We start from the raw sequence: 72,089 nt of genomic DNA on the forward strand, positions 1-72,089 counted from the left end.
CAGCCTTTTCAAAATATTTATTACAAGCCTATGTTTTTACAAATGATTTAAATGAAAAATTCCCTATTGTAAAATTTAGACTTGATCGTGAACCATTTGATATAAGCAGTATTGAATGGGATTTTGTTAAAGAAATAACAGTTCAAAATTTCTCTTTTCATTTATTAAAAGATTTTTCTGCATTTATCAAAACTATATTATTTCGTATGGTATATGAAGATGATTTTTATTATTATTTTCATCTTGACATTAGTAGTCTTGTTGGTATAGCTGGAAAAAGAAAAATTCTATCAACCATATCAAATTTGGATTCTTCAAAAAATGATTGTAGGACCCAAACTTTCTGTAGCTGGAGAAGAAAAATGACACTTGACAAAAAATATTGAAAAGTGTTATAATAATCCTAGTTATTATCAAATCCAAGCATGAATAGATTTAATGACTAAAGTTCAATATTTACTTCAACAAAAAATTTATAATCTTTGGACCAATGGAAGAAGAATATTGGCATACAATACTAGAAACACCCAGGAAGATAGAGACAAAGAATCCTTGCAACTATTAAAAATAATAGCTGACATGGTGATTGATGATTTTCTGCCACATACAATAGAAGAAATCAAGAACACATGGGAGAATTGGAACTCACCAAGACTGTCAATAGATTCATTACATCTAGATGAAATAGAGGAAATGAATCTAGATAATATTCAAGAAAGATAAAGCCAAAAAAGGAAGCCACGTGGAAAAATGACATCCAAGAAAGCAACTTGAGAAAACAAACATTCAAGTCTGGACAAAAAAGGAGACAACTTGAAGAAAACGGCATTCAGATGCAAACAAAAAAGAATGTAACGTGGAAGCAACCATGATGTGACAAGACAAAAAAGAGAAAGGAATGTGGAAGCAACAATATTAATGATGAGACATTATCCTTATCAGAAAAACTGTGCGTGATTCAAAGAAAATTAAATAGAATTCAAGAATTCTCTTATAAAAGGGGAATGAAGGAAGCCTAATAGAGGCATTGAAAAAAAAAGTTTAGAAAATTTTTCTTTAACCATTTCTCACTTACCATCCTCTCTATCTTTGTAAAAACTTTTTCTTTACTTCTACTTTTGTAATAATATTATATACTGTCTTCCGTATCTACTATATATTTGTAATTGGTAATTTATGATAATATTAGTTTTTCCAAAATTCTATATTTTCATTTTTTAGTTTTTGATATTCATGAAGAATTTTTTTAGAAAATTCTTCTAAATATCTAATGTCACATAATTTAATTTTTGACAATATATAATTAGACTGACAATCCTGATCTTTTTTATCAGTATAGCCACAAAATTCTATTTTTAGAATAAAAGTTAATCCTTTTAAAAGATCTTTGAGAGTTCCAATCTGATTGACTAATTGCCCTTTTTGTTCTTTACCTTTTTCAGATTCTTCTCATCTTCTTAGAAATTGTAGAACATCTCCTTAAAATGTTCCAACAAAATAGTTTAAAAAATTTTCTTTTGACCACATATTGTTGTTGTTATTAACAACAATAGTCATAGATTGTGTCCAATAATCTATAGTTTTTCATAATCTGCTATAGGATTAGGAATATTAGTTAGATCTAAATATATTTTTTATTAAGAAATATTTTTTTATTTAAATAATATATTCTATGTGATACAGGTTAAGTAGAGGCCTAAATTTTAGATTTTATTTTATTTTCGGTTTGATTACCAAAAATTCTAGTTGTATTTTTAACTTTTTCATAATCTTTATAGATAATAGTGTGTCTGGTGGGGATTTTGGTGTTTAATTAAGAGCCGCCATTATTTTAGGCCGAACTCTTCACAATGATGGGCCTCGCGCCCTCACCCACCAGTCCACTTTACCGGATCATCTAAAAGCTTTATGGGCTAATTCTGGTTTTAATCCCTCTGTTATATTGAAATTTAAAATCTAATCTTTTACTTTAATTCAATATAATTTAATTTTTATTTTATTAATTTTATTTGTAGGTTGAATGTGATAACACCTCAGTTGGTTTTTTGCCTTTAAAGCCACTTGTTCAGTAACAAAAGACTTAATTGTTATTAGGTTAAATGTTTAGACTGCCCTATCCCTCCTTTTCTAAAAAATTTTTAAAATCATTATATATAGTAGGGGTGTATCAAATATAACTCTATTAAACTATACAAGATAGTAATTTCTCATATATCCAAATTGAAGGTAAAAGTATTATGAAGGTCCATATATTAAGAGACAGATTTTATTTTACCCTTTTATTAAAAAATAGGTAAATTAGTCTTTGTACGTTAAATCAAAGAGCAAACTGGTCATTCTGTTAAAAATTTCATCTATTTCTTCTATTAAAAATTGACCTTTGTACATAAGCATGAGGTATATATGACATCCACATGTCACTTTCTAGTTATTTTATCAACCACGTTAGTTTTTAACAATATAAATGGATGAAATTTTTAACAGAAAGAACCAATTTACTCTTTAATTTAATATAAAAAGACTAATTTACTAATTTTTTAGTAGAGAGAAAAAAATGCGATCTGACTCTAAGTACATACACCTCCACGATGCTCCCAAATTAAACTATTTTTAAATTGACGAAATTATTGGAATCAAAAGTAAAAGGATTAAATTTAAAAATCCAAAGAGCATAGGAACTGAGGATAAAATTAGACCATATATAAAATTCAAAGAATCTCAAACATCGTCAACGGAAATAGAGCATCTTCTTCCTTGATTGCCAAGAAAAAAAACATGGTCTCATCAACAATATATATACATACAAGTCCCCCAATTGCTCTTTGAAACCAGTACCAGTACTCAGTTGCAAATTTTGACTCAGTTTTGATGTCGTCAAGCACTGAAATCTTCTCTTCCTCACACGAAAAGCTGAAAGCAAAATCCTCAAACATGAGGATTCATAAAAGAAAACTTCATGACCACCAAGTTCAGAACAACAGTCCGATGAAGAAACAGAAAGGTGTAGTAATCGACGAGTTACCAATCTCTAACCCCATTACTGATGTGCTACCCAGCGGTTCATCTAACCCTTTGTTTTGCAGACTTTGCGGTGATCAAAACCCTACTTCGAATATCTTCAACGAGACGCATTGCAGTCATCGGTTCTGCTCCGATTGCATTCGACGTCACATCGTAACGAAATTGAAAGACGAAAACACGATCGCGGTTGGTTGTCCGGAACCCAATTGTGATACCTCGATAACGCCTGAACAATGGGAATCGATATTACCGGGAGAAGTGATTTATAGATGGGATGATGCGTTGCTTTACTCTGTAATATTGCCGGTTCTGGTATTTGAATGCCCTTACGAGGATTGTAAAGCTAAGTTAATAGATGATGTGATGGGAGGGACAGAATGTGAGTGCCCTAATTGTCTGACTATAATTTGTGGCGAATGTAGGGATTTCAAGCATGAAGGTATGGGATGTGAGAAATTTAAGGAATTTGTGAATTGTTGAAGCTTTTGATACGGGGGAATTTGCAGTGAATTTTGCTGGAAAAGACTGATAAAAGTTGAATGATGGTGAGTTTCTTCGTTAAATTATTAAATGATTATATTATATAAGTTAGGAAACTAATAAAATTTAAATATGAAATTAAATTGTATATTTTTATAATGATAAAAAAGTAATTTTATTAATTTAATAGTTTATATTTTTATAACTTTTAAAGATTAATTAAATTTTTATTATTTTAAAAGTTTTACTATTATTAATTTAAAATTTAATAATTTTCTGCATTGATTGAAAAAAGGGGCAAGCAACTCAGTTGATACTTGTTAAACCAGAGATTTGCTTATCTGAATAATGGTAAAGGTGAATAAAGAACAAATGAAACGAAAGGAAATGTTAGGTGTTAGTTTACCAAGGGCATGGGAGGTTGGAGTGGGGAAAAAATTGGCAGGCGTAAAAAAATATATGAATATATGAGAAGTTGAATAATTTACTCAAAATTTTAGGTATTTAAAGATTATTTTTTTACAACTCAGAAATAAACACTCACCAATAACGCATAATTGAGAGTTTAAGATGTTTGAAAGTTATATTCATATATCATTGGTATTGGACACGAGTGTTCAACATTGAGTTGAGTGCAAATATATTCAGATGTGAAGGTGAACTAATGCTCTATTATGCAAAAATGTAATTCTCCTTCCTTTTTTTTAGAATAACTGTCTCTTTTTTTTATTTGAATTGTGCTCGTTATAAGTTTTGATTATATATTTTTTTACATAATATCTAGAATTATTCATAATCTCTTTCCAATCATTAAATAAGAGGATAATTGTGACACCTTATACCCGACCCAGTTGTTGGATCCAAATATAAAAGGCTACATTTCGTTGTCGAAACAACTCACTTTTTCACTTTTATTTTGAAAAGGAAACGTACTGGTAAAATTATTTTATAAAAATTTCGACAACATTTCTGCCTATTTTACGTAAAACCCTGCAAAATAATTTAGATTTTCACAAAATATCCACATTCAAATTATCTCCCAAATCAATCTTAATACTACGATTTCTCAAAACATATAAATAAATTAGATTTTTACGCTTTACTATTTTATCAAAACATTAGTTATAAAATACTAGCTAATAAAACATAATGGAATTATTTAAATTCAGTTTACGACATAATATTATATATAGAAGCCTAGGTACATGCTATTTACATCAACTATAAAGTAAACTCTTCACCAACATTGTTTGAGCTGAACTTCGGTTCTTCAGATGCTGCTGGAATGATCTGACGAATCTAACTACCTGCACACAAAAAAAAAGACAAACCATACGCTGAGCAATTTTTATGCTCAGTGTTGCTAATATCATATAAATCATTACATAAGTATTGGAAACAAATTAATTGATAAAAATAAACTAAAACATGATTAAAAATATCATTAATAACATCACAATAAAAGAAAATTCTAATATTAATAAACTTTAATATTTTGATATTAACAAATCGAATAAAGAAAATAAGCTTTTTAATTAAATTCAAAATCACATAATTAATTTATTTTGCACAATATGGAAATTCAAATAAATTCAAGTTTTGTTTTTGTTTTTCTTTCATTTTAGACCTCGTACTAAAGTTTAAACTCATAACCAGATACATGAATCCACCACCCCGAGTTGTTCGACAACGATGGCTATCAAAGTAGTCCACAACCCTCTGGGAATTGGGACTGCCCACGACCCTCTAGGAACTGAGGCTAACAATAATAACAACTGACTGACTTGGCCTTTTCTAACTCGACCCTCTGAGAATTGGGGAGATCTAAATTCTCTGACATAAAGACTCTATGGCATGCCAACTATATCTGATTTAGTCTAACTTAGTGAAACGGGGTAAAAACTAAATTTCATGATCTATTTCAATTCTATTTTCATATAATTCTCATTTCAATTCTGTTTCATATTCAAATCACATATCGCCTAATGTAAAATAGGCTTCCAATTTGAAACATATTAAATATTTTCTTACTCAATGATCTAAAATCATAATACTCAAATCGAAATCATAACCATGAATTCACTAATTTAGTCTTATGAAAAACATAGAATTCATCTCGAAACATAATTTTATAAATATTAACTAAATTATTCAAGCTCATCCAAAACTCATAAAAATAAGATATTAACACAAACCGAAGTTTTAATCACTTTACTCCTTTTCTTCACCTTTCTCCTTCAAGATGTTCGCTTCGTTGTTAGCGACAATAGGAGCAATTCAATACAAAACAACATCATTTATCCATTCTAAAATTAAAACTAATAAAAATAAACTTAAATATGCATGATTATTCATATTGACAACTTAAGTTTTCTAGTCCGAAATTCGCATATCTTTCGACTCGATTATCCATTTTCAATTTCGTCTTCACCAAAGTACTCACTGCTTCATAAGCTATCATTTAGCACAAATATTACACAAAGTGGTCGATGTTCTCTAGTTCCCCTTTAACATGGCCAAATATACCAAATAATCTTTTTATCTATTTTTGTTTCTTTTTCACACTTCTAAAAGCTAAAACTCGTCTTATAAAAATTTCCTATCCAAAAATATATCTATTTCACTTAAGTTTTTTAAGTTTCTATCAATGTTCTTTAATGATAATTTCCAAAATACTTGGTAAAATAAAAAACTATTGGTATGTATATGTAAAGAAAGCTTCAAAGATTCAAAATCTATAAAAAAAAATTATAGAAAAATCATGCATTAAACTTAAAATTGAAGGAAAATGATGAAAGGGATTTTCTTTTTTTCTTTTCCCACACTTTCGTGAGAAAGATGAGAAATAACTTATATTTCTCTCTTTATATATATATATATATATATATTATAATATTTAATAAATTACTATTATTTTAAATAAAATGTTAAATAATAATTATTTAATGAAAATATCATTTAAAGCCAAACTTTTGATTTTTTTTAAGTAGTAGTAAAATTGCAATTAAATTCTTTCGGTCAAAATAAAATAGGATAATTGCACATTAGTCTCTATAATTTTCTAACTTATTCAATTTAATCCCTTAACTCGATACTGAATTTTTATCTTAACCACGTACTCCTACTAATAATCCTTTGTGTTTTCATTTTTGACAATTTTATCTAAAAACGATCACAATTTCTTATATAACTATTTATTTATAGATCACTTATTCAAGGACTTCTACCATAAATATTATTCTTCTCTTTTTTTTTAAAAAAAAGTAGGGATGTTAAAATAATGCGCTCCAGTGCACTTAAACCTATATCTTCCTATACTAACAATAATACCCATGCCAATCGAACTAAAACTCAATCGATTTATAATTCATTATTTAAATATTCATGTATAATAATTATTTTTTATAAATTTTAATGAAATAAGGTAATACATATTCAAACCTTATGTTCTACCATAAATTATTTATATTAAAATAATTGTATGCATATAAAATTAAATTATAGTTCATTCAAAAAAATTATATAAAAACATTTATTAAAAATTTATATAAAAATTAAATGAAATTTTAGTTCAAATGATCAAATTAAAGGTTTAATTATTATATGAACATTTTGAATTTTTTTATGCGACTGACTTAAAGGAATTAATTATTTACGAAAATGGCCAAAATAAAAATTTATGTATGTAAATGATTTGTTTTCTACAGTGATCGTCGGTGTCGCCTAACATACTGGAGCACCATCCCCTCATCATTAGTCAATCATTGGTTTTTTTTTTACATAATTTTTTTGGGTGCTGCCACTATGTCAAGCGACATTATTATGTATTTTTCAAAATCTTCGTTAAAAATTATGAGTATTCAGGGAAAGAAAAAATAAAAAATATATATTATTTTTGTAAAAATTGAATCATTTACCTATATAAATTTTGATTTGGATATTTTTGTAAAATTCCTTTAGATCAATTGCGTAAAAATGGATTTTTGACATTAGAGGATCGTAGATCGAGATTGAAGTTATGAGTTGAGATAGCAACAGGGCGGGTGAGTGGGTGGATTTTTGCTGGCCTCAATTTCACCCGATATACTATAAATTCCATCCTTGAAAATAAATAGTGTACATGACCCCACTAATTCGATATTCAAAATTTTCATATTTCTAATTCAATTTGTTTTGACAAATTTCATATTTTTATCTAATATAATGCTGTTGTGCATAAAATATATTTTTTATTATTTTTCTATTTAGTTTCACTTATTTACCACTTTCAAACCGTGGGTTAATTAAGAAAGAAGAAGAAATTATAGAAAGAAAAATAAGAAAATTGGTGAGCAGGGTAGAAGTGTTCATAGGCCGGGTCGGGCTCAATCAAAATTTTAAATCCATTTTTTAGGTTTGGGCCTGAAAAATTAGTCTAAAATTTTATCCAAATCCGGCCCGAATAAAAATGTTAAAATTCGAGCCCGACTTGTCCCGTCCGTATTATTACTTTTTTAAATATCATTTTTATATAATTTTTTAAAACATATATAATACATCAAAAATACTAAAAATATTAAAATAAATGTTTCCCAACAAATTGAAAATAAATTAAAAAAAATATGTATACTTAAATAACACAAGATATAAATGCAACTTAATAAGCAAATGCCTCTAAAATAGTAACAAAATTAATAATAAAACAAGAATTATACAACATCCAAACAATAATAATAAAATAATAGCAACATAATAGTGAGATGGTAGCAAAATAGTGAAAAAAATAAGAAAATATCAACAAAACAATTAAAAAAATAACAATTTTATTTTGCATATTCGGGTTAGGTAGGGCTCGAGCCAAAAAGCCTTTACTCGAGGCCCTGCCCGTTTTCTAAATATGCCTTACTTTTTGCCAAAGCCCATTTTTTGGGCCAATATTTTTACCCAAACTCTCCTACTTTTCGGGCGAGCCTTTGGGTCGGGCCATGGGAGTAATAACATAAATGGGATCTAGTATTAATATATTATATATGGGGTAATTTTGTAATTATATTGGATGGTCAGGTTTTCTCTAAATTTTACCCTAACATGATCACTATTAAAAATATATCCACTCGATCCATCCTAAACTTGATCTCAGATTAAGAACATCCAATCCTATCAAGTCGGGTCGGAACTAGCCAAAGATGAGTTTTTTTACCATCCCTAGTTATGATAAATAGAAAAAAAAAGTCTACTATTAGTTTTTATACTATGCATAAGTTGTGAATTTCGTTTCTTTACTTGAATTGATAATTTTTTTTCAATGTACTTTTTGGATTTTGAAATTTAATCATGACTAAAAGGTAACTGATAAATTCGTTAAATTATGTTATTTTTAAAATATTATGCAAAAAGAATATTATTGTCCATTTAATATCATGTCAACTTGTTATTTTTATATGTTACTAACAAAAAAAAAGCCAATTAATGGATTTATTACAATAATAATTTGTATCAAGATTGAAAATTCAAAATCTAAAAACATATTTCTCAAAAAAAATCTAAAAACATATAATTGTTGAGAGATAAAATTTTTAGAATAAGATTAAATTGACACAATATATAAAAGTTGAGGGTTAAAATTGTTATTATATAAAATTTAAAAGATTCCACGTCATCTTCCGGTTAGAGACCAAAAAAAGACAAAATCGAATAGTCAGTTAAGCGACCATTTTGTAACTTTTCATAATTGAGTGACCAAAAAAGGAATTTATGGATAGTTGGGTGACTACCGGTATAGTTTATCCGTACATAAATTATACATAGTATAGGGACTAACCGTAAAATTTAACTAGAAAAAAAATACTCAACCTTTGGTCATTGGACATTGGTCATTGCTTTGCTTTGACTTTTATTTTTATTTTTCTCTCTCCATATACCGGCAGCTATCCTCCGCCACCCTTTGATAAAAGAAAAAGGGCTCAAATAATTTTAACAAAAGGTGGTAAAAAGATAAATAGATGCATGAGCCACCACCACCACCGCCGCCGCCGCCACCATCACAACCACCACCAACTTGTTAAAAACACTCTCCTTCATTCTTTTCTTCCTTCATCATCTTTCCCTTTAGAAACAAAACACTGAATATTTTATGCAACCCCCTTTATTTTTCTTTCTATTTTTACCTGATTATTTTTAGCTTTAAGCCTTTAACCTTAAAAAAAGAACCTGTCTTTCTATCCCTTTGCTCTCATCGGTTTCTCAGTGTCTTTGTGTAAGCTACTACCTTTTTTTTCTTTCTCTTTCTCAGGTACCAAACAGCTGAAAATGAAACAATGGCTATTTATGATTTTATCTTCTTCTGTGTAATGGCTGATGGTTTTTGAAGTTCCTGGGCATGGAATCATCTTCATTTTTTTGCTTTGATGGGTTTAGGCCTTTTGGCTTTCTGGGTTTTCCTTTCCTTTTATTTATTTATTTATTTTTGTGTGTGTGTGTGTGTGTTTTTACTGTCTCTGTTTCCATGGAAGGTGGTAGGTTGGTGGGGTTGACTTATTTTCCACAGAGAGAAAATTGGGATTTTTTTTTCTTAAGGCAGACTTATTAGACTTTCAAATGATGGATGTTTTGGCTTTTGATTAATTTATATTATCTTTTATTTTATACATTAAAAGAAATTACTGCATAGTCACCTTGCTCCCTTATCCGGAGCCTGGTGAACTTTGAGAACTGACTCACTGAGTACACTGAGAAACATTTGCATTGGTTTGTTCATATCGTTCTTTGATTTCATTTATGAGTAGTTTCTCTTTTACCAGAAAATCAACTTTGTTGTTTGTTTATGTAAAGCATTAATGAAATCAAATGTAGCTGATGATGAGAAAATAGTTGATTAATATCTGGGAATTTCACTGGCAATTCCAGTTTTCCTTGAAGTTCTTTGTCTAAATTACTTGCATTGATTCATATTTCTTATGACCTTCCTTTTTTATTTTGACCCTTTTTCTCCTTTAGCTGTATATAAATATGATTGTTGATATTTGTTTATTTATGTTGTTGTTTTCCTATTGTGTTATTCTTTAATCCACTTCTAAGTTCTAACTAGCTCATTTTTGGTAATCTTAGGAGCACATATATAAGGATTAATGCAAAGGACGACCGATTAAACCGTTGTTCATTGAATAAAACGGGTTGCGAACATGGTGAGCTTACGGAGACGGAAGCTTCTTGGACTCTGCTCTGGTAAACTTTTAATTGAGATGTGCTTTATATTGCATAATCAATATGCTTCTGTTGATAGCAATGAATATGAACTTTCACTATGTATTGTGTATTTAGGGTCGGTTTGTTTGAGCGAATTAGAAATACTTTTAATCAAACAAGTTTAGTGACCTTTTGTAGGGAAGAGTTCGTTTCTCAGTCCACTTTCTAGATTCTTTTGTAACGGAAATCCACCGGAAAGTTCGAGTCAAAATGCAAAATCAATCAGTGTGCATCCCATGCCCTCAGATCCCGTCAACCATATTCATGGGGTAAGAATGCATCACAGTTTCACCGTTTACTTTGACCTCTTGGTTGCATTTATGCAAGTTTGTTGTTTACTATTTCTTTTACCATTTCGTATGAACTTATCACTTGCAGAGATTCTGTTATCGTTCTTCCCTCGGTTAGGGATGCTTTTGCCTCACTTATGTCATCTTATTGTACACTTTGACATATTTATGAACATATTTTAGTGTTCATGGTTGGTACATGCTACTTGTTTGGACCCCCTTTATCTGATCTCGATGAGAACCATTGAATACGAAGGTTTATGTCTTCATCTGTAATGCCAATGGTAATGATTGTATCCTTGTTCTATGTATGCTATGTCTGTGATCATGAGATTCCTCGGCTCCTCTGCCGATTTGGAGGAACGATAAGGAATGTTTGGTCATTCCATTGCATCCTGGGGTACCCCCAGTTGTTGATTAAAATTGTATTTTAAGTGCCTCCGTATATAGCATACTGGAAATGTACTTTGTATCAGTATCATGATAGGTAAAATACTGAATGGCACGTACTATTCAATTTCCATTTCCATTTCTATTACACAGTTCTGTATTATAACTATTCGGTGCTGATTACCAGAAAAGCATTGTTAAGGTTCACTCTGGATCACCAAATGTTTCTGGTTCATCAAAAGAGCCTCATTATCAACCTTTTTCAGGTTTGTCTCTTAAGAAACTTCCGGTTTTGCATATTTTTTAAATCAATCAAGCTGGAAAACTTTTACATTGTTTACGGCCTTTTTTTTTTTTCTATGTTATCCTTAGTAAGATAGAAAATGAACCCAAATATAGCGCCTTTCTTTCAGGTACTCTGCCTTTTGATGCATGTACAAAATACATAAATTAGGTCATTTTCATGAAATAGAGATATTGTATACTAGAAGGAACTTAGGCATGACGGACCTTAGGCCATTTATGTTGGTTTTATGCTGTGGTCGTTTACTTCCTCTTTGGTAGTGCATCTGTTATTGCAATGGCTTTTAGTTTATGTTCCCCCAGGTTATGCTAAAACTCTCTGAAAGCTTTTTCCCTCGTGCCCTTTACTCTCTTGTATGGTAGTACAAAGTTATTGCACAATTCATTCATCAAAAATTCATAGTTTTGAACCCATTAGTTCAAGCACTGCAGTAAGGTAAATTACTGACCGAGAATGATTTTGCGAAATGATGTTATGGAAATGGTTTTATCTTCAGATACTTAAAGGCACAAAACCTGGACTGTTTTAACTATTAGAATCCTGTTGGTGTGGTTGACGTAAATACATAAGCAATTCGAGGAAGATATAGTATTTGACCCATGTTTGTAGGTTAGAATGAAGAGGAAAATAATGTGTCGCTGTCCCGGTTCACACCATGTTGCTTCTAGATAAAGCATGTCAGTACTCATCAGCATCAAGACTTGATGCTTCAAGCCATTTTAGCTTCTACATTTTGACTGATGCCAATGTACGATTTTATTGTTTATAGGGCAAACGATTAAGCGGAGGAAAAGGCATAGGAGGAAGCATGTTCAAAACCAAGAACCGTGTCTCATGAGGGGTGTATACTTCAAAAATATGAAATGGCAGGCTGCAATAAAAGTTGACAAGAAGCAGATTCACTTAGGGACTGTTGGTTCGCAAGAAGAAGCTGCTCGTTTATATGATAGGTGATAATAAGTTAGGCTTTTTATGTTGTTCGTAATGATTGTTAATGAATTTCTTCAAAAATGTTCATATAAGTCTATGATAAATACATACGGGATGGTACGTATGAAAAATCTATAAAGGTATATGTGTTCCTAGCCTCTTGTAAAGGATTCGGAACTCATTGGTTGATATTTTTAATCTGTAGAGCTGCATTCATGTGCGGAAGGGAACCGAACTTTGAGCTTCCTGAGGAGGAAAAGCAAGAGCTTAGTAGATTCAAGTGGGATGAGTTCTTGGCATACACTCGTCGTTCGATTACCAACAAAAGTAAACCCTTTCTTCACGGTTTTAAACCTTATTATCTTGACTTTTTATGATCTAATCAAACACTTAAACGTGTTTATTTTATAATTGAATATGATATTACAGAATACAAGCAAAGACTCGGGGTCGAACCCCAGAAGAGATCCGAACCTGTAATAGAGAACAGCGACCTGGACAGCAAACGAGGAGCCGATAGCTCCTCGGCTTCTGAAGAGGTAGGGCCAGATACTTAAGCTTCATGAAGAAAAAAAAGATGAATGGTTTGTGAGGCTGAATAATCTGAGTTTTTAAGGTAATTTAATTGAATCCTAGTTGAAAGGTGTCCATTTTTTAGTGCATTGAAGGCATCTATTAGAGCCAATCAATATATATATATAGATCTCATTATCTATAGTGCTTTAGCCCTTGTAATAAGTGGTAAAAAATATTATGTCAAGATTGATGAAAGCCATGCAAATGCTAAGATTTGCTTTAATTTTAGTTTTTTAAACCCCCAAAGCAGAACCTAGACATTGAAACTTGTTTTGATGTCATTTTCTGCGGTCCCTTTTTACTGCAAAAGATGCTTGAATGCTCCAACATGCCTTAAAATTCTAATGGACTTAAACAGTCTGTTCTTTTATCTAATTATATTTATGATTTCATCTTCACATGAACTCCAGATATATTTACAAAAACTTTTATACACGAAGCTCTAAACCAATCCCAAAATCTTATAAATCAAATCCAAAATTCCCAAATCAAATAAACAAAGTTAACCAAAACATAACTATGCAGACTAAATAAATAAACTTAATATTCAATTAAGCTATAACAAAATAATTTTTATGCCTAAAATTATGTAAAATGTTATCCACATTTGGATTATGTTTGAATTTTAAAGTCATTGGAATTTTTGTACTTAAATACTACTGAGGTTCAAATCATAAAATAGATGATAACACCTTTGATTAAAAATAAAACAATGCAACTGAATTTTGCAAGATTCATCCAGGATTTCAATTTTTTTAATATTTTTTTTATATATCTTGGAATAATTTCACCAATTGGTACCTCTAGATAAAATCAATATTCAAATATGTCAAATTTTATGCCATATGCAGATCATCGGTCTATTAAACACAAATGAAAACCTAACCATTGGAATAGTGATAAATGCTTGTCAAATGCTTAATATGATATGAGTAAAATCTTTTTCCATCTCTACCCTTTACTAATATTTTATTGATAAAAATTAATAGGGTAAATTACACCATTAGTCATTAAACTATGGATAAATTTTTATTTTAGTCACTTAACTAAAAAAGTTATAACTTGGTCATTGAACTATTCAAAAGTTTTCATTTAAATCACTAGGCTATTAAAACCGATGTTATATGGCTTTCTTTGTTTGCACTGTCTGAACCAATCAAAAGCTCTCTATCCCCATCCCTTCTACAGTTCAGTTTTTTTTTCATGAAACAACTTTTAATGTTACAAATCTACGAACCAAAATCCAAACAGCTTTTTTCTTCGATCTCCAACAATGATAGTCAGATCGACTTGGATCTAAAGTATGTTCTTCTACTTGTCGGTAGGTGTTATTCCACTGTACCAATCGTCGAATCGTCACTTGGAGCTTTCTGGCGAAACTTTAAAAAAAAAAACTTAACAACCTAATGACTCAAATAAAAACTTTTGAATAATTTAGTGACTTAAATAAAAACTTTCGAATAGTTCAATGACCAAATTGTAACTTTTTTAGTTAAGCGACCGAAACAAAAACTTACTTATAGTCTAGTGACTAATGATGTAGTTTACCCTTCATTTTAATAGAACAAAGACTAAATTGATCTATTTAATAATGTAGGAACTAATTTGACCTAGTCTCTATAATAGAGGGACTTAACAGCTACTTTCGCCCAAAAAAAACTTAACAAAAACTCTGGGTTTTGGCCTTTGGGCCTTTCCTTGCAAGTATAACAACATGTCGGGACCCGACCCAACATAACTCTCTAGCCTAAGTCCCTGTCCACAGTATGTCTCTAGTTCGTTGAACCCAGAAAAAGGTTTCCGAACTGAAACTATGGCATCCCCAAACCAACAAGGAGACTCCCCATCACCATCATCATCAACCTCCGTGGACTGGCGGCGTCGGATATTGATCCCGACGGTCCTTGCAGGTCTTTTGTCTTTTGCCCTCTCTCTCACACTTTTAGTACTGTTTGTTCATTGAAACACCAGGATTCATGAATGTCAGGCGTGGTTCTCTTTATTTTTAAACAGGGGTTGCCGGTGGAGGCGTTGGGTTGGTGTCAAAGCATCGGAAAGTGTACGGCCTCGCTAATATTTCAGCTACTTACGCCACTAATTTCGCTATTGTCACCGGCTGCTATTGTGGTATTCTTTCTTTATTTACTATTAATTTCAGTATTTGTTAAACCCAAATTCCCCCCCCCCAATCGTAAATTAGTTAAGAAAATGTTGAATTGTGTGCAATTTTAAGAGCAATCGAAAAGGTACTTAAATGAATTCCTGCTCCTAATTTTATGCCATTGGTTGTGATGGTAGATCATATTTTCTTTAGCTGCCTTCGTTTGTACTCGTATATAAATGCAAGTCATGATAAAGTTTTGCTTTGATCTTTCGAAATAAACGAGTTGCTTGTAATGAATTCGCTTTGCACGGAATATATTTCCGTGACATAGTCGTTAACGGGAGTGATGTTGGTGGAAAAATTTAAGTAAATTGTGGGACTAGCTTTCTTGACTTGGATAACTATTTGGTTGTTTGACACCACGGATTGGTGAGTTCGGAAGGAAATGAACGAGGGTAGAATGTCGTATTAGTTTTATTAGGGAGTTTATTCGTTTTTCGTCTTGTCGGTCATAAGAATCGGGAAAGCATTCTCTTTCTCATAACATAATCTGGTACCATACTCGTGGTCATGTTTGAGTTAGCATCATAGTGTTTAATGCAGACTCCTCCATTCGAGATTTAGCCTATAGCAGAGATACAGAAAGAAAACTACTCTCTCGTTTTTCGGTTTTGATTTGTAGTAGTATTATTGGATAAAAATATGTTACTTTGAGGTCGATATGACTTTGCTTATACGAAAATTATAGTTTAGTATTAGTAGATCAACCTAGGTTGATGATGTCGTGTATTCCGCATTGGGAAATGCATTAAACTTGTAACAGGCCTCGAATGCTATTAACAGTAAATCGGGATGTTGCTTCCTTGAACCTTTTTCTTCTCCTTAATTCGTGCAGGAGCACGGGAGTTTGTAACAGCTACTCGTAAAACCGGACCTGATGATCTACTGAATTCTGCAATAGCTGGATTTGGTACCGGTGCTATACTGGGTCGTCTTCAAGGTAAATTTCATCAGTCCCTCTCGCTTTCTCTCCATGTGCTTGTGTGATTCTGTGCCAGTGCTATTTTTAAAAGGGTTTTTTTTTTTCCTGTGGCATTTTAGGTGGTCAATTCGGTGCTTATCGCTATTCACTCATCTTTGCTGTTGTTGGGACAGCAGTCGATTTTGCTGCACTTAAGTTAAGACCTAAATTACATGATTTCAGTGAATCTATGTTTGACAAGAGCAGTTCGTTGAAATTGCCCGAATGGTCTCCTATACAAGTGCTAGATGAAGAAGCACTTGCTGCAAAACGAGCTCGAGAAGAAAAACTGTATGGACAAAGAAAAGCTCTAAACAAAGAAGAATCGTGAAAGCGGGCTATGATTCGTGTATTTTTGTCTTTAGTTTCTTACATATGATTATTGGCAATAATGTTTTTCTGATGGTGCTAGTTCAGCTGCTTGGCAGCTTGCTTTCAGAATATTGTAATAACATTCTTTGTTAACATTAGCGATAATTTCAGATTCCGAACATCTTTCAATGATTCCTCAAATTCTACAATATTTGATATATCTGAGCATTTCTAACAGGTCTCTTGATTCTTGAGCATCTCTAGGTCTTTCTTATTATTGGTTTGTAATGCTTCCTCCGAGGGCTCTAATCTGTTTGGACTTAGAGCCAATAATTGGGCCTTGAGGAAAGCTAAATCCATCACGTCCATTTGCTTGAAATTGGGCCTTGATGCTCGCATTAGATTTAATGTATCGTTTTTGTTTGTGTTGAAAAAAATCTACTAAAGAGAATTAGGAGACACATGTTAATTAGGTTTTAAAACGACATCATTGATTCAATTCCTTCCTCCACTATTGATGTCGCTATTGACTTTGGTTGGAAAATATATAAATGGGAAAATATGGATGATTACAGTGCATTTGAAAAACCGGTGCAACTATTTAGTTGGAAAATAAATAAAGGGGAATACATGGGTAATTAAGAAATTTACTTCAATTTCCAGATCGGAGGAGGAAACGAATGAGATAGTGGGGCAAGACGGCAGCGGAAGCATATTGGAGGCTAGATCCAGCATTTTTTTATGTTATTTAATATGGGTTTTTTTATGGAGATTTAAGGGATTAATTTAAAATTTTTGTAATTTTTAGAGGGACTAAAAGAATAATTTTTCCTTTTTTTGCTGGTCCAATCAGCACTTTGTTAAAGGTTTAACAGTTAAGTGACCATTTTGGTCAATTTTTCTAATGATGGTGACGAATTTGACAAAAAAAAAATAGAACCATTAAAATAGGAACAACACTATTTTAGGGTGACCTCCAGTGTAGTTTACTTTTTTTATTTAGAACATTTTTAAATAATTACTATTGTAATAAGTTATATTTATTTATTAAAAATGTTTTAAAATTAATTTAATACTATTGGCATAAGTGACAAATTTTATATTTATACCAATAGTAAATACCAATTAAAATATAAAAATAACAAAAATATTTTTACCGGTGGAAATCATTACTAAATCTGTCACTATATATAGTAATTATGTGACCTTATCACCCATAAGGAATTGCTTGTTGGAATACTAAATAACAAAACAATTTTTATTAACGGAATCATCGTCGGTATAGTCTAAAAGGCATATACCAACAAATTTTGTTCGTTACTAAAATGTTATACCGAAGCATTCCCTATAGCAACAATTTAAGTTTTGCCGAGGTATACTATTTGTTTCCTTATAGCAACAACAGAATCACTGCTTTCCCATTTTCCTTTCCTAATTTGGCCTAAACTCAACAATGTTTCCCCTACATGCATTACATGCATTTCATTGATGCAATATTGTGGAATCATAACTAATTCATGCACATTGAACTAGAATGGCGAATACTCATAAACCTATGCGACCTTACAACATCCTTAGCTTTTCAAGGGTTGAGTGCAAAAACTCACCTGATATTTCTTCGCCTTGTTCGCTTAGCTTTTCGGACGCTGAAGCTTTATTTCTCCTAGCAGCTAAGTAAAACAACCAATTCATGGTTTAAGCTTAGTAATTTTGGTTTAAAAACTTAATTTTCCATAAACATGCAGAATCTTTAAAATGGGTTATGGAAGTCCTTAACTTTGGTTCCTAAATCTTATGTATTCTAAAGGACTTAGAATCTTACTAGCTTACCGGATCCTTTATTTTCCCGACCCAAAATTCATGATCACCACTCCATGCAAAGCTTCCCGTAATCATCCCGTCTTCGGAGCAACAAAGAAGATGAATAAAGAGAAGAAAATGAAACATAATTGAGATGAATCCTCTCCTGGAAATCACATCTCGGCTATTTATAGCCCTTTTCTCTCGGTCTTCAACCGTTTAGGAGCCCTCCATTAAAAATCATTATGTCTCCCTGTAAGAGACAAGCTAGTTCTAACCCAAACGAACTAGACTTGGTTCTCAACCCTGTCCAAAAAATAAATAGACTAAATTCTTAAATTTAAAAGTACATAGACCAAATTTCAAATTTAAAAAAGTATAAATGGTTTTAAAAATTAAATATAAATTTGTTAATTAATAAAAAAATATTTAAAAGTAATATTGTAACATGAAATAGATAAAAAAATTTATAATTTACATAAATAAAGGAAATGTTATTTGTATCCCATTTATTAAAAATTTTGATTAATTCATAGTTTAATTAAAGTAAATATGAAAAGAAATTAAAAAAATCATATATAGATTCATTCAATTAGATCAATGATTGTACAATTAACGTCATAACTCATTCAATTACATTAGTATTAGAGAAATATACAATTGCTCAATACTCTTCAAATTGGTTCTACACCATAATGGAAATATATTTGTATACAGACCCAATTCAATTGGTTCAATGTCATAAGCATTCAATTAAGTTTATAATTAGAGGAATGCACAATTGATAAATACTCTTAAATTGATAAAATATTTAGAATTAAACATTGGTGGTCCTAAGTTTTGATACATTTCACTATATGGTATTGAATTCTAAACATATATATTCAATGTTGTGTTTACATTGACCAGTTTAATTGGATCAATGGTTGTATGAATAATTATACAATTCATTCAATTGGATCATTGGTTATACGGTTAATGTCACAATTTATTCGATTGCAGTAGTAATTAGAAGAATGTACAATTGATCAGTACTTTTAAAAATACATATGCACTAAAATGTCATTACCTTCACAATTAGATCAATAGTTGTATAATGAATGTCATAACTCATTGAATTACATTTGTAATTAGATTAATATACGATTGGTCAATACTCTTCAAGTTACTAGACTACAATGTTAATACATTCGTATATAGATTCGATTCATTTGGTTCAATGTCATAATCATTCAATTACATTAATAGTTAAAGGAATATTGCATAGTTGATAAATACTCTTAAATTGATAAAAAAATTTAAAATTAAACCTCGGTAGCTTTGATACATTTCACTATAGGATATTGAATTCCAAAAGTTGTAGTCAAGGACAAAATTGAGTGAATTTAAAAATTAAACAAGTTCAAAACCAATTAAGAATCATAATATAAATATATAAGTAGAGAAACACTAAATCATAAACTTTTAAATTGAAATTACTCCAAAATAATAATAAAAAGCGTGAAAGGTTTGACCTTTATTTTTATATTTAATATATATTAAATACTTTTATTTACATTTTCCAAAATTTTATTATACTTTTCTCAAAAATCCAATATGGCAGTCTGACATTTAATTCCAATAATTAATTATTTTTGGATTAAAAAAATCCCATCTTAAACATTACCCTTTTTTTCCTCTGATATTGTTTGATTTATGTTAAACAATGCCAATAATTGTGCAACTTATCACTAACCAATAAAGTGCCACCAAATTTACATTACTATATTTTTGCCGACAATTTTCCTAAGTCATTAACCCTTCTATCAAATCAGTGGGCAAGGACTTGCCTACTTCTAATCGAAACGCACATGACATGATTCATTTTTTGTGATAAAATTTAGATATTTCCCTTTTCTTTTCTTTTTCCATCCAATTCTAATAACAATTTACGCTTAAATAATTATTTAAAATTTAGGGCACTTTTTATAAAAATAATATTAATTACAAAAACAAATATAGAAACAAATTAAGTATAAAAATGAGGTATTTACTGTAATAGTTTTTGATATCGTTTGACACATTGGCGGCACCAATAATTTTTTTTTAAAAAATTCGAGAGATCAATAAAAAAAACTAAAAAAGTTTTGAAAAAATTTGTGCTGCCGCTTAACACGTTAACGGAAAAAAGTTCTAATAGGAAGAGAAAAAAGAGAAGCTAAAAAAGTGAACGAAAAACTAGTTTATGGTTCCAACACCAAACAATAGAATTTTCCCAACATTTAATGTCTTACGGGTCTTTCCATACATTTAATGCTTTAATACATTTTTCCTACATTTGATGATTTTTCTCTATATTTAATCCTTAAAACAATAGGTTTTTTTTTTCTATTTAATTAAGGGTGTTGCTTGACACATTGGTGCACTAATTATTATTATTTTTAATTTTTTTCCTTGTCATATTTATTTTTAAAAGAAATTCGTTGGTACCGTCATATGTGAGGGGACACCCAAAATTATTGTAGTAAATATTTTATTTTCGTAGTTAATTTGTTTTTACTTTATTTTATAATCACTTTATTTTTAATATCATTTTTATAAAAAAAACCCATATTTAAATATTTGAATTTGCTAGTAATTGATTTAAGGAATCATAACATCACAGGGAAAATGACACACGCCCAATAATCAAAGACCTTTCATCTAAAACAAATTAGAATAAACAATAAAAGTATATTTAATTTATGTTTGTAGTATACTTTTTTCACATTATAATGCGTTTCTTGAGATATATTAAAAAGGTGGTTTCTAACTTTATTTTTTTTTCACATTATAACGCGTTTATTGAAAGAAAGTTAGAAATCATTTTTTTTTCCATTAAAAAATGGGTTGAATTTTATTTTTGGCAAAATAATATTATAATTGTTTTCTGATAATTAAAAAAATATAAAATTACTTGAGATTAAAATCAAATTATTATACTTATAATATAATATTTTGTGATTTGATGAAGAATTATGTTGATATTAAATTTGATAAATGTTGGAATGTTAAGATTAGAGTATGATTGGCAAATTTAGAAAGGATGATATTTTGTCTTCAAGCTTTTATTACAGAAGGTAGGAAGAAAAAATCGTTTACGATGGTTGGCTACAAGTCGCAGTCAAAGGTTGCAGTTATAGAAGGAATAAAACAAATTAATGTTACATGAGATAAACAAAAAAGATTGTAGATAAATAATGATGATATGAATCTAAACTGATTATTGTGTGAAACCATTTTTGGTTCCCACTATATTTGTTTACATGTTATTATCTAATTTTTGAATCACGTTGATGTTATCACAAAAATTATTTTAACGCATTTTTAAGAATGTAATGTTCTTTTATAAAATTACCTTTTAAATAAAAAATAATATTAATGAATATTAATATTTTTCAATTATTTTTACATTAATAAATATTTAAATTATTCCAAAAGTTATGAATTTTTTACATGTGGATCAAATTCGATGCATGAATATGTTAAAGATTGTGAAAATGTACAAATGTACTTATAAATTAAATTATATTAGTATATTGTGTATATAGCTTAAAATAATAAACCACTTGAACCATTTCTAATGTTAACAAAAATATGTTTCTAATGTTATATAATTTTTATATATAATAAACCACGTAAACACATAAAACCAGTTGTGTATAAATTATTTTTCAACGCTTTAAAAAAATTTGAAGTTATAAAAAAATATTGATTTATAATCAAATTCTAGGTTTATCAATAACTATTTTTTTTTAATTTCAAGGTTTTCACATATTATATGATTAGCTTGAGTTTGAATATACTGTCTATGACCGGGTCGAAAACCCGTCTAAAAAGTGAGAGGATTTTGGTAAAAATATAGGCCTAAAAAATGAGTTTAGGTAAAAAATAAGGTGCATTTAGAAAATAGGTTGGGTCTCGATAAAGCTTTTCGGCTCGGTCCTGGCCTGACTTGAATTTGCAAAAAAGAAAGAAACTGCTGTTTTCTCACTGTTTTGTTGTCATTTCACTATTATATTGCTATTATTTTATTGTTATTGTTAATTTTATTTCTATTTTAGAGGTATTTACTTGCTAAATTGTACGTTAGTTAAATATAAAGATTTTTTAAAAATTTATTTTCAATTTGTTAGGAAATATTTATTTGAATGTTTCTAGTGTTTTTGATGCATTATATATATATTTACAATATAAAAAAATTTAATATAGGCTGAATCAGACTTGAGTTTTAGCGTTTTTACTTGGGTCAAGCTTGGGTAAAATTTTAGGCCTATTTTTCGAGACAAACCTATCAAATAGGCTTAAAACTTTGTCAAGACCCGACCTGACCCGACCCATGAACAAATTTAAATTTAAATAATCATTGTACCAAAAAATATACATTTAAAAAGTTTGTCAAAGTTTTCATTATTGAAAGCTTAAAGTTGGAGCTATGTTTTTTTCTACAAAAAATGATCAAAAAGCAATTAATTGAAGTCGTAAAGATCGGGAAACAAAAGAATAGGTAGTAGCTACTTTTTTTAGATGAATAAGTTAATACGTTAAATTCAAATAAAAGAATGAGTAATTTTTTCAGTTTCCATCTACACGGGAAAATAATATAGAAAAGTAATTCCCGATAAAATATTTATGTTACCAGGAAGCTAAACTAATTTTTTCGTACAAAAAGTTGGAATCCTTAGAAAATGAGATTTTTTTTATCATACATTTAAATGATGTCATTTTTAAAAAATGTAAAAAATGAAAAAACCTCAAAACCTTATAATTTCATTCAAAACTCATTTACGTAAATAACAGTCGCATGAATAAATATCAAACACCAATTACCAAAAAGAATTAAAACTCTAAATTTTATCATAAAAAAGTTATGGATAAATGTCAAATATAAATATTTTTTTAATACAATATTAGAATAGAGGATAGGACAATACGATTTAAATTCGTGTTAAACAGATATCTGACAATAACTTTAACTATCACTTCAGTCAAATAAAAAAAATATAAATCTTTTGGACCATTAATATTCGATGCACTAACAACATATAATTTTATACATAATTAATGAATCATCTAATGTCACATGATTAGTAATAGAGGCAACGTTAGAGAAGGCAGGCAAAGGCCTTAGCCTTCTCTAAAATATACATTAGTCTTTAGTTTTTTTTTTTCATAAATTACTAAATTGAATTTAATGCTAAAATTATATTTTAACTCTTTAAAACTTAAATTTTAGTTTTGACCTAAAAAATAAAAATTTATATTTTAGTCTTATAAATATTATAAATACTTATTTTAATACAATAATAAAATTATATTTTATTTCTCTAAAACAATTTATAATTCAAATCCACCTTTTCAAAAAATATTTTTAACTTCATTTCTTATTAGGAATAAAATTTAATGAATTTAATTTTGACATTTATGATGTAACACGATTTTATATATTGGTGGCGTATTATAGTATCAAATATTAACTCAAAATAGTATGAACATTAAATATTAATTGTTATAGAGAATCTATACTTTTATTATTTAAGTGTTTAACTAAGTTAGTGTCACTTTCAACTGAGTCATCAACTCAGTTGTTAAATTATGGAAATGACATTTCGTAATTAAAGTATGTTATATTATTCGAAGATATTCTTGTATTTTTCATTTAAAAAAACAGTAAAAATATGCGTATGATAAAATTTAAACTCAAACAAATTATATTAATAAAACCTTTACTTTACCACTTAATTATTTTTTTTATATTCTTATACATTTTAATTTTGTACTCAAAAAGAAACAAAGCTTATGTGGCACTGCTTATATGCTACAATCTGGTGCACTAATATGAAAACAAATGTAGTTAATAGGTTTCATTAAAAAAAATCTTGTAAGTTACCATAAAAGACAGATTTACATATGGAAACAAAAAGATTTAGTTAAAAGTAATCAAATATTAAAATATTTTTTTAAAAATAAAAGATAAAAAATTTAAAAAATTCAGCCCAAGATAATAAAAGATAAAAAAACGAATTTTTATGTAAATTGTGACATTGACCCAATTGAATTGGGTCTATATACGAATGCATTAACATTGTAGTTTCATATTTTTTTTGAATAATCCCATCCTAACTTATAAATAGGAGGATAATTTATTTCAGCACACTTGAACCCACGTCTTCCTACATTGACAACAATATCTATGATAATTGAATTAAGACTCTGATATGCTATTTTTAAATATAAATTATTGTGTTTTATATTTGTGATTTTGAAAAAATTTTTAATAATTTATAATTTCCTTCATTTTTATAGGTTTATTGATATTTTCTTTTAATATTTTAATATTCTAGCTTTAAAAATGGTCAGTGGGACCGTGGGTTCAGATTGATAATCCAAGGATTAATCGGGACCATTAATTTGGAAGGGAATATCAACGTGGCGGACATCGGAAACATCACGACCAAACCCAAGAGAGGGACCCTTCTAAACAGAGCCGGGTTGAAGAAAATAAAGGTAATGAACTTGACAAAACCGGAAAAGGCAAGGGCAAAATCCCGTAATAAGAAGAAAATCCAAGGGTAAAAGTAGGAAGTTCACAATATTTAAATGACAAAGAAAGGAAGAGAAAAAAATAATTAAAAATAAAAAAATAAAAGCCAGCAACAGAGAAATCAAACCAGAAATCCAAAAGAACCCTTCTCGTCTCTTTCGCTCGCTCTATCTCTAAATTTCTTTGGTGGATTTCTCTTGGCGTGGCGGTGTTGTTGTTGTTGGTGTTCTCTTTGTGAACAATCTCGTCTTCACAGATTCATTATCTTATCGATCTGCATCTAACTTGTAAGTCATTTATCTCTCAATCTGAAACCCTAAAATATCAATTCTGCCCTTCGATCTTTCTTAGATCCATAATTTATCTCATCCAGTTTTAATTATACAAATTTGATGATATATTGGGAACGTTCTCTTTACGATTACTTTTTTTAAAAAAAATATTTGTGTTGTTTTATTGATTTATGTATTGCATGTAGGCAGTTATTGATTAGATATTGGATTGAGGATTTTTTTTTTGAGATTTGTTTAGGTGGCTTTGGTTTTTTTTTTTGATCTGCTAATTGGTCGAGGCTTATTTTGGTGATTAGTGTTTTCTTTCTTTCTTTTTTTTTCTGGAAATTAGGGGTTCAGATTATGGAAGTCTGAAATAGGAATTTCTAGTATTTGGTTTGCGTTTTATCAAAATAGTGTAAGGTTTTGGTTGTGGTTTTTTTATAAATCGATTGGGATTTTGGGGGGTTTAGGTAAATATTTTGGTAAATTCAATTGAGGTTTCAGTGACTCTGTTTCTAGAGTATAATAGTAATCATATCTTTATGTAGTTATTTATTTGTTTCGAGGGTTCAGAAAATCATGAGTGACGAGGGAGAAAAGACCTGCCCCCTTTGCGCGGAAGAGATGGATTTGACCGATCAGCAACTCAAGCCCTGCAGATGTGGCTATGAGGTTTGAATTATATTAATTTTTTTTTCATATCAAAAGTTTCCTACAATTGTTTGCCCATTCTAGATATGAGAGAAAGAAGTACAAAGAGATAAAATAAAGTGACAGTACGGAAAAAGGAGTGTTAATTTGTGTTGTAGGCCTTATTTCTATTGATCTTTGAAGCAGATATGTGTTTGGTGTTGGCATCACATAATGGATATGGCTGAGAAGGATGATACAGAGGGGAGGTGTCCAGCATGTCGTAGTGCTTATGATAAAGAAAGGATAGTAGGGACGGCTGCTAAATGTGAGAGGTTGTCAAGCTTCCAATGCTTCTTATTCTCATTAAACATATTGCAATATTTACCTGCCGTCGTCTCATGTATATAGTTGTTTCAATAAGCAGAATGGTTGCTGAAATTAATATGGAAAGAAAAATGAAGTCACACAAGGCAAAGGCTAAGTCATCTGAAGGAAGGAAGCAACTGAGTAGTGTGCGAGTTATTCAAAGGAATCTTGTTTACATAGTTGGGTTGCCACTTAATCTGGCAGATGAAGATGTACTCCATTCTCATTGTGTATATCTGAAAGCTTACTATAATACTGGTATCTTTACCTAATGATTTATCTCTTTTGTGCAGCTTCTCCAACGTAGAGATTATTTTGGACAATATGGGAAAGTTCTAAAAGTATCTATGTCTCGGACTGCAGCCGGTGTCATTCAGCAATTTCCAAACAATACATGTAGTGTGTAAGTGCGGAATCAAATTTGTTTGGTCTTAAATCTTCCAGTCATTAAGACTTGTTTTATGTATTGGATCTTTAATAGAAGCATATTATATCATGTAGAGGAAAGTTCATCTTACTATTTTGAAGGTTCTTTTGGGTCTTTTTCTGTTCCTCTGTAATGTAGCGTTTTCATTTCTCAACTACATTTGTTCACCTCATGAACAGATATATTACGTACTCAAAAGAGGAGGAAGCGGTTCGGTGTATCCAGTCTGTACATGGGTTTGTCTTGGATGGTAGACCATTAAAGTATGAGAATGTGTTTGTGGTGTTATTTCATTTGTTAGTGGTTGGATGATACATGGTCTTGGTTAACATATCTAATAGTTGAAATATTCATTTCAGGGCATGCTTTGGTACAACAAAGTATTGTCATGCATGGCTGAGAAATGTGGTATGTTTAGAAGTAATTTTTGTTTAATTTATTTTGTGAATTGAAGAGTTAATTTTTTATGTTATTGCTGCTAAAATTAATATAAAAATTAGTTATGAGAAACAACACACTAATTGAGACTGCAAAATTGTGCAAAATCAGGTAATATAATTATAAAAAACATTGTCCCGTGTAGATTGATGTCAAATATCTGCTAACTTTTGAAATTATATTAACTCTAAGCCCATCTAGCAACCAAAAATTAAATAACAAGCTTAAAACAAATAGAAAATTATCAATGATAAAAGTTGTAGGTTGTACCAATTTCACTGATCTATCATGATCAGTGGTTGTTTAACAAATACTGCATAAATTATCCATGCATATTCTTAATTCCAACAATTTATGACATTTTACTTGAGGGCAATAATTGTATTCTCTTCAAATTTGCTGAGTCCTAATTCATTTAATTAATGGCCAAAATAGTTAGAAGGAATTAGTTACAGAAAAATATTGAACATATTGGAATTAAAAATTAAAAAGAAAACATAGTGTCATGATAAAGGATCCCAATCCATGGACACTATAGAAAATAAATTTAGATCATAACGATGATAAAATTAATATTGAAGTCAATAACCATCATATCTAGAATAGAAGGGCTAAATATGAAAAGGTTGTGAAATGCCAGATTTGAAATTACCAAATGGCAAGAAAAATGATGAAAAATTAGAAGTAAAACATGACATTTATTATTGTAATAGAAAAATAATTGAGAAGTTGTTTTGGGGGTTTCAGCCTTGCAGCAATCCTGATTGTCTATATTTGCATGAGATTGGTTCTCAAGAGGATAGTTTCACAAAAGATGAAATAATATCAGCATACACAAGGTATATTCATTTGGCTGTTTTCTCTACTTCATCTTCTTTCTTTACTTCTAGTGAGATTGCATGCAACTTTGTTTTTGGAACCTCCATTTGTTTGCAATGTTGGTCTGCTGTATCATTTGATAATGCTTCCAAAGTATCTGTCTTTCTATTGGTGCTTCCTGGATCGTCACCGTTTCTTTTTGCAAGTACCAGCTATCAAAAAGGTTTTTCCTTCAATAAAATGGGTTTTCTATTGTAGTCTTTCACTTTCCAAATAGGAGTTCCAAAAAAAAAGAAAGGATTTGTTTGCTCTTTTTTTTGAGTTTTTTATTGCAACATTTCATGTCTAAGCATGTGTTCTAGGTTCTCCCTTAATTTTGAGTGATGTCATTCTTGCATGATTTATTAACTTAGGTTTTTAAAGAAGTAAGCTTCAACGAATAACTGGTTCAAAATCTTGTATGATTTGTAAGCTTACTTAGTTTTTAAAGTAGGGTTCAACAAATAACTGGTGCAACAAACAATATGCAACGGCGTCCTGGAAATATGCTACCTCCGCCGGCAGATGATTATTGCCCCAACAGTTCTGCATCTGCAGCAAAACTGATTACTAAAAGTTCTCCAAATGTAAGTTCATGTTGTTTACTCCCAAACAAGAATTCCTAGGGTAATATTAGATGCGGAATTTACGAAAATAGTGAAATTCTACTCTGCTTGCAAGCACACCTTCGCCAAACTTCTTAATAGCTTGTTTGTTTTTAACTTGAGTCATTGCAAATGAATTTGTCAAATAGTATCACAGATCGGATGAGGTGGCAATGGTCTAAGCACCACGCATTCTTGATTTTGGCTCACGCACCTAACTTGGTTGTAAACTTATATATTGCACAGAATACAATAGTGACTGTTCCTAAAAGTTCTCCCCCAAATGGAAGCTCTGGTAGATCTATTGCTCTTCCCGCTGGGGCTTCATGGTATGTCCTTTGATTTGTTCTCTGACAAACTTTAATGTTAATTTCTGGTACTAAAAATTCTGCATCATTCTGCCAGGGGAATGCGAACTTTAAACCAACCACAACCGGTCAGTTTAGCATGTACAAATGGACCTCCTAAGCAGAATTCTGACACAGTCAGCAGCACATTACCATTTTCATCTGCTGTAACAAACACCAATCTAGCTTGTTCGTTACATACTGATGTTATAAAGAAGCCATCTGAGGAGATTCATCCTATGCATACAAAGGGTAAACCTGATTTGTTAAAACCTTTGAAACAGAGTGCTGGTTTAGATTGTCGAATTGCCACACTAGAGAAACCTACTTTACCTGAACGAGTAACTGCTTCCAAATCATTGAGCAACCAGTTATCTTGTACAGCAGCAGCCAATCATGATGACCAGGGCACTAATATACCATCAACTATTACAAGCACCACTTTTGGTAATGGTGGGCAGACTCTTATTTCCTCTGGTGAGAAAGCGGTGATAATTTCCAATACTGACGGGGACACACAGAGGTTGTGCTCTGATATGTCGACATTGACCTTGGAAGGGAACGTCTTGAATGGACATTCTGATGAAGTTAGACCGAGCAGTTCCTCTTCTGAACATGGATGTAGCAGTTCACCCAGTAATCAGGGGTTACGACAATCTCATATTGATTACTATCGAGAACCATTAAATACAGCAGCTGCTGGGAGTTCTGTGACATCTCCCAATGGGGTGTGCGTCTCAAAAGAGCAGTCTGTTTGGAAGACTGATGCACGTATTCAAGCTGAGAAAAATACAAGTTCTGAAGTAGAGGAAGACGTATTGTCTTTTGATAATCAAAGACTCAAGGATCCAGAAGTCATTACTCGTTCAAGTTATGTGCCAAATTCACCAATTTCGCTCCATTTATCAAATCATTCTAGGTCCCATTCTTTGCAACATAATGAAGCTTTTGGTGCCGTTAATTTGAATGCTGATACTCTCTTGGTAGATGATAAAGCAGGTGACAATTCATGTCTTCAGGGAGCTAATGTTTCTTCTTTGTCTAATGGATACCTTGACAAGTACATAAGCAGTAGTATTGGTTCTGATATTACAATAGAAGGTCCCCCTTTGCTTTCAAATGAAGAGAAAGGGAAGCAGCTAGGAAGAATCCTTGCCAATTCTCAGAGCAACGATGCTAATGATACTGGAGAGAGCAACATAATTTCAAACATATTGTCACTAGATTTTGATACATGGGATGAGTCCTTGACTTCTCCTCAGAACTTGGCAAAATTGTTGGGAGACAATGACAAGCAGGCCAATCCTCTCAAACTATCTAGTTCGTGGAAAGCACCAAATCACAATCAATCCAGATTCTCATTTGCCAGACAGGAGGATTCTAAATATCGTCTCGCTGATGTTGAGTCCCCTTTTAATATTTATGGGCAAATGCCACAGAACCATCCTTCTGGCCAAGATTTTACAGACAACAGGGATTCCTATCTAAGCAAATTTGGAGTTTCTAATGGTTTATATTCCTGTAACTTTGAGGAATCTGACAATTTTTCTAGTAGTCCTTCAGTTTTTTCCAATAAGCTTTCTGGTAAGTGCCATGGAATTTACTCTGCTCCTGCTATCTTATGTTAGTTCAGTGCTAATTTTCTTATTGAACTTTATTCGTGCTTTCTGAATATTGACTTCAGTGGCATCTGTTTTTCTTTTTATTTATAAATTTCAATCATGCAACAACGATGCTCATAACATGTTCTGCAACATCATTAACAGATTAAATTATAAGTAGGTTTTTAAAATTGTACGTGATGCACCATCTTTGCCCAAAATTTATTTATTTTATCTGACTTCAATGTGCTAGTGACTTGTTTTTATTTCTTTTATGTTTACACTGAGCATTGTTTCTTCATGTCATTTCGTTTAGTTTCATATGCAAGTGCGTGTTTAGATCTTACTGATAAATTATGCAATGTTTAGCAGCTTCAAGAGCTCAAATTCCAGTCCCTCCTGGATTCTCTGTTCCTAGCAGGGCGCCACCTCCAGGCTTTTCTTCAATTGAGAGAGTAAACCATGCTTTTGACGCCACATCAGGTAATTGTATTTTTTTGGGTTTTGATTTTGGGAGTTTGTTGCCTGCAAAATTAATGTTGACTGCCTTTTGGTATAGGTAATCATTTGATGGACTCTTCATCCCTATTAAGAAATTCTTATCAGGCTCCTCAAAGTGGCGGTATTGGTGGCCCTGGGGATATAGAGTTTATAGATCCCGCAATTTTGGCAGTTGGTAAGGGTAGAATTCAGAGAGGTCTCAACAATTCAGGCTTAGACATGAGATCAAATTTTCTTCAACAGTTAGGTCCATATGAAAACGAGGCCAGATTCCAACTATTGATGCAGAGATCGCTTTCTCCTCATCAGAACTTAAGATATGATGTTGGGGATAGCTTTTCATCTCTGAATGACTCTTATGGAATTCCTTCTAGGCTAATGGATCAATCACAAGTTAACAATATGTCCGCATTTGCACAGTTGAATCTCCAACAGTCGAGAAATACACATAACATGTCAAATGGACATTGGGACGGATGGAACGAGGTCCAGGGTGGTAATGGCCTTGGTGTGGCAGAGCTCTTAAGAAATGAAAGACTGGGATTTAATAAGTTCTATTCCGGGTATGAAGATTCAAAGTATAGGATGGCTGCATCAGGGGATCTATATAACAGAACATTTGGATTGTGATAGTTGTTGGAACCATGTTTGTTGCTTCTTTGCCAATATTATTGCATTATGCTAAGAAGTAGAATGAATGCTTTTGCGCAATCTTGGTTGGCACGTTGTTGAGGATGGGCATGTTGACTTGTAACTGGTCTCGTTGGCATTGGGCTTGGCACCCCCTCAACCGTGATAGCTTGCCCTAAAAGGATAGGCGGTGTGTGTGGAACGAGCATGAGCTGGTAAATAAGGAAATATTTTAGTAATATTAGTTCTATACTGTGCCTGCTTAATTGTGTGTGGAGCTGCTCGTTTGGGCGGAAAAGCTGGTGGAACCTATCAAAATACAAGGGGTAGGCTTTGGAGGTTCGAGTTTGGGTAAAAAAATGCCGCTGAAATGGTTACAGCTATAATTTAAAATGTACATTTTACTCTGCATTGCGTGTGTTTAGGGGATTTGGGATTATAGGGGAATATGAAAACATTTTTCTTTCTTTAATTTATTTCTTGTATTTCTGTCTGCTACCCATTTGTCTTTGTGCATTTTCCCCGTATCATATAATTAAGTTATTATTTATTGCTTTTTTTTAAATCAACCTTATTTGTTGACTCTTTTTCTTTATTTAATGATAATTATTTTTTTAATAATAAAATATCTTGCTATTCAAACTCAAGTTATACAAACCCTAGGCAGCATTATTGATGGAAAAAAAGATTAGTGGAGGTTATTGAACAAAAAAATCGATTAAAAAGTGGCAGGTGAGCTTTCAATTCTTCAACGGTAGTAGTTAAAAAAGAAGCATTTTGGTGCGTCCAATGTGCTTAATTCTGAGAGTATTAATCACAAAGTGTTATTACACATTGCGGAATAGTCGCAAGTTAAATTTATAGAACATAATTTGAATTTAATCAAATTAATCGATTTAATTGAATTATTTCAGTAATCGATCTAATTGAGTTATTTCAGTCAGCCATCAAAGCTAATTTGATCGGGATTGGTTAAAGTTTTTTGAATTTTTAGTTAATGATTAATTCGGTTCAAAATTAAATAATTAACCGATTACTTAAAATTATTATTTTTAGTTAACGATTAATTCAGTTCAAAATCAAATAATTAACCGATTACTTAAAATTATTAATAATAAAATATTATAGGCCAAATATATTAAATAAGCCCAATATATTGTATAAGCCTAAAATATAAAAATTAAAGAATGAACTTAAAACTAATTTGATTTATATAAATTGTTATAATGGGCTTAAAATCATAATATATTTATATATACTCCTAAACTAAAAAAAAAATAAAAGAAAGAAGCCTTAATTTTTTTTCCCTTTCTCTCTCAAACTCAAAACAAAGTCTAGGTAGAGATGGTAATTTTTCGGATAATAAAAATACTATCCGTTACGGATGCGTATTTAACCCCATGAATAATGGATAGTAAAAACAAAGTCTAGGTAGAGATGACAATTTTTCGAATAGTAAAAATATTATTTGATGCGGATGCAGATTTAACCCCTTGAATATCTCAATTATTTGAATCTACATTCAATATTCGAATAAAAGGTACGGATATTCGACTGTGAAATCCACCTTCAAATCCGTCAAAGGGTCACAAAATGTTCAATTTTTGGATTCTAGGCTCAAACATTGCCCTTTTACAAATTTAATCACCAAAACTAACATGTATAAAAAATAATATAAATATTTTTTAAAGTTAAAAATAATATTAATTATAAATATAATAATTATAAATATGTTTAATTTTTTTTATAAAAAATATATCTTTTTTAATATTTTATTCAATTATTCATTCATTTTTTATCCCTAAACTTAACTAAATAATGATATAAAAATCAAATTTTTAGATTTGTAATTACTCCTTTTATTATTTGATCAACTCAATTAATTGAATTATTTTAAAAAAAATTAATATTTATATAATTAAAATCAATATTATAATATGAAATTATTTTATAATGTGACATAATTAAATTCAGTACATATTATATTATAAACAAATAGTATACATAACATACACATTTAAGGACATAAAATACATCAATAGTTATATAAGTAAATTATGAATGTATAAATTAATTATTATACAATTATGATATTACAATGTGCATTCTTTTATTAATGATATGCGACCTAAACCTTAAAACATGTCACTATGGCTGAGAATGAAAACCGAACATCAACCCAAACCAAAACCAAAGTATTGGGATGGTTTATAGAATGCAAGTAAGAGTGTTCAAATTTCGGTTAAAACCAAATTAACATACCTAACCGATCTAATTCAGTTAACCGGTCTAATTTGGTGAAAGGCCGGTGAATGATTTTTTGGAAGTTCGATTATTGGTTAATTCGGTTCGAAATCGAATAATTAACCGAATTAACTGAACTTAATAATTAATAATACAAATTATATGTAGTTTTAATTCGGTTAATTCAGTCAAATGAATATTACCAATTTGTTTATTTTGATATGTTTTAACCAAAAAATAAAAACATATAAATTTCGGTTAATTTGTATTTAAAAACTTTATTTTAACATGTTTTGTACATTTCAATTTTATTATACACACTTTATTACCTCAATAATTCTAAATATTAATAATGTTATTGATTAAGTTGGTGTCATAAGTTAATCCTATATCAACTCAAGATTGGTGACAGTACCGTGATAAATAGTTATAGTGTAGTTAATGTTTTTAATATGTACTTACGTGTTTAAATTTGTGTTACTTACAATTTAATCTATTTTTTTCCATTATAATATCGTGCATATTTCACGTTTTAATTAATTAGTTTTAAACCATACATTTAATTATTTGTTGTATGCTACTTTTAAAAACATCTTTGTGTTCTAAATACGTAGTTTCCACTCGAGGTGTTCATGGGCCAAGTCTATATTATTAACACACTTTATGCTAGCACAAGCTCGGTCTGACTTAAATATGAACCTAAAATTTTGTTTAAACTCGTACATATTTGTAAATGGTTAATCAAACTCATTTTAGACCCGTCCATATTATTTTTTAAAATTTTTAAAAAAAATATATTTATATTATTTTTAATTTTTAATTTAATAATTTAATATATTTTTATTTATTAAAATTTTATATATAGAGTCACCTCAATAATTTTTAATATTTATATCATAGTAGTAGTATTATATATTACTATAGATTTAATTTTTAAGTGCTCTAAATTACATAATATATAAAAATAACATAACATTAACTTAAAAATAGGTTGGGCTAGGTCGGAGTCAAGCTTAATTTTTTACCCAAGCTCATTTTTACTCAAAACTCTTCAAAATTTCGGATGAATAATTCGACTCATGAACCTGCCTAATTTCCATATACATGATAGAATTTCTAATTTCTATATAAAGGTTTAGTTTTTGATTTGTTATATAGATTTTGATATTTTTGAATGTTTGGCTATTTCTAAGTACTTTTTTTTTATATATAATTCCACACTGAAAAAATATTAATATTGACACAACATTAAAACATAAATAACAGATAATAAATAGAATATAAAATCTTTTATATGAATAAAAAAGTATTCTGAATAGAGGTCTGGAATGGGAATCATTTCCTGTTCATGGATTGGTGTTGATCTCATCTCACCACCCCTCTAATACTGCAATTATTACCATAAAAAAGACGGGAAATTTTCATTTTGTACATATTACAAATAAAGGGAGGGATAACCCAACAAAGGACTTAACTATTGTTCCCTTTCCCTTATACCGTTTTACTGTAAAGACAGACATTAGCATACTTTTTGAGTTGACCTTGCAGGATTTACAAAGTTGAAAGGAAAAGGAAGAGAAGCCTCATCTTCAACAAGATTCACAGAAATTCAAGAAAAAAACAATTCCTAGATTGACTGTAAAGTGGATTAACAATGAATTCATTCATGCCTGAAAAGGATACATCAATGCAAGCCTTCCATTCCAAAATTGATTATTTCATTGTGCCCTGCATTTTTTGCCATTGCAACACAAGTTCCAGTAACTATTTACTACAAAAACCAAATGGTTAGACTACTATTATCCTGTAAACTTAAACCAAGTGTGTTTTGAATATTTTAGCAGATTGTTTTCCGCGAGAATTTGCATACGTGAAATCATAAAAAAAAGGAGCTTCATCGCTGGAACCATGCCAGATAATATATTCAGAATATTGAACGGATTAACTAAAGTTTGTGGGAACGAACCTTGATAGTGAATTGCGTTTATCTCAGGTCCCATCACTTCTTTTCCATCATCACTTAGCAATGAAATACCTGATGAAGTAATGTGAAAAGGAAAAGCTAGAGGGGGAGATATGGGAGATTTTGCCACCTTTATAAACCTCTCACCTGCAATAGAAATAAATTGTTCAAAGTGCGATCGCAAACAGGTAGATGAGATTTAGCTCTTTCTAAAAACTGGAAATCGGGTTTTACTTTCAGGAAAGTTTCTCCAATAAAAGCAACATTAGATACATACACATAGTTCATTGCTTTTATTTCAAAACAAAGAAGGGAAGACCGAAAATAAGCAACTGAATCTTTAAATAAACATGAGATCGATGCAATATTTACATTTCTTCGATATTGCACAAACCATCTAACAAAAGCATCCCATTCTAACATGCAGAAGAAAAACACGTCACTAAAGGAGGATCCAGCAACAATGTATTGTAGCAACCTGATTTAGCTTCAAGCACTAAACGAGTGGTTACAGCATGGGCCCATTGAATCCCCAGAGCAGCAACAAGATGAGAATCATATTGCATGGGAGTCTCTATAGCTCCATCCCTACTCTGAACTGCACAAGTTATATTCTATTGTGAGAATACGTCTGGAAAATATTTTACAATCAGAGTATGCGACTTTACCTTGGAAACAATACCGAGAGGCATCGTCGTGGTTTCGAGATCTTACTTGGTTCGTCACTACAACTGGAATTCGTGAAAATTCAGCTAGCGACCTACATTTATTTCAAATAAGCAACATATATAAGTCGAACTAAAGAGATGATTAACTCAAGCAATAACAACAAATTAGAGGGTTTGAGTTTTTTCTTTTACTTAATGAAGGAGATATGCCAACTCAATGTTTGTTGTCTACGAGCACCCTGCTCATGTTCCCTGTATCAAATAAAACCGTCATTTCTTGCATAAAAGAAAAACAAATTCTGCAAATTTTCCTATTAATGATGAAGAGAGTTAGTGATAAACATCATGACAACTCATTTATCCGAATCAAAGCTTACCCTGAAACAAGTGCAGCCATGCTATCAATCACTAGCATCTTCACTTGGTTTTGGAGGAGTGAAACTTTGATTTGTTCCAAACTGAGTAATAAGTAACATACCAAAGAATTTTAATAATGTTAGTTGAGTATCGTTAAATTAGCACATTAAGGTAATAACACGAAGTAATAAGAGTCGCTGAGAAATCTCATTCAGTAACAAACCTTTGTGTAAATTCTGCAAGTGATGTTGGCCTCAAAACAAGGATCCTGCCAGCCATCTGCAATACAAATGAATATGCCATTCTTTTCGTTCTTAGCTAATATTATAACGAAAAGAAACTTGGAAAATCGAGAAAGATATGATTCCGCATACCTCTTGCGCCATCTCTTTCATCTGAAATATTTCAGGAAAACTTCTCAATCCAATTTCTAACAATCTGGAAAGGGGCAGATTTATAACTTAAAAAGTTCGATATTTTCCTCCTGAAAGAAAAGGGTGCAAAGAAACTAGAAACCCGAAACAGAGACGGGTATTGAATAAAAGCCGATTTAGCTACCTTCTTGAACTGAATTTAGATTCAACATCAATATATATCACTCGACCATCCAAGCCTCCATAATTTGTAGGCAATGAAGCCAATAGCGAAAGCTTCAAGCAAAACTGGAATTTAACCAAACAAAATATGAAAAAAATTATTAACTACTTATTTCCCTGATTCAATTATAGTTTACAAATAAAAAGCAAAGGATTCTTCAAAGTTATAATTTTTAAGAGACTTCTAAAATCCATTAATTAAAGTAAATGAAAATTTTCAAACTTTTTACTTGGGTTTTGCCAATTCCAGCTGGACCAACTAATTCAGTTAAAACCCCAAAAGGAATTCCCCCACATAAAGCTGCATCCAGTCCTTTCAAGCCTGTTGGAAAATGGCCTCCCAAGTGCTCGTTTTGAAACCTTTGTTCCATTAAAGAAAGTGCCTGGGTATCAATCCAAATCCCTAAATCTGTTAGAAATTAAAAAGAAAAAAAAACCCCAATTAATTGAGGAAAAAAATCACTTACAGTTTGATATGGTGGAGCAACGATCTCACTGATCTGCGATAATGCTGATCTTACTTCCGTTAATCCCACATCTAACAACTCCATTAACTCAAATTCCGTTAAAGATAAAGCGTCCTTCAAAAAAAAGTTTTACTACAAAATATCACTGAATTTGAAGAGCTTAAAACAAAAATAAAAGAAGAAAAGGAAGAAGAAAAAACCTTGGCAGTAGAAACATTACGGGCGGAGAACACATTGGCGATGGATTTGGGAAGTGGGATTTCGCTGATCAGCTTGTTCGCCATTACCCTTTCTGCTGATATTTCCCGCCAATTATGGTCTGCTACTAACCGTTATTGCTTTTATTTGGGCTTTATTTTTGTGAGTCGGCCCATTATTTTTGGTCAGAGACCGTTGTTTGGGCCCATTGCCAGTGAAGTGAAATCCTTGAAACCCAAAATGGTTATTTTGGATAGCCTTTATAATAGGCCCAATTTGCCCGGGCCCAAAATCACAAATAAATAAATCAAATAAAAAATTAAAAGTCCAAATGTCCAGATTACAAACCAAAATAAATTAAGCTCAAACCCGATTACAAAATCCAAATATCCACTAAACCCAATTAATCTAGCCCAAACACTAAACCCAATTAGCCTAAACCTAAGCCCAATACCCTGGCCCAACACCATAACACACGGCATCAAGAAACCCTAGCAACAACCCCCCTCCCAGCGCCGCAGCAGCCTCACAACACATCACCTTCGGCTCTCCCCTCGCACGTGCTGGCCTCCTCACACACACCGCCACATCAGTGCCCTGTACCTACAATGTCACAAACAAACAACAGAAGGCCAAGAAACAGAAAAAGGACACAACAAAAAGCAGAAATGAGCAAAAAATAGCAGCAAATAAAAAAGGAAAAATATGTATTTTGTTGTAATTTTGGCAATATAAGGCCAGATATCAGAAATTGTAAAGGGGGCACGAACATTATAAAAAAAAATCAGAAAGCAATAAAAAATCAAAAAGTTCAAAGAGGTGATTTTCTTCATTTTCTTCCTTTTATTTTTTGGATTCTTTGTTTTCTTCTTTAGCACCAAACGAAAATAAAAGAGGAGGAGAAAGGAGGTTCTTACCTTCGCGAAGTCGCGTCGTCGGAGCCCTGTTGATTTCGTCCGAAATGGAGTTGAATGGGGTTCGGGTTGTGCAGCGGCGGAGAGAAAAGGAGATCTTTTTATGTTTGTTTTAAAATCGTTTAGGGGTTAAATTTTTTAGGGTTTGTGGTGACTTTCATAGGGGGTTGAAACGGCACCGTTTAGTGCCCGTTTCAGTGGCTCTAAAACGGTGCCATATTGGCACTGACCCGATGACCCGGCCCGAGCACGACCAGATCCGCGCGCTTTGGTCTCGGAGGGAATATTTGCGCCATTAATCCTCCTGATTTATTTCATTGTTTTAATCCAGTTTTCCTTTATTTTCTAAATTTGCCCCGCATTTTTGATGTTGTCCCAGTTTGGCCCATATTGCTGTGATGAGTTTTGAGGGATAGGGAATATTTCCCATTTAGTCCCCTGTGAAATGCGCACGCTTCATTTGGCCCTTCAACTTTATTTTACTTTCGTTTTTTTCCTGATTATGTTTTAAATTCAATTTAATCCCTACTTACCCAATGAAATTATTTAAGCTTTATTGATCTATTTTCCTATAATTTTTATTGAATTCTAAATATTAAATATTGTTTTTCATAGTTTTTCTTATATACATATTACTTTGTTTAAACCATTTATTTTATATGTTATTTTAAAATTAGTTATTGTTGATTTCTTTTATTTAAAATTTCTGTTATATATATTATATTAAACTTATATATGATTACTTTAACTTGCTTTTTAGATTATTTACATCAAGTTGTTTTGTATATTATTTTATTTTAAGTTATTTTATATATTATTTATTCTAAAATTAACCTATACTATTTGCATTAAAATTGATTTATATTAACTATTTAAAACATGTTTACATACTGTTTATTTAGTTTTATCATTTATTTTAATTGTTCTGCATGTCTGTTTTTAAACTTTTATTTTATTATATACTTAGTTTATTTCAACTCTTTTTATACATATATTATTATTTATATTAAGTTTTTCATCCCATATGTATTACTTATTTAAATTAATATATGTATATTATGTATTTGATTTTCTTTTTATATGATATTTATTTAAAATTTTTTGGATACTATTATTTTATGTTGTATTTATTTTTTAACCATATTTTTAATTTATTTCAAATTTTCATATGTATATTATTTATTTTAAATTCATTAATTATAATTTCTCTTTTTTCATAATTATTAAGTTATTTTAAAAACTTGTACAATTTCATGTGTTAATTTGTTTGGTGCTTTGATTGACCTTTAATTCATTAGCCTTTGAATGTTAGCATAATATACGATGTGAGGGTATTACTCTTATGTGCATTGCATTAATTATTTGTGTTGATTGATTATTTGTGTTCATTAGTGTATATTTTGGCTTACGAATTATTATTTCGAATTGTACATTGAAATTCCATCGCGCTTTATTCGCTCAAAAAGTCGTGTTTAATATGGTTTAAGTATCAAAACCAATTCATTCAAAAACTTTCGAGATAACGCAAAGTTCGGTATTTGGAATCTTCGAAAGAATTGAGCTCTAACGTATTGGGTTCCAATTTTTCTCGTCAAATCTAAATAATCGAGAACATCCCTTTTAATTAAAACACAAATAAAAAGCTCATTCTCGGGAATTCGACACGTTGTGTCCTAACGCATTGGATATCATATGTTGTTTTCTCGAGACGAGGATTTTTCTAATAAATGAAAATAAAGGCGATATTCGATATTTAGGAATTTTGTGAAATCGAGCCCTAACTTACTGGGCTTTGATTTTCTCATTTGACCCAAATAATCAAATATCCTTCTCAAAAGGCATAGGTTTTAAAAGTCAAGAGGTAAACTTAATTTTGAGGATTTAAAATGTTGCACTCTAATTTACTGAGTGTGACAATTTATTTCTTTGAAATAAGTGAGCCTCATCATCCAATTTATTTCATTCAAATTTTCTTTTCAAAGGATCGTATTTTAAAATCATTTCAAATTCTTGACACTAAGACGTGGGTGTGCTGACCCTTCCTCGTACGTAACCGACTCCCGAACCTATTTTCTCAAAATTCGTAGACCTAAAATCGTTTTCAAGGTGATCCGATCACACCTCATTAAAGATCGGTGGCGACTCCTATTTTATTTTCGAAGTCGATCCCCGTTTTTTTAATATAATTAAAAATGGTTTTGACAGCCTTAATCCACAAATTGGTATTTAAATTATAACATTTTTCTCATTTTGATATTTTTTTGTGGGTACCTAAATAATTTTTCTCAAGTTGGTACATTCATTTAAGTCCATTAAAAAAGGATTAACCCACAAATTAGTACTTATACATTTTTTTTCAAATTGATATCTCCATTAGTTCAATTGTTAATCAAACTGTTAAGTCTATTTAAAAAAAAAGATAATCAATTGAAAATTGGCATGTGTAAAAAAGACAAATTATATATATATTTTTCTTTCTTCAAAACCAAATTGATGGTCAAACTGTTTAGGCCATAGTTCCCGGTTTAATCAGTTCGTTTGATTCTATCAAATAAATTATTAAAAATTTATAAAAATTAAAAATTAAAATAATTGAGAAATTCATTCGGTCCATAGGTCAATCGGTTCAAACCTTATTTTTATATTAGTACCCTGGTTGATTCTCGATTCAACCGATCGATTTGGTCTGTCCAATTTTGAAAATAGTGGTTTTGATCGATGGAATAACGTTTTTAATCCTGTCAGGTTGAGCAATCATGCGGTAAAGTTCAAAAACAGAATTAACCACTAACATCTCGACCTCGAGAGGATAAATTTTGAGCATTGTTGGTATTACTAGACATTAAAAAAAAAGAAGAAAGAAAAAAAAGAGAACGACAAAATAGAAAAAAAATAAAGAGAGAGAAATAAAAGAATTAAAAAAAAGTATATTTTAAGTTAATATGACGTGGTAGTTTATTATTTGGTTGAAAACATATATAGCATTTTAGTGTAAAATGAGTAATAAAAGAATGATTTATGTACCATTTGTGACAGAAAAAAAGCATAAGCTTGGGAAAAAGAGTATAGTTTAGGTACTAATTTATGGCCTAAATTAAAAAAAAAACTTAGCGGTTTGACTAAGGGAAATATCAACTTGAGAAAAAAGTAGTTTTGATGCCATTTACAATGAAAAAAAGTTTAAATACTAAGATAAAAAAAACAAATAATTTAAATACCAATTTATAGATTAAACCATTTAGATAAGTATAACTTATGCAACTCTTTCCCCTATCCTCAAGTAACATTATAAAAACAACTCTTTAATCCATCAGTTTCATGGATTAATTTTTTATTTTTTATTTTTGAAATTTTCAAATTGTTTATTATAATTTAATTTTTGTTATGAATATCTTATTAAGTGGATGTCCATCATGATTAAGATAAAGTTTTAACGTACTTTAAATTCTAATAGTTATTAGAATTAGATTTCTAGTTCTTTTCTACTTCTTATGCCTATAAATAGAGACTCTGATGAAGCATTGTAATCACCCCTTTTGATCAATAAAGTACATTCTCTATTGCTTTCATATTTTCTTTGTTCTTTATTCTCTCCATCTCTTTTTATTTTATAACACGTTATCAGCACGGTGATTCTCTATTTTTTTAAAATCTTTCAAAGTCGTCCCACAAATCAAATTCCTTTTCACCTTAAACTTTCTCCCTTACAACTTCATCTTCAGGATGTTTAAGGATTCAATTTCAGAATGAATTGTGGTTCTTATTCCCGATCTTTGATTTATAATTGTACAAGGATGGGTAAAGAATAGATTTGTCAAGGTGATGACGATAATGTTAAAGATCTTTAGGCATATTTTACTATATTTTGTTTATTATATCATGTTCATTATAATTGGAGACTAATCATGACAACATGAATAGATAGATTCTAATTTAAAATCCATGCATGTTTGCGATGGTGATTATGAAATAAAGAATCTATTGGGACGTTTATAAGTTCATCTTAGTAAATCTATTGCATTCCCCGAAGTGAATGTAAACATAAAGAAAATAAAATATATACTAATGGACCACTAAAAGTGGGAACATGGTAATAAATAGGAGAACAATGAAAGTTCTCAAGATAACTTTTCAAAGGGTAAATATAACTTATGTTATCAATGTGATATGAAAGATTATTGGCCACATATATGGCGTATGCCCAAATATTTTGTTTCTGCTAATATTCTTTGAGGAATGATATGAAAATGTAGTAATGAATTCTATTATTACAGATAGAAAATATTTATCTTATTTGGTACTGAAACAAACAAATATTATTCCAATATTTGATAGTACAAAATTAGTTGAAAGCTCCAGAAGAGCTAATATATCACTATCTAAAAATCACAAAATTTGTGATGGTTAATGCATTACTTTTAAAAGATATTTGTAATGGATCTCATATTGAGATAGTGAGTGAGGAAAATATCATATTTCATATAAATAAAAAAGGGATTGAATTATTAATTTATATTTATTTTATAATATTTGTGATCTTCTTTTGTCATCATCCCCATTAAAGGGTTGAAAGTAAAATATTTGATTATGAAAGATTTACTTATGAGTAATAGAATATGATAATTCTATCTAAAACTTATTATGGTTGGATGCACCTAAAGTTGCTAGTTTTTTAAAAACTGTGAGTATAACTCTACAGTATTCAGAATAAGTTCTCAGTTAAAATTGCGTGGTAAAATATTACTAATGAGAACTTGCAAGAGAGAAAACTTATATATGAAAAGTCATTGGTTATGTACTTGTTGTACACCTGGAAAATAAGACCCACTCTTAAAGTTTGATATTAATAGATTTTTGGGCATTTAAAGATTTTGGCATATTTCCTGAAGCGAATACTGCATATAATTATTTGAAAATTATATTTATTGACTTAGTGGCATATAGACTTCACATTGATTTAGACATTTCTAGTAGTAAATGTCACAACTTATATGTGGATACAAATTAAAAGGAATGATAATAAAATTATCAATTTGTTATAATTTAGTACAATTGAAAAACATGTTAAAGTAAACCAGAAGTTTACTAAAACAAATGCATTTACTACCTGGCGTGACCAGTTAGACCATCCTGGATCATATATGATGCGAAAATTAATTGAGAATTCATATGGACATTCAATAAAGAACTAGAAGATTCTTTAATTTAAAAAATTCTCATTTGTTGCTTATTCTCAATGAAAATTGATTCTTAGAAACTCACTAGCTAAATTTGAGACTTAATGTCTTACATTTCTGAAATGAATATGGGCCCATTCATCCACCATGTGGATGGTTTTGATATTATATGATTTTGGTAGATGCATCCACAAAATAATCACATGCGTTATCAAGTCGCAACCTGTCGTTTGCGAGATTTCTTGTTTAAATGATTAATTTCAGATTATGCAATTAAAACAATTCATCTTGCTAATGTTGGTGAGTTTACATCCCAAGTTTTCAATGATTATTGCATGTCAATTGGGATAAAATTTGAACATCCTGTAACTCATGTTCACACACAAAATGATTTAGCTGAATTGTTTATCAAATGCGTCCAACTAATAGCTAAATCATTGCTTATGAGAACAAAACTTTCTATTTCAGCATAAGATTGTATTGATTTACATGTTGTACGCATCAAGCTAATAAATTATAAATACTCCCAATTACAATTGAGTTTTGGTCAAGAACCAAATTTTCCCATCTTACAATTTTTGGATGTGTGGTATATGTTCCAACTGCTCCACCACAACCCACAAAGATGGATCATCATAAGAGATTGAGAATCTATATTTATATAAGTCTCCTTATAATATTTTTGAGCTATTAATTCAATATTTAGTTATGACACGAGTTGTCAGTTTTCCCAACATTAGGGGGAGAGATTAAAAAGCTAGATTAATAAAGTATTTGAAATGAATTATTAATGTCTAAGATCCTCGTACAAAGCAATGTGAACTAGAAGTTCAATAGTTGATTCATTTTACAAATCAACTGCCAGATTCATTAAATCTCACATACCAACTGAAAATGCTTCAATACGAATTGATGTCCTAATAGGGCAAACTGTTAGTGTAAAAGAAAGTAATCCATGCTTGAAGCGTGGAAGACCGGTCGGTTCCAAAGATAAAAATCATTGTAAAAGAAAAGGAGCAAACATTCAAGATGGTCAAATAGTGGAGGCGGGAGTTCCAGAAGGATCCCAAGACATAATTAAGAAGTAGAACTCCATAAGAGATTCAGGTACTTGAAACTGAATTTTAAAATAATGTAAATAAGAGATCTCGATAAGTTATGTCAATTCAAGAAAATGTGGAACCGAATAATAAAAGTGGTCAACAATGATTTTGCATGCAATATTATTATTGAAATAATGAAATAAAATGAGGATATTGAATAAATCTATTGAGAAATATAGATATGAAATAAATTGATCAAAATAAAAAGACGCAACTCAAGTAAAATTAAATTCGTGGAGTTTTTGGACCAATAGTCCAAATATCTAAAGGTATAAAGTCAGTGAGGGTGCAAATGAAGTAGTTTTGCAAAAGCGGAATAAAAATATGAAGTTTTTCGCTAAGTAATGTATTGATTATGAAAAGATATAATATTCTTTTGTGGTGGATGTAATAACCTTTAGATATATTATTAGATTGACAATTCATAAAAGATTTAACTTGCGTCTAGTGGTTGTTGTTACAACCTTTATAAATCACTATATAGTAAAGTTTATATTAAAATCCTTGAATGATTTAGAATGCTAGAAACATGTTGAAATTCTCGAGAATTATTCATTTATATGAATTGAAATAATTGAACATATGTGATAAATTTGACTTAGTCAATAATAGTTGAAAGAGGATTATAAAATGATCCAAAATACATATTTGTATTTTTATAGAAGGATCATGTTTAAAGTTTGCGATAATTATTGTTGAAACTCCTGAAGAGATCAAAATATATTTCCCCAAAATTTTCCCTCACTCATGAGTTCTAAAAGAATGTTAATACAAATGCTTATCAAATACATTCAAATAGTCATTTGAAAAACTAGTATTCAAGATTGAATACGTAGAATATGAGAAAATATGTAATATTTTCATGAGGGGGAGTAAATATGTGTTGTACTCTTTTTCCTGTAACCGAGGTTTTGTCCCATTGGTTTTTCCTGGTAAGGTTTTTAATGAGGCAGTATATTATGCGTATTATAGATTGTGTACTCTTTTTCCTTCATTAGGTTTTTATTCCACAGGGTTTTTCCTAATAAAGTTTTAATGAGGCTCATTATCTACCAATGAACATCCAAGGGGTAGTGTTATGAATATCTTATTAAGTGGATGTCCATCATGATCAAGATAAAGTTTTAATGTACTTTAAATTCTAATAGTTATTATAATTAGATTTCTACTTTTTTTCTACTTCTTATGCATATAAATAGAGACTCTGGTGAAGCATTGTAATCACCCATTTTGATCAATAGAGTACATTCTCTATTGCTTTCATATTTTCTTTGTTCTTTATTCTCTCCATCTCTCTTCATTTTGTAACAATTTTTAATTTTTTTTTATATTAAGCTTGAGTTTTGAAATTTGAACTTATTTTGATAAAATGATATTTATATTATGACTTTTGAATATTATTTTGTAAAATTTTAAAATCTTTCATAAATATATCTAAAAATTTAAATTTAAATGTAAATAAAAAATAAATTTTATATAATATTTTAAAAAAATAATATTGTAAAAATTATTTTACTAATTTAAATATAAAATATTTATTTTTACTTAGTAAAAAACTAAGATTAATTATAAATTGGATAAAAACAAAAGTATAGTTAAATCCAATAATTTATATATAAATAATAATCCAATCACCTTGTTTGGGATTGGGGTTTTCTTACACCCAACTACAGCCTCAATTGCACCAAGTATTTCATTTACCTGGGACGCCTCACTTAAAACCAAAATCCCTTGTTTTTTAAATGGGGACACTCTCCAGTCAAAGCCAAGGAGCTGCCTAAATGGTGGCTCTCCTTGCAATGAAGTTGACAGCACTACTAGTTTAATATAAATTTCTGCACCCTATAAAATAAACTCCTCACCATCCTCTACATTTCACCGAAAAGCATTGTGATTTCATCATCTCCACCTTCCTTATTCTTATTCTTATCTTTATATCTATATTATTGATTTTTTTGGTTCTTAGTTCTGTTGTAAGACTAGGACTCTGCTAGATTTATGTTTTCATTAACATAAACTGTCATTAAAATGTAATGTCTATCTTTTTCTGTTTGGATTTTCAAAGATGATTCATGGGTGTTCAATCTTCTCACATTGTTGTCTCTTTGTATAGGAGCCAAGTTCCCCCAAGGAGAGGCCAAATCAAGGCTCAAATATTTGAGAGCATGGTGAAGGCTATTGCTTCAGCTGCTTCAAAAGCAATGGGGAAAAACAAAGGAGAAGGCGGTGGCAGTGCCTCTACTACCATAACTCCCAAGCAAATGGTGACATCTCTTAGGTTTCTCAAATGAAACCCTTTGAATAGTTATTTGTATGAACCACAAAAATACCCAGACTGTGAAAACCTGTCGTTTTAGATGCAGATCACAGCTTCTTATGTTTTTTTTTTCTTTTGGATAAGGTTAACCCTACACTAACTAATGATTTTTTTTTATCAGTTAAGGTAGGGGTTCACATATTGTATGTCGTCAGTTTTAAGGCGTCTTCCTTCCATGGTTGGTTGTTTCTTCTGGTTTGTTTTTTTGAGGAGGAGATGATCTTTATGGAAGAAACTGGTTGTATTGTATGAAGATTTTGTTTTGTTATTTTTGAGTGTTTGCGGGGATTTAATGTGATGTCCAGACCCTGAATTTTCCTATGTTTAGTCTGTCTGCCTTTTGAAGAGGGGCTAATATGTCTGCTTAACTATGGATTAAGAAGTATTTAATTACTAATTGTTAAAAAATTTACAAATAAAATGGTTGAGGGAGATTGATTCTTTCCGAAGAAATTTTGGATATATTATTTGATGGGAGTTAATAAATTCATTAACAAGTCGGTAGAAAATAAAATTTTAACTTAATTCAAAAACAATACACCAACTTTTTGAGAGATTCATACTTCCAACGCTATATTTTAAAATTTTCTCTAAGAAAAAGTAAAACTACTCTCAGTATAAATATATTAGAAAAACAATTCATGAATTGCACTATTTTTTACTTTAATTCTCACTCCAAATAACACCTTCTATGTTTACATTAATCTGCTGTCAGATATAATTTAGAGTAAAAAATATGTAGATTGTAGAATAAATTGAAACATAAAAATAACATTAAATCATCACAAAAATAAGATGAACCCGATACTAATATATAAAAGTGTCAAGATGTATGTAAACTAATTTATTAATATGTAAAGAATTGTATAAATTTAAGCTATGTTTGATCAACAACAAAATATTATTTTCGTAATTTATTTTTTTAAATATGTTTGATAATCCACAATAAAAATTATTAGAATTTTTTTTTACAAAAAAGTGTAGAAAATGATAGGTAAATAGAGATTTATTTATCACTTAATCGAGAATAAATTCAATTATCATTTATTTTTTTCTACAAAAAAGTGTAGAAAATAATATGTTATCCGCTGTCAAACAATCTAATTATATTCAGTATTTAATTTTAAGTAATATACCAAATATATTTTATAACTTAAATTCAACACTTAATTTTTCGGTACTTATATTTTCAACACTTAAATTTTCACTTTATCAGATAACCTTAATTGTTTTAATAAAAGTTCATTACAAAGTCAAACACTTATTTTTCCTAAATTGAACCATTATGATAAATTATGCAAAATTTTTTTGAATACATTTAAATCTTAGGCGGTGGAAGGTCAATAAATGATTCAGGAGTTGAAATTTTCTAAGGTAAATATCTAGATTCAAATATTCAAAATTCCTTTGGAAAAGATGACTATTAGAAATGTTGAAGTGATTGGTAATAGTCTAAGTTTGGTAAAAGTTGATGATAGAGTATGGTTGAAGGGATGGGGTAGAAGTTATTTGAGGATTAGAGTTGAAACTGATATTGGGAAACATTAGTTCTTAGGTTTGAGGTGTTGAGAGAGGATAAGAATAAAGTTATGTAGAAATAAAATATGAGAAAGTTGATATTTTTGCTTTAGATGCAGGAGGATTGGGCATATAGCTAGAACTTGTGATTTTGGATAGGAAAATAAGAAAGGTGAAGGACAAGTTAAGATGTCTGGGGGTTGGATGAAAGTTGCAGGGTACAAGGGATAATACTATGATTAAAAAGGAGGGGGTGAAGATGAGTTGAGTTGTACTCTTGTAAATGGTGAAAGAAAGAAGGTGGGGGGATTTTGGAGGAAGTAACAGAGGGGAGGGGCAAAAGGAAGGTATGGGAGAGAGTAAGGGTGAAAGGGTGAGGAATTTAGGGAGAGGTTGGAATAGTGAAATAGTGGGTGGCATAAGGGGGAATAAAAAATATTTTTGAAGTTGAAAGTGTAGAGTGGCTGAAGTTTTAGAGTGAAAGAAGTGGGGATAAGGGATTAATAGGGGTGAGTAGGGGAAAAATGTTAGAGCAAAGAAAAGGGAGAGGAGAAATGAATAGGGAATGGGAGGGGAGGTAAGGCTATAGAGGCTAGATAGGGGGTCATAGGAGAAATTAGTACTGATACTGCTTTGTTCATTAAAGAAAAGTTTATGGATGGGCAAGTAGGAAGGGATGATAGCAAAGTTGTAATTACTAGTTGGAGTCCATATTTTGTTGAGCTCCCATCTAATGAAGGTGATAATGATGAAAAGGAAAGGGTAAAACTTGCAACAGAAAAAGACAACTGGTTGTTGCCGAGGAAGTGCTAGTAAGATGAGTGCAAGGAATTTCTTCAAAAAGAAACTAGCTAGATGATGATAAAGAAATCATTTATGTGATTAAAAAGAAATAGAATATTGATGATTTCCTAGAAGAGAAGAGGATGGAACATGATGAGAATGTGAATGGTTTGTATGTAAAAGAGAGTGTCGGTATATGTGGGTCGTAGAGAAAAGAGAGGAGGAAAATTAGAGAGATAGAAAGGGGTAAAGGGAAGGCTGAATGGGGGAATATTTGGAAAGGGGTTGCTAGGGGTTCTAGTGAAATTTGTGGTGGCTATCCTATAAGATCCACCTAGGGGGCATGAGGTTTTTATCTTGGAATTTTTAAGAGATGGGGTCTCCCTTGACAATTCAGAATCTTAAAGAGCTCAGAAGGATCTACGACCTTATGTTTATTTTCTTGACAGAGACAAAAAAAATAGTAGGGATAGATTGGAGTTTTTTTAAAAGGAAGTGTAGGATGGATGGGGCAATTTATGTTAATCCAAAAGAGTTGAGTAGAGGATTGGTAGTGTGGTGGTAGGTGGGGGTTAAAGTGGTGGTGTTGAGGAAAATAAAAATTTAGTTGATATGTATATAGAAGAAAATGATAATGGGTCAATTTTAAGGGTCTTTTGGGTGTATGGTCCTATTGAGTATGAAGCAAGAAAGATAGTTTAGAAGAGTATTAAGAAGAAGGCTAAATTTATTAAAAAACCTTGGCTTTGTGTTGGACACTGTAGTGATTGATAGTAAGTTAATTTTTATATGTTTAATGTACCTAATTTTAGTCAACTTTTGAATGGAATGCTACTAAGGTTGTGATTTCTTGCTTAAATTTTATCAGGGACAAAATTGGAGTGTCGAAGTTAAAAAAAAAACAAAAATCGAGCTAAATTGGAACAAAAAGCAAGTTGGGGGGCTGAATTGAAAATTGCAAGAATATTTTTGGGTTGATAAAAATATTAGACTTTAACAAATTCCATATTTAAAAAAATTAATTTAATGGTTGGTTGTTAAGCATGATTCTAAGCGTAAATAATGTGAAATTGGTTTTTTGAGAGGTATATATAAAGGCTTGTAATTGTGGCATTAGAACACATTTGAATTTAAAAAGGCAATTGGCACATTCTTGAGTGAGTAGCATTTGAGCATCCTGCCATATCTTTTCTCTTTTATATTTTGGTGCAATTGCCCTTTTAGTCCCCTCTTTTCTTCACCTATTATCTTTCATTAAAACCCACACTTAAATTCAATCAAGTATGATTAATTTCATGCTTAACTAATTTTCATTTAGCTATAGGCCTATTATCATTCCAACAGGGAATCATGAGAAATGAACCCACAACACTCCAATTTAGCCCAATTTTTGCTTGTTTTTAAACTTCGACACTCCAATTGCGTCCCTGATAAAATTTAGCAAGAAATCACAAGTTTAGTAGCATTCCATTAAAAAATTGACCAAAATTAGGTACATTAAACATATAAAATTAACTTGCTATCAATGATATTCTCTATCACCATGAAAAGGAAAGGGGTAGACTTAGGGATGAAAGAAAGATGAGAAGTTTTAGAAGTATGATTGAGGAGCCTAAGCTTATTAATCTACACTTCAAAGGGCTTAAGTTTACTTTGGAAAATAAGAGGAAATGATATGACTCACAAGGCCCAAAATCAGGCTCATGAACGTGATGAGCTCAAATTTACTCAAGACACAATAACGAGGTTGAAGGCCAAGCAAATAAAAGATTTGAGCATATAAATACTCGTAGATATTCTTTGGTAACTACATTAAATACATATCTTTGCTAATTGTGGAAATAGTGCCTTTGATAAATTTTATCTTGTAGATAAGTTTCTTTTTCGCCTAAATAGGTTATGTGTACCACATTGCTCCATGAGAGAGTTACTAATTCGTGAGGCACATAGTGGAGGCTTAATGGGGCACTTTGGTGTCGTCTAAACACTAGATATTCTACAAGAACACTTTTATTGGCCGCACATGAAGAAGGATGTTGAAAAGGTATGTTCTAAGTGCATTGCTAGTAAACAAGCAAAATCTAAGGTAATGCCTCATGGACTCTATACTCCTTTGACGATTCCTTCTTTACTATGGGTAGATTTATTCATGGATTTCATTCTTGGTTTGTCACAAACTAAAAGGGGTCGAGATAGTATATTTATTATTGTTGACAGGTTTTCAAAAATTGTACACTTTATTCCTTGTCACAAAACATAAGATGCTACACATGTGGCAGACTTATTCTTTAAAGATGTGGTACGACTATGTGGGATACCTTGCCCAATCATCTCTAATAGAGACGTAAAGTTCCTAAGCCACTTTTGGAAGGTATTGTGAGGTAGGTTGGGTACTAAATTATCATATTCCAATACATGTCACCCCTAAATCGATGGCCAAACTGAGGTAGTAAATCGAGTTTTAGGCACTTTACTACGAGCTGTTGTGGGTAAGAACCTTAAGAATTGGGAAGAATGTTTGCTATTTGTTGAATTTGCATACAATCGATCTATTCACTCTACAGCTAGCTATTCACCATTTGAACTTGTTTATGATTTTAACCTACTAACTGTACTTGATGTTGTGCCATTGCCTATGGAAAATATTTCTAGCTTAGATGGCGAGAAGAAAGCCGAGTTGGTAAAATCAATGCACGAAAAAGGCAAAACAATAGATTGCCAAAACAAATGACACAAATGCCAACAAAGCTAACAAGGGGCACAAACAAGTTATCTTTGAATCCGGTGATTGTGTTTGGGTCCATATGCGTAAAGAGCGATTTCGAAGTAAAAAGAGGACTAAAATGGACCCTAAGGGTGATGGGCCTTTCCAAGTACTCAAACGGATCAATGAAAACGCCTATCAAATAGATCTATCCAGTGAATACAATGTAAGTTCTACTTTTAATTTTGTTGACTTATCTCCCTTTGATGTTTCAGATTTGAGGATTAATCTTTTTGAGGAAAAAAGGGAATGATACGAGTTGCAAGACCCAAAATCAGACTCATGAATGTGATGGGCTCAAAATTCTTCAAGGCCCAATAACGAGGTTGAATGCCAAGCAAATCCGAGCAATATTGAACGAGACCATCCAAGACTTCTTTACCAAGGCCCTAGATGCACACAACGACTGAAAAAGAAAATCAATATTCACTTTCTTGCTTTCAAGAAAATTAAGAAACTGAATCTTGGTCCAATTTTGTTGTTTTAGACAATTTCAAGAATTAAGAAAATCAAGATTTCAAATATTAGAAATCTTGGTCCAAGAAATCGAATCTTGCAATCAAGGCGCATTGGATTTCATGTACAAGCTTGAACGAGTCAATTTTGAGAGCAGACTGATCACAAGACCAAGTTCTTTAAAAAAAATGGCCCATTAAGATGTCTACAAGCTTATCCTAAAGTTTGGAAAGTAATTTAATTGAATATCAGGCCGAATTATCAAAGTGACCCAAATTGTAAAATATTTAAACTATAGGTCCCATTTTATTTTAATAGGTGGATCATCATGTAAGAATTCAGCCCAAGGAGCCCATTTAATTCCTTTGGTAGAATTCCCATTAAAAGTCAACACTTAGAATTATTTTGTTTTTTTTATTTGATGAGTTGTCATGTTAGTTATTCCTTTAGGGTTAGGAAAACTTATTTTGGGGACCTATAAGTAGCATAAACGTCCACCCTTATAGATTAACACTTGATTTTTGTTTTTTTAAGTTAATAATAATTCTCTTTGAGTTTTTCTTCAATAATTGCTCTTGAGTTTCTTTTAGAAGCTGTTTTAACAATCTTTTAGGTTGTTGAAATTATCTTTAAGCTTTTTCTTGCCAAGATCTCTTTCTTGGAGGGGGAATTAGAGCCATTGAAAAGAGTTGTGGATTCTTAATGTTTCCAAGGCATCTTAGGACGTCATCTTCTATTTTCTAGCCTTAATTTATCGTTTCTTATTTATTTTAATTTCATTCTTGCTGTTTTGGCTTACTGATTTTATTGATTTTCATTCTAAGTTAAAATTGCTTCAAGAGAGACGTTCTCCTATCTTGTTCCATTAAGAAACAAATCAAAATTAGGAGTTTTAATCTTTTCTTGTTATTTCAAACATTCTTGCACAAAACAATTTGCTTTTGTCTTTAAAATCACTTTTAACAAATCTATTTTGTGTTTTGTTTTTCCAGATTTGGTTGGAGTGTTTTCTTAAGGTCCAAAAACAATTTCTTTCCATCTAAGAAACCCTAATTCATTCTCTATTAGACTTTTTACTAGCAGGTTCATCTTTCTTTTGTTTTAATTTCGTTTGACTCTCTTTTATGACAACTAATCTATTATTGGTGTGTCTCATTTCAGTTTATGTTTGTTTAGAGATCTAAGTTAAATCAGTAACTTAAACAAGCTACAATCTTGTTCCGCATGTGTGCCGGATCATTTTTTATTAGGAAAAGTGGGATAATTAAGGAGAGAATTGATAGAGCCTTTGTAAATATATTACGAAGTAAGAATTATCCAAAGTCTCAAGTAGTTAACCGTCCTATGGTTGGATTAGATCATGCTCCACTACTTGTTGATACTGATGTAAAGGAGAAATGGGGACCAAAACAAATTAAGTTCGAAATTTTGTGGACTTATAAGGATGAATGTGGGCAGATCATTAAGAATTGATAGGAGACTAGTTTTGTCTGGCCTCGGGCATATCAGTTGGTGCAAAAGCAAAAAAGGTGTAACTGGTTATTGATACGATGGAGTAAGAGGAGTTTTTCCAATAATAGGAAACTGATTGATGATATTATGTGGAAAATTGGGGAGCTATACATGAATGATATGGGGAGGTGATAGTATTAAGAAGATTAAACGGTTAACTAAGGAGCTTAAGAAGGTATGAAGTAAGGAAGAAATATACTAGTTCTAGAGGTCAAGAGTAAGTTGGTTGATGCATGGACAAAAATACAAAGTTTTTCCACTTATCTAGTGTGACAAGGAGGAGAAATATTTTGTTTTTGAGGATTAGGACTAAAGATGGATGGATTGAAGATGAACAACTCGTAATGGAACAATTTCAAAAATATCCTTAAAACTAATGAAAAATAGCATTAAAACTCTAATTATTCGTGCAATCTAGAAATTCAATCTACAACACAAAAGCACTTAAAAGCAAGTTCGAGATAGTGTAAAATAGAATCATTACATATATGAAATTACAACGCATCAGTGAACACTAGACCAACAATTGAAGAAGCTTATTTGTGCAATAATGGTAACAAATTTAAGAGGCACGTGTTGATTTGGATGGCAATTTGGAGGAGAAAATTAAAGGAGTCTTGATAGAGATTGGCTACAATAATTTAACGAAATTGGCAGTAGCAAGCTACCTGATAAGTGCAACAATTTAGAGTCAACAAGGCAGCTATTAATAGGAAGCTAACGATGTTGCTAAAAAAATGCAGCAAACCATGGAGTAACTTTGGTCGGCAGTTGAAGCTTGTTTAATTGGAAATTTTAAGGCTATTTGAAGCAAATTTAAAAGATATTTATGCAGCAATAGGGTGAAACGATTGATGGTAGTGGAGGGGAGAAAAAGAGAGGAAAAATATAAGGAAAATTTGGTGGAAAGGACTTTTAGTATAACATGACTTCTAATTATCATATTAAAGCCAAATTATCTTAATTTATCTAACAAAAATCCTAATAAGAACACTTAATAGGAAATCCTAAGTAGACAAATATCCTAATCTAATTAAACTAAATAATAATAACACAACTTGCACACACACGCCACCTTACAACAAACAAATAAAAATAAATATTAATTACAATACTAATCTCCTACTAATTATTGAAAATTAAATTAAATCGTTAAAACAAAATAAAAATTAAATTTATGAAATTAGTCATACCAAACATAAACACAATCACTCACTTCAACTTAATTTCATTTATTTATTTTTAGTTAAGCTAATATTACAGATATGGATAAATATCTAATATATTTGGAACTAATAATAAAATAAAGAGTCCAATACTAAAGTAGGTGCAATCCTAGTCCCATGATGACTCAAGTAGTACCTCTACACTTGACACTGCTTATGTTTTATAGCTTGTCTTATTTGTTAGCATGTTTTATCAAAGTATGTTAGTGATTTGTTTACATCTTTTTAATGATTTTGTGTGCAATCAATCTCATGACCAAAATATGGGTTAACTTTATGAAAATTTGTCTCAATCTTTTATATAAATATATTAAGGGTATTTAATTTAATGAGATTTGAGAAAATTAAGATGAATTGTAAACTTAAATTCGTGCTCTTAGCACTGTGCAAGTCACATAACTTGTTTTATTTTAAGTTGGCAATCTTTTTAACAAAATTAGTTGGATAATGATTTAGATGATATTGTAAACATGTGTTGACCCATATTTGAAGGTCAATCTTGTGGAGTAACAAATTTTTGAAGATTGGATCAATTTGGATCAAACAAATTATACCTCTTGTATAGTGGAGATTGGCTCAACTAATTTGAAGTCTCATCTTGAAGATCTTTAATTATTCTAAACTTTATGAGAATATTTGTAAAACCATTTTATGAGGCTATTTTAGTGAGATCTTGATTGTAGTTGATCTTTTTCTTAGCAAGCCTTAAAATTTTATATATCAAAGGCTTGTGTAAGTTAATGGAGAAGAGAGTTGAGCATTTAATCTGTTCATTAAAAATTCATTATTGTGAGCATATTTTGTAAGTAAACAAGTCACTTGATTTATGAATTAAGTTTTTAGGGGGACAACTTAGTGAAGAAAGATTTAGATCTTAGATGCAAAAATAAATTTGTTATATCGGTCTGTGATAGGACTTAAATAACTATTTGTACTTGGTCAAAGATAGTTGATTTCCTCTCTAAACAAAGTCTTGCAGATGTAGAGAAATCGAACTACGTAAATAATTTGCTTATGCTCATATTTGTTTTTGTCATAGTGACACTCCTAATGGGTATTGCACGTATCATTGTTCAATTCTATTTTACAAAAATCAGCTGTGTTTTGTTTATTAATAACATTTTTTTATTTTTTTGGTCAAATTAAGAAGAATAGTTATAAAATGTAAATATTGAAATTTAAATTTGATAATCAAGTTGTTAACTTACTGAGAGAGATAACAACAAGATGGAAATAATAAAGGAAAGGGAAAAATAAGATGATGAGTATAATAATTAATAATCCAAGAGCCTATTTATATAGGCTTTTACATAACAGAAAAACTAAAAATTAGACACTAAAAAAATAAGACTCACAATAGGACTCTTAACAACTAAAGCAAAAAATCTAAACTAAATAAACCCATAATTTTCAGCCACTAAATCCTTGATGTGCAGCAACTACTTGCCTAGAAACAAGGATAACAATCAGATTTTATTAACAATCCCTCCTTTAAATTGAAAAACTCTTTAAGCTTCAGTTTACTAGTGCCATTCTTCAAACAGGATCCTCCAAAGTGTAAACTCTCTCTTTTCTCAACTTCAAACCAAACTCAAAGGGGTTGCTTACTGGATTGCAATCCTTCATATCAAACCTGCTCAAAATATCTTGAACATATTTCCTTTGAGAAATAAATATTCCACCAGCTGATTGCACTCCTTCTATGCCTAGAAAATAATGCATCATACCAAGATCTGACATTTCAAACTCAATCATCATAGACTTCTTGAATTCATTAAACAAAGAACTACAACTTCCAGTGAAAATAAGATCATTAACATATAAACTCACAATAAGCATTTTCTTTTCATCACCAGTTTTAATAAAAAGTGTAGACTCATAAGGACACTTGGTAAAACCAAATTTCAAGAAATAAACTTCAATTCGACTATACCAAGCACGTAGGGCTTGTTTCAATCCATATAAAGTCTTTTTTAGTTTATAAACCTTATTTTCACTTCTATGTTTAACATAACCAGCAGGTTGTTCAATAAATACCTGTTCTTGGAGTTCTCCATGTAAAAATGCTGACTTCACATCTAACTGGAAGATAGGCCAAGTGTACTGGGTTGCAAGTGAAATCACCAATCTGATTGTATCATTCCTTGCAATAGGAGCAAAGACTTCTTTGTAATCCACCCCAAACTCCTGCTTATAGCCTTTGGCCACCAAGCGCGCCTTATACTTGTCAACTTCTCCATTCTCCTTCAAATTTTTTTTGTACACCCATTTGACACTAATTATCTTGTGCCCTTCTGAAAGCTCAGTCAACTCTCATGTATCATTCCTTTCTATAGTTTCAATCTCTTCATCCATTGCCTTTCGCCATTTTGCCTCCGTTACAGCACTTTCAAATGTTGTTGGATCATAATCCGCAAATAAGGAAAAATGGATGATTGGATCTTCAATCTGACCAATGCCAGTTACTTTAAAACCTCCCATCCAAGCTGGTCTCGGTCAAATACAACTAGGATGAGGTTCAGTTACTTCTACTTTGGTGGTTATTGGAGCATCGTTTGGTGAACTCTCAAGCTCAAGTGTCGCTTGAGTCTGCTGATCTAAAGGCTAATGCCTTTCATATTCAATTTCAATGTCAACAAAGGTTTGAGAAGGTTGCTGGTCATTCCAGTTCCAAGTATTCTCCTCATCAAAAAAATTACATCCTTGCTAATCACGATTTTCTCTGTTAAAGGATTAAACAATTTATATGCTTTAGATGTTTCACTTACACCTAGAAAGACACACTTCTCTCCCTTGTCATCAAGCTTCTTTCTCTTTGCATCTGGAACATGTGCATAAGCTATGCAACCAAATATTCTGAAATGATCTACCACTGGTCTCCTTCCATTCCAAGCTTCTTTAGGTGTCATGTTTTGAACAAAAAAAGTTGGGCTTCTATTCAAGACATGAATGCTCTAATTTACTACTTCTGGCCAAAATCATTTTGGGACCCTTCCATCGACAAGCATGCTCCTTATCTTATTAAGAATGGTTCTATTTTTCCTTTTCGATACGCCATTTTGTTGGGGGGTATATATAGTGGTAATCTCTTTCCGAATGCCATGACTTTCACAAAATGCTTCAAATTCCTTGGAGCAACAATCTCCACCACGATCAGTGTGAAGAGCTTGAATGGTTTTCTCGATTTCATTCTCAACAAGTGCCTTGAAGCTAGTAAATGTACTAATTTATTCTGATTTCTCCTGCAATAAGTAAACCCACGTTTTCCTAGAATAATCATCAATGAAAGTAAGAAAATAATTTTTACCTCCATTAGATGATGGTTTTATTGGCCCACAAATATTTAATTAACCAATTCCAGCACACGTTTTGCTTTTCAAGACTTTCTTTTGAGAAATTGTTCACAATGTTGTTTGCCAACAACACAATCTTCACACACTAGGTATGGAATGACAATTTGAGGAAGATCGCTGACCATATCTTTCTGCCTAATAGTCTTCAAACCTCTAAAATTAAGATGACCATAGCGAAAATCCCAGAGCCATGCGTTGTCCTTCAGTTTAGCCATCAAGCAAGGTTGAACACAATTAATCACCAGTGAAAACAACCTGTTGGAACTCATAAGAACCACTGTAATAGCACCTCTGGAAGGATCATAAATTTCACAAACACCTTTTGATATCGTAATCACATTTCTTTTTTCTTGCAATTGACCAACACTTAACAAGTTACTTTTTAAAGCAGGTACAAAGAAAACATTGGAAATTGTTTCTACAAAACCATTCTTGGTCATTATACTAATATCTCCAAAAGACACAATAGTGTGAAAGTCTTCATTTAGATAAGAGAAAGAATACTTATTAACGTACATGTGGTTGCTACAGTCCGTATCCACATACCATAAACATGATTTATGTGGCTCCTCCTGCTTGTCATGAACTACCATCAACAAGGTTTCAGCTTCTTCTTTTTCTGCAAAATTTGTCTTTTCTCCATTTTCCTTGTCATTAGACAAATTAGTATGACACTCAGAACGATAATGACCAAACCTATGGCATCTAAAACATTCTACCTTTAAATTGTCAAATTGTTGATCCTGTTGTTTGCCTTTATCATTTGGTTTGGCATGCTTGCCACCATTTTTATTCCAACTGTCTCCTCTGCCTCTTCCCCTTCCTCGACCTTTGCCTCTTCCTCTGAAAGAATGAGTTGAAACTTTCAAAGCCTACTCTATTGGGGTAGAAGTTCTGTTCATATTCTACTCATGGACTAACAAGGAGTTCTGAAGTTCATCAAAGGTGAGTGCATCAATATCCTTGGATTCTTCAATTGAGCAGACAACATAATCATACTTTGGTCATAAAGACCGCAATATCTTCTTAACAATGGCTGTGTCATTCATCTTCTCACCATGAAATCACATATTATTAGCAATTTCCATGGTTCGTGCACAATAGTCAGTAATAAACTTACCATCCTTCATCTGAAGAACCTCAAAGTCCCTCCGTAGGGCCTGAAGCTATGCACACTTCACTCTAGAAGAACCTTGATATTTTGTCTTCATGGAGTCCCAAATATCTTTAGAAGTTTTTTTGCAAAGAATGGTTTCCAGGATCGAACGATCAATAACTTGAAATAAGTAATTCTTTGCTTTCAAATCTTTCAGGTCCAGCCCCTCCAGGTCCTTTTGCTGTGCTTCTGTAAGCCGTTCTCCATTTGTTGGTGCTGTTACATCGTGCTCAATGACCTACCAATACTCCTTAGACTGCAAGAATTTCTCCAACAACATGCTTCAATGGTCATTGTGACAATCAAAACGTGGAATAGCTAGCTATACAAAATTTTTAGAAGCCATAGGAGGACCACAAACTTTTTCCTCTCACCAAAAATACTCTTCTTTTAAACTAGCTCTGACACCACTGTTAACTTACTGAGAGAGATAACAACAAGATGAAAATAATAAAGGGAATAAGATGATGAGTATAATAATTCATAATCCAAGAGCCTATCTATATAGGCTTTTACATAATAGAAGCACTAAAAATTAGGCACTAACAAAATAAGACTCACAATAGGACTCTTAACAACTACAGAAAAAATCTAAACTAAATAAAACCATAATTTTCAGCCACTAAATCCTTGATGTGCAACAACTACTTGCCTAGAAACAAAGATAGCAATCAGATTTTATTAACACAAGTAAAATAAGTTTAATTAAAAAAAGGAAGACCTCAGGATGCTGTGGTTGGAGGGTGTATAGGCTTGGACCACCGAAGTCGACACAAACTAAAGTGGTGGAGCTGTTTGATGGTCAGATTCATGGTTGCATGGACCATGGATTTTGAAGCAAGCGGTGTAGTCAGGTATGGACGTATCATCTACAGTTCCATGGTTTGGGGACAAAAGTGAAACTCTGTGCATGCTCCACTCATGGTAGACCCAAGCCTACGGAGACCGCCCTTTGGAGTGATTTTGAGAATTCTATTTTAGCCCTTAATCCCTATGAATTAAGCAGGAGTAGTTAAGAGTAAAAAACAAAGCAAATAGTAAAACACAGCGAAAACGTGGGTAGAGAAGTCAACTAACATTTGAAGAAGTAAAGTAAACCACCCACCACCTAATTACGTCCTATTCATTCAAGATTTAGATATTTAATTATATCAGCCATTAGAACTAATTAAAAAAAGGGTATATATTTTTAAAAAATAAATTAATGCGACATTTTTTATAGATTGTCTTTAGCTTTTAGTTTCTCACTTTTGTATTGTAATACCCCCTTATTATTTGGATAGAAAATAGAAGGCTTTTGTCTTTTTTTCTAACATTTTAGGCTAATATGATGATTTAGTTTTTAGTGTTGGAATGTAATGGCAGCACAAGTAATTATTTATAATGTGCACTTTATTTCAATATTCTGTCTTTTTAGCCCTTTTTTCCCTACTAAAAAACAGTCTTGGAAATGAGTGGTGTTCAAGAAGGATATGACCATAATCTATGATCTCGATTGATTATTATTTTCTTAATGGAGAAAATGATCAAAATGAATAACGTGTTCCTTATCGCCAAATTGTCCCCACACGTATTTAATATTTCCTCCAAATACTACTTTGATGTGAAGTGCCATTAAGGTTGTAAATCAACAAACCGTACGTCAATTTTTGATTATGATCGTTTAAAGCTTATTTATTGTTTCATTAGTCTATATTTATATTTTAAAAATATATTTATATATTATTTATTTGTTGGTTTTATTTATTATTCATGAATATTATTCGTGATCATACTCAATTATATGTTGATGAATATTAAACAAACGAACATGAACTTACATAATTTTAAATAAACAAATATAAACATAAATCCATTTGTTGGTTTAATTAAACTTATAAACATATCCAAAATTAAAGAGCACATATTTGGCATTATTTTATTAATATAGTAAAATTGAGTTGTATAAGATTAAAATAGTCTAATGAAAATGACTGTAAATTTGAGTTTTCTATACATAATTTAAAGCAAAAAGAAATAAAAAATAAAAGAAAGATTGTAACTGTGACATTCAACCTTTTATTCTCATATTTATTAAAATAGTTCAAAGCCTTCCTATTTCTGTGTCTCATTGTTTGCCTCTTTCGTATTTTGAGAGTTAAAAGAAGGTACTAAATTGGGTGTAAAAAACTGAAGAAAAATACATTAACAAGTTTAGGACTTTCGCTGTTTTTATATAATTTTGTTTTTATTTTTAATTTTTTAATTATCTATTTATATTAAAATATATACCAATTATATAAATTTTTAAAGAAAATTAATTAATTACCTGCTTTAACCTTCACAAGTGCTTCATAAAGACCTGGTTTATGTTTTTTCTTCAACCATTGTTGTAAAAAGGTCATGTATATATATTTATATATATGAAAAAAATATGTTTTTTTTGCTAAAAATATCATGGAATAAAATCAATAAGGTTTATATTAACAAATTAAATATTTTCTTTTTATAATTTTAACAACACTTTTTTTTTATTTTTTTTATAAATTTTGAATTTTTTATATCTTTCTGTATTTTTATATATTTTAATAAATTTTCATCATTTTTTCACCCCATGTCACAAATACAGTATGACACATGGCAAAGATAATTGAAAAAAGAATAAAAAAACTGGAAAACATTAACTTTAACGGTTGACCGTTAAAGTTAACAATCAAAAGACCTTTTTGATGCATTTTAGCAGTTTAATTACCTAATAAGTGTAAAAAAGAAAAGAAAAGAAAAAAAATAAGAAGAAGCAAGGTTTCAATTCTTTTTTTTTTTTACATTTTGAGAGCTTTTTACACCTTGAGCCTAGAATAAATTTAGTGTTAAATGTGAATTTGTTTAATTTTATATTTAGTTTGTCAAATACAATAAGATGGATGTGTTCTAATTCGAGTTTTATGGTAGATTTGATGAAAGTTAATTGCTAATATTGTTAGCTAATTATGAGCTTTCATTAAATGAATTCTAAATCATGAATTAAACACTAAAAAGTTAATATTATTACCTTTAGGTACCAAAATGTACAACTTTTGTCAAATATAAGTACCACATTGGAAAAAAAAAACCACAAGTACCACATTAGAAAAAAATGTGTACCAAATTATGTATTAAGCCAAGTTCAATCTTATAAAGATAGACATGGTCTTTTTATCAAAATATGTAAAAGGTTAAAATGTGGTCCTTATACTTATATAGAATTTGAGATTTAGTCATTATATTTTAAAAGTTAAAAAATTAATCCTCCTACTTTTTTAATTTAAAAATTCTAGTCTAATCATTATCGTTGTTGGTAATTTCTACAAAAAAAATTTAATTTAACATGTTTATTTTTTGTCAATCATATGCCACATCATATGAAGACAACCTAATCAAAATTTTAAGCTGACAAATTTTGACAGAAAATACTTACAATTTTAATGACTAGATTGAAATTTTTAAATAAAAAAAATAGGACTTAGTTTATAAAATTTTAAGTACAAGAAATAAATTTAAGATTTTATCAAGTTTAAGTACTAACAACATATTCTAACTTATATATAAAAAATGGCAAATTACACCAACAGTCACTCAACTTTGATGTAGCTGACAAAACACTTTGGTTTGAATTTAGTCACTCAACTTTCAAAAAATAACAAATTAGTCACTAACGTTATCAAAAAGTGACAAATCAGTCACCTATTAACATTTTCCATCACAGACTTAACAGGATTGTTGATGTGGCCAGTTAACTTGCCACATTGGAATTGAGCAGCCAAAGGGACATAATTTGGGGAGGGGGGAAAGGGACGAGCAAAAAAGAAAAAGAAAAAGAAAAAAAAGGGGAGATTGAAATTTGGGATGGGTTAAGCAATAAAAGAAGAATAAGAAGTAAAAAGGGAGATTGAAATTTGGGATAGGTCGGCTTAGTCGCACACATGTGAAAATGTTTTCAGAAGGACGTATATGGTGCTATGAAGGAGTTTGTTAGGCTATTTGAGGAACTAATAGAAAATGAATTTGAGCCGTGGGAAAGGGAGAAGAAGTTTCAGAATAAGCCACTTAAATTTTATCCTATAGACATGGTAAGAAAAACTCTTGTTCCTCTCCAATTGTATTGGAGTATGTTTTTCCTTTTCATATGATATTTGTTTCTAATTGGTTTCCCACTATTGATAAGGATGATGGGGATTTGGGGGAAAAATGGACGGGCAAAAAAAGAAAAAAGAAAAAAGAAAAAGGGGAGATTGAAATTTGGGATGGGTCGACTTAGTCAAGGAAGGCAATGAAGCTTTGCAACTTCGAGGAGCTTTGATTTGAAAGGCCAATCATCTTTTTGTTTTTCCTTTCCAGAAGTGGCCTTCCGGATAATTGTTATTCTTCTTTTCTATAATTATTCCTTCTGCTACTCATTGCTGCTTAAAAAGTAGATCTTACCTGCAATTGCGACTCTTTGAATATCATCCATACTCATTTTTTCCCTTCATATTCCATTTTGATTATTGGGAATTTTAATACTTTATTCCATCTTCTGTTTGCTGGTTCAAGATTTGAATCTACAACTTTTGCTAACTACAGGGACTAATTGCAGGATTTAACCTTCTTTATATATACTTTTCACAGCATCATGATTGATATTGAATTCTAACCTACTGATTCAGTGGTCATAGGAGCACCTGATCAGTACTCCCCAATTTCCTAATCACGACAACCTCAAACTTTTTTAAAAAAAGTTAAAATATTTGTATATTTGAAATTTAGTTCATTTACTTTTATTTTTAAGAATTTGGTCCTTCCACTTTTAAGTTTCAAAATTCAGATCCAATATTAAAATTCTTCTGTTCAATTTACTAGTATGACATTTTGAAATAAACAAATACTCACTTAGTAGTCATATAATAAGAAAAATGACATTATAATGAACTTAAATTTAACAAAAAAATTTTAATGATACTAACAACTGCACTTGTATTTCTAAATCCAAGAAATAGAAAGACTAAATTGCTTCAAATAAAAGTAGTGGGACTAAATTCAAAATGTATAAGGAGAATAGGGAGGTAAAGCATATTTTAACCCAAATAAAAAGAAGAACCTCAAACTTGGTGTCCAAATAAGCTGAATTAGAAACAGACAAAGAGGTCTTTCGATTCTATAAAATTGCCCCCCCCCCCTTCCTCCAAACTTCGTGCTCCACTCGATTTTCAACTCAGAGGTTCTTCAAACAGCTTTCATAGTTCATACTCTGTTTTATGTTCTTAGCTTAACAAATAGGCACCCACACTTGCAAAGAAATGGAATCAAATGTTTCTTCCAACTCCACCAAGAAGCAAAACCGAAGCCTCCCACCAAAGAGGGGCCAAGTTAAGATGAGAATCCTCAAGACTATCCTAAAATCGGTTAGTTCAATGGCGTCGACGGGGACGCCCAAGGAAAGTGGCCCACACCTTAGCTCATCATCCACAACACCGACGGGCTACCTTTCTGATTGATGAAATGATACCTTATTTTCAATATTTTTTGTACAAGGTGGGTCTAAGTGGCCTTATAATTTTCTCCTCTTTTTTGGGTTTACTTAGGCAATATAATTCAGTAGTAATTTTCCCTCCTTTTTGTACACCAGTCATGTAGTTTGAATGTTTGATAAAATAGGTATCACCGTAATTTTTGGTTTTTCAAATGCATTTATATTTTATTTGATATCCAAATTGGAATTGGTTGAAATTCAAGTAGCATGATTTGAGTGCTTCATAAGTTGTGTTCCTTCTCTCTCAAATTTCCAACAAAAAAGGAGTTCCTTTTTTTCGGCCAACAAAGGTAATTCGTTGAATAAAGAGAAATTACATAAGGTACAAGCAGCCTGATTCCAATCACTAAAAGCGTAAAAAATTTAAATTCTAGTTTATTTTATTTTATTTTATATATTTTTTAGAATTTTATTCCTCATTATAACTATTAAATTTATTAATTTTAAAAATATAATGTAATAAACATATTGAAAATTGCGCTGATTTCTTGCCCCTATGCATGTCCCGCATGGTGTACTTTTTAAAGTTTTGTCAAGGAATGAATATTCATTTATGAAAAAAAATGGAAACAGTTTTAGAAAATAGTTAAATTAAATAAACAGTTTTTATCAATTTTATTTTGAGTTTTTTAATTTTAAATTTTTTAAAAGAATTTAATTTAAAAAATGGTTTTAAAAATATTTTTAAAAAATTATTAAAACAATATTTAATGTATTATTAAAATATTTAAAATTTCTTTCTATTGCAACTTAAAAAATATAAAAGATGTAAATTAAAAGAACCATTATGATTTTCTTAATTTATTTATGTTCTACAACTGTTTCTGTTTTTAAAATTCTTGTATGATTAAAAGGTTAAATAACGCATATATGAACCTTTTTTTTTAAATTTAATTGACCTATTAGGTAATTTTTTTGGAAAATTAAGAAAATAGGAGGGAGAGTATGTGAAAGCGTGTCTCACTAGCGGTCAAATTTTTGAACGTTGGCAACGGTAAAATTTTTTAAGGGCCCCAACGGTAATGGTTTTTCCTATAAATACCAGACCATTTTTCATTTTTTCACTCAAATTCGACTCTCTAAATTCTCTCAATTTTTTCAAGTTTTGTTCTAAATTTTCTAATACGCTTGTTTAAACATATTATAGTTTTATTTAATTATTTCATATATTATTCGTTTCAATTAAATTTTCACAAAAGGCAACGTCTCTAATTCGTTTCGACAACAAGCACATTTCCGCCACTCAAGCGATAATGGTAAAACGAAATTTTAAATTTCGTTATTTTCAATTAAGTTAAATTTAAAATACTTTATTTTTTAAAAATATTTTAAATTAATTTTTTTGTCGATATAAATAGGTGGATGGTTGTGCTTTGGAGGGGTTCATACATAACTTGTCAAAGAGCTCGAATATTGAAATTTGTGGTTACTTGCAAGATGCGTGATTCTTGCATGTGTCTCGTATGCTAGGGGTTACAAACTTGATCCTACACTCATCAGCGCGTTGGTGGAAAGATGGAGGTCCGAGACATACACTTTCCATCTTCCATGTGGCGAGTGTATAATCACACTCGATAACATAACTTTATAACTTGGTTTACCGGTGGATGGGCCAATCATCATAGGATTAGTGATCGTTCCCGATAAAGAGGACTTTTGTGAGGCATTTTTGGGGAAGGTGTCGAATAGGTTTTATGGTGGCTGGATAGATATGAAATGGTTGGAAACTAATTTTAAAGATTTTACTAAGAACGCACCCGACGTCGTCAAAGAACAATATGCTCAAGCATTTATCTTGAGGTTAATCGGGGGCATTATAATGCCCGATAAATCTTGAAATTTGGTACACATAAGGTGGCTACTACACCTAGTCGACTTCAAAGAAAGCGGGCGATTGAGTTGGGGATCAACTGTGTTGGCTATGTTGTACCAAGAGTTGTATCGGGTGACAAACTGAATAAGATGTCAATCGGTGGTTGCCTACTTTTGCTGTAGTCATGGGTCTGGTGGCGGCTACCATTTCTATGTACACGAGTGAACGACCCATATATATTCCCATTGTTGACAGGGTAATAATCATTTGTTAATAAATATATAGTTTGTATAGTAAATATTTTTTATTTATTATATGTTTGAATTAACATATCGCTTGTACAAGTGGAACCATGGGCCGAGTTACGTGGGACTACTCAAGCAGCTCAAACATATCCGGTTGTTATTAGATCAACGCTCGAAAGCCGATGTTAGTTACTTATTTTTTAAACCTATAATAATTACGCAATGATTTGTAAAATAAAATTCCATACATAACAGAATTTACAATTGTGCACTGTAATTTGAATGGATGCCATATGCCGGGCCGGATATTAAAGAATGTGTCTCGTCAAAATCTTTAACCATTTGGAGTATGTGGGACGCGAAAGTACCATTGATAATGCACGTGACGATGGAGATTCATAGATTGGATCGAGTCACGCGGCAGTTCGGTGGAGGCAAAAAATTTTGCCACCGCCACGAGACATGGAAGGACTGTACAAGTTGGATCTGCAGGGGAAGACCAACGAGAATTGGCAAGATTACTACAAGGAATACATCGACATTTGGGATCATAGGATGAAATTCTTACCCATCTGTGAATCTTTTTTCTCATCGGAAACAATGACTTGTTTGGATTACATGTCTTGGTTTAGAGTCACCAACAAGCCATATCTACTATCAGTGGAGGCGAGGAGTAGCCAACTTCATTAGAAGAGGTAACGACGAGCGGCCCAGCAGTGTAGGTCTAAAAAAGGTGTCGCGACAAGTTCGTCACCGGCACTGACCCAATAAACACCACTGATGTTTATACCATATCTCAATCAATTTACTCCACTTATTCTTGTTTATTTCACTAGCCCCCTGTTTCTTTCACAAGCACCACACTATACAATACCACAACACCCTGCTTCTACCCCTCTCGTAGGTACATATTCCAAGGCACCTCCGTCCCCTGCATTCTATGCCTCTATGCTGACGTTGATGTTGACACAAATGTCGAACCGGATATTGACACTAGTATCGTCACCAATGGCAACACTGATGCCAACATCGATGTTGATATCCATGCCTGGGTCAATGCTGACGTATCTGAGTTTTGATACATTTTACAATTATTCACCAATAGTGTCACAAACATCCATCGCATCATTATTTTATCAATGTGGGTTATCGGTGCAACCACCTTCTCGAGGAGTTGAGGACACACGATGGGAAGCTAGGACGACACCACACTCAAGCATGGAGGAAGGTGATGGAGACGAAGATGAAGACGAAGTTGAGGGTGGAGATAAATATGAAGATGAAGACGACGATGGAAATGAAGATGAGCACGAGGTGGAGGTGAAAATGAAAAAGATGATGACGATGATCACGATCAAGTGGAGGAGTCAACACCACTAGTTGTGCACAGAAATCCTACGCGCACCCGTCAGCCACCGCCCTATGTTACACATTCGCTCTGACAAAGCCGATGATATTTTTTTATTTACTTATTGCGATGTAAATATAGATGATATCAATAAAGAAACAATAATTTTTTTATATTTTTATCGTAACTCATATTTGTCTTTGTTAAATTCTAATATAAATTATGCATAATTTTCCATATATTCAATATTTGATATGAAATTTTTAACTTTAGATAGACACCTTTATCAAACTAATAATTAATAAAAGTACATATACTAACTTGTAAAAATGGAAAAAGTCCAATTCCCCAAGAAATTGTAATTGGTACTTGAAGATGCATTTAAAGTAGTAATTTTCACATTACCTAAATGTTAGTAGATGGTGGCAAATACAATTGAAATGCAAGTTAAAAAGAAAGAACAAATTTTTGGCACAAAAAAGGAAGCATTGTAATCAATTTTCTATCATCGAAAAAAATTAATGTTAGCAATGTTGAGACCCCAATCTAACCCTCAATACAAAATATGTTACCTTCGTATGCCCTGGGTTTCTATAGTAGCCTCATAACCTTTGTTGATTGTTCCTCTCCTAAACATCCATATTGGTGCGTATTCGAGTAGAATTCGAGTGACCTTTTGAGACGCGATGTAAGTTCATGTTCAGGGCCAACTCGAACGACGCTTTAGACACTGGTGACCACATACTCTCATCTGGGACGGGTGGGAACTCAGGTCTCCATACATTGTGCATGCGTTCCAGTCTGTACACATTGTTGATATAAGATGTGTACTTAATTTGTACATTTACACAAGTGACAATTACATGTACGTGTGGGGATTGAAGTGCCTGGAATCTCCTACAATTGCAAGTCCCTTCTAGTAGGTCGACACGATATGATGTCCTTTACATATCCTGGTTGGGCATAGCGTACTCTATGATTGGAAATTACATGAAGAAATTGGCTGGGGAAATATATGACGACGCAATCAGTTAAGAAAGAAATCTCAATCATTTGCCTTTTCTCCCGGAGTTAATGCAAATGCTATTGACAAAATCTTCTGATTACCATATTGGGTAAAAAAATCAATAATCAATCAGGTGTTATCAATTTGCATCAAAAGCTTACAGTGCCGGAAAGCTTCCCTGCATAGATCGAATGTCCAAAAGAATCAATGAAATACTCTTTTCATAGGGACCAAAAGATCACCGAAATACGCTGGGTGCATTTTCAGATCAATTACGGAACTTGGTACATACTGATTGAGTACTTGACACCAGTGCCATAAATTATTTTACGGCCTGTCCCAATCTTGATGCAACTTATCCATAGCCTTTTGTTTTTGCGACCCATGCTTTGTAGTACGATGACGTGTAATCGTGCTGGCTATGAATGTTGGCAATCAACACTAGGACGAGAATCTTGGGACTTACCTTCACCATAGGTAGAATAATGTTAAATATTATGTTGGAGTCTAGCCTCAGATAATCTTGACTTACATATACAAATTATGAGTTAAAGTTATGTTGCAAGCTAAAAACCAGACCCCAATTTGGTCACATTATGTTAAAAAATAAGGTGATCGCATCGCGCACCTGCTACAGCAAAAGTATGTAGAACAGAATACTTTTTTTATCATCCACAATCCCGTCTTCTTCCAAAAAGATGTTATGATTTTCCATTTGCACCTCTCGTTGCGTATTGTGCACTTTCTCTCAAATTTTTTTGAACGAGATTTTATGACGTGATAGTTCACGCCGTTCTTCAAGTTGTACCATTTCAGTGCAATAACAAAAGCATCCTTGTTGGGGTATTACATTCCAACTTCTAATACTCGAACATCTAACGATTAGCTTTCGGGACTTTAAACCACCCTCGATGGAGAGGTCGATGTTGGTCATGTGGGGTGGAGGTTCATATGCCTTGAATCGTGAATCTGGATTTAGAGCATTTTCTAAATCGTCATCGTCAGAACCTACTTCAATTTAAAAAAAAATGCTACTTTTGAACCATTCGTATTGGACTGTCAGATTGGATCGATGTCTGACTCTGATCCATCAGCTGCATTTGTTGCCCCTTTTTCTTCGGCTACATCTTTAGAATCTGCACCTTCATTGTCATTTTCAACCAAAAGGTTTGATGTACCCTCGTCGGACCCGGTCGGAGGGAGTAAGTCACCAGTTCTTCTATAACTCATGTGCTTGACAAAATCTGTATCAGATTGTGAATCGGTGTAGGTTGATGCCCCTCCGATATTAGTGCTTTCGCCCTAGGACATTAATCAACTAAAGTTGAAATCGAACGCACTGATTGAATAAAGTGCCCATGTGTCAAAGTTCGAGTTACATTCATACCACGACTGATAGTGGCTACGAAAGTTTAAATTGGTGCCCGAAATCGAAGAATGTCTACCCATTGATGTTTCGAGGACATCATAGTAGGAGCTTTGTAACAAACCAGTGAACCCACCGTAGAACCGCGTAGTAGGATTTTCTACTTTAGCTTCGGTTCCAACATTAGCCAGAACAGTGGCAGAAGATGGACTAGCTCCATCAACTTCAGCAAACTCGACATATAACTCCATTACATCATTTTTGCTTGAGCAGTGCGATGATATGACTGCCTCTAACTTGAGCTCGCCTTTCACATC

At 31.3% G+C, this 72,089-nt stretch overlaps 4 protein-coding genes and 2 long non-coding RNA genes across 12 annotated transcripts; 5 read left to right on the forward strand and 1 right to left on the reverse strand.

Annotated features, from left to right (window-relative positions):
• Positions 1-734: 734 nt before the first annotated feature.
• On the forward strand, positions 735-3,584 carry LOC107954058 (uncharacterized). Its single transcript, XR_001699403.2, has 2 exons — positions 735-3,001; positions 3,084-3,584. It is a non-coding gene; the product is annotated as an uncharacterized lncRNA (long non-coding RNA).
• Positions 3,585-9,342: 5,758 nt separating this feature from the next.
• LOC107954059 (ethylene-responsive transcription factor-like protein At4g13040) lies at positions 9,343-13,438 on the forward strand. Of its 3 annotated transcripts, none has more exons than XM_016889528.2 (7): positions 9,343-9,772; positions 10,588-10,704; positions 10,864-10,994; positions 11,593-11,671; positions 12,479-12,659; positions 12,845-12,966; positions 13,069-13,438. In XM_016889528.2, the coding sequence occupies exons 2-7, from the start codon at positions 10,662-10,664 to the stop codon at positions 13,194-13,196; spliced, it is 684 nt and encodes a 227-aa protein (XP_016745017.1). In that variant the 5' UTR covers positions 9,343-9,772; positions 10,588-10,661; the 3' UTR covers positions 13,197-13,438. The 3 variants fall into 3 exon arrangements, with proteins under 3 accessions (XP_016745017.1, XP_016745016.1, XP_016745018.1); XM_016889527.2 differs by having other exon boundaries at positions 9,347-9,736; XM_016889529.2 differs by lacking the exon at positions 9,343-9,772 and adding an exon at positions 10,088-10,227.
• Positions 13,439-14,928: 1,490 nt separating this feature from the next.
• On the forward strand, positions 14,929-16,846 carry LOC107954060 (uncharacterized). Its single transcript, XM_016889530.2, has 4 exons — positions 14,929-15,125; positions 15,229-15,342; positions 16,215-16,319; positions 16,421-16,846. The coding sequence occupies exons 1-4, from the start codon at positions 15,029-15,031 to the stop codon at positions 16,669-16,671; spliced, it is 567 nt and encodes a 188-aa protein (XP_016745019.1). The 5' UTR covers positions 14,929-15,028; the 3' UTR covers positions 16,672-16,846.
• An 8,246-nt stretch (positions 16,847-25,092) lies between these two features.
• On the forward strand, positions 25,093-32,264 carry LOC107954061 (uncharacterized). 5 transcript variants are annotated; one of them, XM_016889532.2, is made up of 13 exons: positions 25,093-25,301; positions 25,838-25,961; positions 26,127-26,254; positions 26,347-26,500; positions 26,582-26,691; positions 26,895-26,978; positions 27,075-27,123; positions 27,901-27,992; positions 28,463-28,598; positions 28,863-28,945; positions 29,022-30,547; positions 30,934-31,047; positions 31,124-32,264. In XM_016889532.2, exons 2-13 carry the CDS (start codon positions 25,869-25,871, stop codon positions 31,693-31,695), a joined length of 3,141 nt encoding a protein of 1,046 aa, XP_016745021.1. In that variant the 5' UTR covers positions 25,093-25,301; positions 25,838-25,868; the 3' UTR covers positions 31,696-32,264. The 5 variants fall into 5 exon arrangements, with proteins under 5 accessions (XP_016745021.1, XP_040953448.1, XP_040953447.1 ...); XM_041097514.1 differs by having other exon boundaries at positions 30,937-31,047; XM_041097513.1 differs by having other exon boundaries at positions 28,466-28,598.
• Positions 32,265-35,211: 2,947 nt separating this feature from the next.
• On the reverse strand, positions 35,212-39,239 carry LOC107956624 (DNA repair protein RAD51 homolog 2). The gene is made up of 13 exons (XM_016892220.2): positions 39,106-39,239; positions 38,191-38,791; positions 37,991-38,104; positions 37,754-37,906; positions 37,486-37,589; positions 37,302-37,365; positions 37,151-37,206; positions 36,948-37,028; positions 36,763-36,822; positions 36,571-36,662; positions 36,381-36,500; positions 35,906-36,049; positions 35,212-35,667 (listed from the first exon to the last, which is right to left on the reverse strand). Exons 2-13 carry the CDS (start codon positions 38,272-38,274, stop codon positions 35,624-35,626), a joined length of 1,116 nt encoding a protein of 371 aa, XP_016747709.1. The 5' UTR covers positions 38,275-38,791; positions 39,106-39,239; the 3' UTR covers positions 35,212-35,623.
• A 24,909-nt stretch (positions 39,240-64,148) lies between these two features.
• On the forward strand, positions 64,149-64,951 carry LOC107956625 (uncharacterized). Its single transcript, XR_001700176.2, has 2 exons — positions 64,149-64,555; positions 64,651-64,951. It is a non-coding gene; the product is annotated as an uncharacterized lncRNA (long non-coding RNA).
• Positions 64,952-72,089: the final 7,138 nt, after the last annotated feature.

This window comes from Gossypium hirsutum, chromosome D07, assembly GCF_007990345.1.
Source record: "Gossypium hirsutum isolate 1008001.06 chromosome D07, Gossypium_hirsutum_v2.1, whole genome shotgun sequence".
Classification (NCBI taxonomy): domain Eukaryota; kingdom Viridiplantae; phylum Streptophyta; class Magnoliopsida; order Malvales; family Malvaceae; genus Gossypium; species Gossypium hirsutum.

Bases quoted from the DNA above. Each gene is read 5' to 3' on its own strand.
- LOC107954060 (XM_016889530.2), top strand. From the start codon at position 15,029: ATGGCATCCCCAAACCAACAAGGAGACTCCCCATCACCATCATCATCA. The intron at 15,126-15,228 runs GTCTTTTGTCTT...ATTTTTAAACAG, and splicing joins GATCCCGACGGTCCTTGCAG to GGGTTGCCGGTGGAGGCGTT. The intron at 16,320-16,420 runs GTAAATTTCATC...GTGGCATTTTAG, and splicing joins TATACTGGGTCGTCTTCAAG to GTGGTCAATTCGGTGCTTAT.
- LOC107954059 (XM_016889528.2), top strand. From the start codon at position 10,662: ATGGTGAGCTTACGGAGACGGAAGCTTCTTGGACTCTGCTCTG. The intron at 11,672-12,478 runs GTTTGTCTCTTA...TATTGTTTATAG, and splicing joins TCATTATCAACCTTTTTCAG to GGCAAACGATTAAGCGGAGG. The intron at 12,660-12,844 runs GTGATAATAAGT...TTTAATCTGTAG, and splicing joins GCTGCTCGTTTATATGATAG to AGCTGCATTCATGTGCGGAA.
- LOC107956624 (XM_016892220.2), bottom strand. From the start codon at position 38,274: ATGGCGAACAAGCTGATCAGCGAAATCCCACTTCCCAAATCCATCGCC. The intron at 37,590-37,753 runs GTAAAAAGTTTG...GTTAAATTCCAG, and splicing joins CTGGAATTGGCAAAACCCAA to TTTTGCTTGAAGCTTTCGCT. The intron at 36,501-36,570 runs GTAAAGTCGCAT...TAACTTGTGCAG, and splicing joins CTCTCGGTATTGTTTCCAAG to TTCAGAGTAGGGATGGAGCT.
- LOC107954061 (XM_016889532.2), top strand. From the start codon at position 25,869: ATGAGTGACGAGGGAGAAAAGACCTGCCCCCTTTGCGCGGAAGAGATG. The intron at 26,501-26,581 runs GTACTCCATTCT...TCTTTTGTGCAG, and splicing joins TTAATCTGGCAGATGAAGAT to CTTCTCCAACGTAGAGATTA. The intron at 27,124-27,900 runs GTATGTTTAGAA...TGGGGGTTTCAG, and splicing joins ATGCATGGCTGAGAAATGTG to CCTTGCAGCAATCCTGATTG.